The sequence below is a fragment of the Rattus norvegicus genome, chromosome 18 (assembly GCF_036323735.1).
Source record: "Rattus norvegicus strain BN/NHsdMcwi chromosome 18, GRCr8, whole genome shotgun sequence".
Classification (NCBI taxonomy): domain Eukaryota; kingdom Metazoa; phylum Chordata; class Mammalia; order Rodentia; family Muridae; genus Rattus; species Rattus norvegicus.
In genome coordinates, this window is record NC_086036.1 from 26,852,590 (window position 1) to 26,909,115 (window position 56,526).

The 56,526-nt window shown below is 46.8% G+C and overlaps 1 long non-coding RNA gene across 2 annotated transcripts; it reads left to right on the top strand.

Annotated features, from left to right (window-relative positions):
* Positions 1-277: 277 nt before the first annotated feature.
* LOC120098310 (mucin-6-like) lies at positions 278-18,407 on the top strand. 2 transcript variants are annotated; one of them, XR_010059665.1, is made up of 3 exons: positions 278-7,219; positions 14,143-14,340; positions 18,209-18,407. It is a non-coding gene; the product is annotated as a mucin-6-like (long non-coding RNA). The 2 variants fall into 2 exon arrangements; XR_010059666.1 differs by having other exon boundaries at positions 278-4,280.
* Positions 18,408-56,526: the final 38,119 nt, after the last annotated feature.

Genomic DNA, 56,526 nt, shown 5'->3' on the forward strand with positions numbered 1-56,526 from the left:
CTTGAAGCTCTGGGTTCAATCCACAGCACCCTATGAACCAGGCATGGTAGTACACACAGTAACACCAGGTCTTGGGAGGTGAAGGCAGGAGGATCAAGAGTTTGAGGCCAGCCTGGTCCACAGTAAGTTTCAGTACAGTCAGGGCTACACAGAGAAACCCAATCTCAAGAAAACAAAAAACAAATAAATAACAAAAAGAGACCCTGTTCTAACAAACAAATAAATACATAAGAGGAAGCAGAGGAAGAGAAGGAGAAGAAAGAAAGGACCAGGAGGCTTTCAGTGGGTGTCAGGTCCTTTATCTTGAACGTCTGGATTTCAGAAGTGTAAAACTAAGTCTCCGGAGGTTTCTTTCTTTCTTCCTCTCTTTTTTTTTTTTTTTTTTTTGAGACAGGGTTTCACTACGTAGCCCTGTCTATCCTCAAACTTGCAGAGATTGGCCTGCCTCTGCCTCCCAAATACTAGAATTAAAGGTATAGATCACCGTGCCTAGCCTAAGTTCTATATTTTTAAAATATAAATCTAAACATGCATACTCGATTATATTATATTCAATATAAAATATACTCAATACATTATATTCACGCACACCTTAGAACATGATTTATTTTTAATTATTTGTTTGTCTCTATGGGTATGTACACATTAGTTTAAGTGTCTGTGGAGGTCAGAGGTATCAGATCCCAGATCCTCTGAGCTGGAGTTATATGTAGTTTTGGGCCACCTAACATGGGAGCTGGGCACTGAATTCAGGTCTTCTGCAAGAACAAACAGTACATGCTTTTAGCATCTCTTTAGACCGTTAAGCATACTTTTATAGTAATAAAAAGATGAATGAGGCACAAGGATAGCCAAAAGTCTGAGCATGAAGAGTGAGATTTTGTCCTTGCTGTGATTCCCCATGCCTTTAGCTTTGTTTACCGCCACCACTAGTCCTCTGCCCTGAATTCCACTCCCAATTCTTCTCCCCTCTTCATACCATACCAGATTGCCCGGCTCACTCTGTCTGTCTGTCTGTCTGTCTGTCTGTCTGTGGGGTCTCTGTCTCTCTCTCTGTCTCTCTCTCTGTCTCTCTGTCTCTCTCTCTGTCTCTCTGTCTCCCTCTCTGTCTCCCTCTCTGTCTCTCTGTCTCTCTGTCTCTCTCTGTCTCTCTGTCTCTGTCTCTCTGTCTCTGTCTCTCTCTATCTCTCTCTATCTCTCTGTCTCTGTCTCTCTGTCTCTGTCTCTCTCTGTCTCTCTGTCTCTGTCTCCCTCTCTGTCTCTCTCTGTCTCTCTCTATCTCTCTCTATCTCTCTGTCTCTGTCTCTGTCTCTCTCTGTCTCTGTCTCTCTGTCTCTGTCTCTGTCTCTGTCTCTCTGTCTCTGTCTCTCTCTCTGTCTCTCTGTCTCTGTCTCTCTCTCTGTCTCTCTGTCTCTCTCTCTCTCTGTCTCTCTTTGTCTCTCTGTCTCTGCCTCTCTCTCTGTCTCTCTCATTTGTTGTTTCTTTGAGATAGGGTTGTAGTCTTGGCTATCCTGGAGCTCAATCTGTAGAACAGGCTGGCCTTGAACTCAGAGATTGAATGCCTTTGTCTCCCAACTGCTGGGATTAAAGGGTGCACCACCACTGCCCAGAAGGGATTGGGTTCTTATCATAGACTACATGGTTATATGAGACAAAACAAAGAACAATAAACAAAAACAGTAGCTCACAATTGAGGGATCCCTTTGTACCAGACCTGGGACAAAGTGTTTTGGATGGTTTAACTCCCTGGTGTAATGGTCAAACCCTACTGAAGTAAGCGTCATATTTCCCCTGTTGTGTACATGACTGAACTGAAAGTACACCAGGGTTAGGCAGCTATGAGTTGGTAGAATTATGATTCGATTGCAGCAGATTCTTCAGAGTCAGAGCCTGTAAGCAGCCTCTATACTGTTGCTGAGTTAGTGCTGTGGGTGACGTTACTGCTCTAAGGAGGGACGAAGGATGTGCAGGCAATGTGCTCAACATGTGCAGTCCAGATGCATCTTGCAGGAAGGAAGGCAAACAGACCTGATTCCAGAACCCTCCAGCTGTTTTGTGAGTGCTCTTTTAGGGTGTGGCAGTAAAAAGACTCCAATTTCCATTTTAAGTTGACAAACATAGCCCTCCTTGACATATTCTAGTAAAGAAGCTATTTTTTTTTCATAGTTTTAACCTGGAATTTCCCAAACTTATCTGAACAGGAAATCATGTCTCTTTTTTTTTGTGACACATCTACTAATGCTTAATGAACCTTAGGACTGTAGGGAATCCCAGCCAGTCCCTGAAGTAGTGGCAGCACCGTAGCTGGCAGTGAGCATTCTGTAAAGCACAGAGGTCTGTGACCAGGCAGCTCAGATGACAACCACAGAGTCCTAGTTAACCAAGGTTAGGCCGCAGCTGATGTTTCTAGGCTGCAGGAAGAAGCCATCCAACAGAATTGGGTGGTTTGTTTCTCTCCTGCGTTTCCCCCATCACTGCTCTTGTCTAGACCCTTTACACATCAAATCTGAGCTGTCAAAACAGTCTCCCGACTAATTCCCTGCCTGCTGGTTTTCCCTAGTCCATCCTCCGCACCTGGTCAGATCTGTCTTCTTGAAGTGCTGCTTTAAGTGTGCTGCTGTGCTGGCCCAGATGTATTAGTTCAGCATTTGAGTCTGTCCTGGTTAGCCCTGGCCTACCTTCCTCTCTACTGTAGCCTACACTGTAGATGAAGCGAGTCATATCAGATTCCTCTGTTCATGCTGCTTCCTCCAGTCAATTTGAAAAGCTCCCCACTGCTTCTCCTGCTGCTTCTGTCAGATTCCCATGTTCTCATTCTGTTTCTTCTCCACTCAACAGCAGTTACTTTGTGCCTATATGCCAAGCACTGTGCTAGGTTATGACCAGCCCTTGCCTCACAGAGCTAATCCAAACAAATAATAGGAGGTAATTGCTTGGTTTTGTTCTTATTTATTTGTTTATTCATGTATTTGTTTTACTTTTTGTTTTATCAAGACAGGGTTTCTCTGTGTAACCCTGGCTATCCTGGAATTCACTCTGTAGACCAGGCTGGCACAAACTCACAGGTGAGCACTTAAAGGTGTGCGTCACCACTGCCTGGCTTTTTTCTTTTTTAAAGATTTATTTATTATACTTTTTTGTGTAGGAATGCTTCACCTGCATGCATGTGTTTGCATCACAGGTGTGCATGGTGCCTACAGAGGTCAGAACTGGGAATCATAACCCCTGAAACTAGAGTACCAGGTGGTTTTGAGCCCCTAAGTGGGTACTAGGAATTGAACTGTGTCCTCTGCAAGAGCAACAGGTATTCTTAACCACCAAATCATCTCTTCAGCCCTGCTTTGTTTGAAACAGGATCTAGTGTAGCACAGACTCACTTCAAAATACCTAAGTGTAGCTTAGGATGACATTGAATTCAGGATGACACTGTGCATGAAATGATCTTTCAACCTTTACCAACTGAGTGCTGGGCTCACAGACAGGTAGCACCGTGCCTGGTTAGTTACCCATTTCACAGAAGGGCTGCCTATTCTTTCTCGGGGTCCATAGACTGCTTGGAAGAAAGATTTTGCATTTTTTTTTTCGGAGCTGGGGACTGAACCCAGGGCCTTGTGCTTGCTAGGCAAGCGCTCTACCACTGAGCTAAATCCTCAACCCCGGAAGAAAGATTTTGAAGCCTACAAGATAAATGCTATTGTCACTTGAAAGGCAGATAGTACGAACTGGCTAAGGGTGGGCTAGGTACATGGGTTTTACCTGTAGGCTAAACTTAGGATATGCTGTTAGATACACGCACACACACACACATGCACACACGCACACACACACACACGCACACACACACACACACATGCACACACGCACACACACACACACGCACACACACGAACACACACACACACGCACACACACGAACACACACACGCACACACACGAACACACACATGCACACACACATGCACACACACGAACACACACGCGCACACACGCATGCACACACGCCTTCAAGGAAAGTCTCTTACTGCCCTGTTGGCCTGGAGAAGACAGGTAAGAGGACATATCAGGACAGTGGTGCCTTGGGGGAGGAGAGATAACGCCTGGCCTTTCCCTGCATTCTCTTGTTCAGGGACTGCCTCCCTCCTCCCTAACTCCCAGGCTTTTCTAAGAAACACAGTCAGGCAGTTGGTTGCCAGGGCAACCCCAGAAGGCAGTCTCAGTCCAAAAACAGATGCTGAAGCCCCCTACCTGGAGCCTCAGTGCTTTGCTCTGATAGACAGCAGGTAGGTGGCCAGTCACTGGAAAGCAACGGAGCAGGGCCAAGATGTTCGGGTGGGGTTGTGTGGAGGATGTGGTAGATAACCTTTGTAAGCACTCAGCAGTGTCCGGATAGAAGAGCCGACCCACAGAACAGTCCAAGGCATTTTAATGCACAGAAATACTTAACATGAGCAGCATATCTTTGTTTTTCTGAGACACAAACTAATTTATTTCAGGCCTCAGGCTTAGTAGCATGCAAGTGACAACCTGCAGGTCTGAAGCATGTGTGTGGATCCGCAGTGCTAATGAGATTGTAGACATGGTGGACTTCTCTTGCAGCTTTTCTGCTGTGTTGAGATTGTCAGCCAGTAACTCTCCTCCAGTGAGCTGGGCCTGTGATCTGGGCGGTGGGCACTAATTAGAGGAGAAGGCAGAAAGCTCGAGCTCCTTGAAGAGAAGCTCGGAGCTGCTGAAATGGAGGGGTGCTTACCTGGTTCACCACTTCTTTCTTCCTCTGTTCTGTCTGCTCGAATTGCCCACTGTTCTCCCCACAGCAAGGGAAGCTGTCCGTGTGTAGTCAGAACGCTGGCTTCCAGTTTTTCTTCAATGGCTTGGGCAATTTAAGTGCCCTGAGCCTATTTTTTTTCTATCATGAAATGGAATGAGTACCATCTGCCCCAACTAATCACAGGGTTACTGTCGAATGCCATGTAAGGTTATTTGTTTTAAGTTTTCTGCTGGGCTGGAGAGGTGGCTCAGTGGTTAAGAGCTCCGACTGCTCTTCCAGAGGTCCTGAGTTCAATTCCTAGCAACCACATGGTGGTTCACAACCATCTGTAATGAGATCTGGTACCTTCTTCTGGTGTGTCTGAAGACAGCTACAGTGTACTCATATATAATAAATAAATAAATCTTTAAGTTTTCTGCTATTTGATACTGGATGTCCAGCGGGCCTCACTCCCCACACAGCCAAAGATGACCTTGAAGTTCTGGTCCTCCTGCTCCCACCTCTCAATGCTGAGCGTATGGGCTATGCCAAGTTTTAATGTGGTATCGAGGATAGAGCCCAGGCTCCGTGCATGCTAAACAAGAACTCTACCAAGTAAGCTATATCCCTGGCCCCGTTTTGGGATGGTGTCACACCACACGTCAAAGCCGAGTTTCAACTCACAGCAGTCTTTCTACCTCAGCCTCTCAACTCCCGCAGACCATTGGTGTAACGCCATGCCTATATAGGGTAATTTATAAAAGAGTGCTTTATACAATGTGAGTAGCAAAAAGGCAGGAGAAGAGGAGGAAGAAGAAGCCACTGTCACCATGCAGTCAGCAACTGCGTGCTTGTGTTCCAGCCACCATCTTCTTTATTCCTGGGATCTCGCGTTTATGAAGATGCTGGTCCACAGAAGCAGTGCACTGTGCGTCTTCCGTTGAGATCTTTGGCAGCTGTCAGGTGGATCAGTGGTCACCGTTGTCTCACAAGTTCCTAAACACACTGTAAGCCCCAGGAGAGGGATGAGTTTTAGTTGTCGCCTCCAAGATACTGAACACAGGGGCTGGAGAGATGGCTCAGTGGTGAACAGCACTGGCTGCTCGTCCAGAAGACCTAGGTTTGATTCTCAGATTCCCAGTACCTTCCTGGTCACTGACAAACAGCTATAATTCCAGTTCCAGAGCATTTGATGCCCTCTTCTGGTAAAGGTGCCTGCATTGTGCCATGAGCACACACGGCAATGATTTTAAAAAATAGTTTTTAAAGGAAACCTAAGGCTAGAAATATCTAGCCCCTCATTATTGCTCAAGTTTGATGTGTCCTCTGCTTTTCTTCGCTTGTTTTGGTTGACCCACTGTCTCACATAGCTCAGGCTGGACTCAAACTAACTAGGAGCCAAGGATGACCTTGACCTAATAAATAAATTATAAATTATTTTGTATGTATGTGTAAGAGAAAGCACGGTGCAAAAGTCAGAGAATAAATTGGAGGGTTCAAACTCAATCATCAGGCTGCAGGGAAAGTGCTCTCACCATTTTGGCTCTAGCCATTTTGCTAGCCCAAGTTTCAACTTCTAATTCCCCTGCCTCCTGCCTCCTGGCTCCCAAGTGGTAAGCGTGTGCTACCATGCCTGTTTTATATGATGCTGGGGCAAATACTTTACTAACAGCTCTCTATACTCAACCTGAGAATGCCCTACATTTTCCAAAGCAAAGCTCTGGGTGGAAACTAAATTATTCTTCTTGGTCTTTGTCAAAAGTCAAGAACCTATCTATTCAACTCAGGTTGCTAATCAGCTAGCGGTTAAGAGCCCTGACTAGGGGATTTGATGCTTTCTTCTAACCACCTCCCACCATGTCCTCTTTTAAATCTTTTACCTGCTCTATAAACGTCTCCTCTGTGTATGTGTGCATGTGTGCGTGCGTTCGTGCATGTATGTGTGTGTGTGTGTGTGTGTGTGTGTATGTATAGTCAATTATAAAAAATGCTACCATTAGCGGACACAACAGCATACATCTATAGTCCTATCCCTCAGGAAGCTGAGGCAGGAACGTTTCCACAGTTTGTTACCATCGGGCTTGGGGTACATAAGAGTTTTAGGCTAGCCAGCTTGGGCTACAGAGGGAGACCCTGTCTGTAAACAAACAAACAATGGCCAAAACCAACAAGAAAACCCTAAAATTGTGCCATTAAAAACCATAGTGTGCTCTCTATGAGACTAAAGAGAATAGCAGGGAAGACTAGAGCTGTATTTCAAGAGTGACTTTCCTCCAACCTCGAAACAGTTCATAGTTGTGAGAAAGAGACACTAGAACCTTTAAGGGGAGAATCCTCTTTCCTAACTTCAGTTGTATTGGTCCTAGGACCTTGCTTTGGCTTCCTTTCAGCTCTTCAGTCTTGTGGTTTCCATTGGAAAACTTCAAGCAAGGCATGCAGATAGCAGTGCAGGAGACAGTTGGGATTCATCACAAGGTAAAGGGGGGACCTGCAGGGTGAGAGTGGACAGCAGCAAAGGGAGCCTTGTGGAGGAAACTACTACCAAGGGTGAGATGGAGCAGTGGCCGGAGAGACCATGAGTCAATCTAAGTTTTAGGTAGGCCTTATACTGTTTATACTGTCAGTTCTGTTGTTGCTGCTTTTGTTTTGTTCTGGTTTGTTTTTTTGACATAGAGTATCACACCATAGCCCCGGCATGCCCAAAACATACTACCTGTACCATACTAGCCTTGAACTTGCAGAGCTCCACCTGCTTTTGCCTCCTGGATACTAGGATTACAGGTGTAGCTGCCATGCCTTCCTTTATACCGTTTCTTAAAAATCTGGGGCAGACAGCTTCCTGAGGGATGTGTTCTTGTTTAAGTGATTGATAGGCCCATTTGGATTATTTCTCAGGGGAATGGTATACCCTAGTTCTTTACAAGAAAGCTCCTGGCTAGATAGTAATCTTATGATTTGATCTTTGATGTTTTTAGTGGTTTAGAGACGAATCTGATCCCCTCCCTGGCTTTTTGTTTTGTTTCTAGCGTTGTTTGTGTGTACATGTACATTAATACATATGTAAATGTGGGTGCATAGAGAGGCCAGCGGTTGACATCAGGCGGTTTTGTTTTCATTGCTCTCTACATTATTTTTTGGGTTAGGAATATCCTAAACTCAGACCTCAACGATTTAGCTAGACAAGCGGGCCAACAAGCCCCAAGAGTCCTGTCTTCATTTCCCCAGTGCCGGGATTACTGGCGTGCACTGCCCCACACAGTCTTTTTCTGTGTGCAAACTTAGGTCCTCATGCCTGCACGGTAGGTACTTTTCTGACTGAGACACCTTCCCAGGGTCCCTTTTGAGACAAAATTTCATGTAGTCCAGGTTGGCCTCCAACTCACAATGAGGCTGAAAATGATTCTGATCCTGCAGCCCCAGCCAGGGATTATAGGACGCACCTCCACGCTTGCTCCGAGTGTTTCGGCTGCTGGTTGTGACTCTGAAGCCTGCTCATAACTGACCTAGCAGTTCTCACAGAACGAGCACGGGGGCCTGAGCTCCTTCCTCATTGTTCAGGTTTTTGCTCTGGGTGTTTTCTCAGCAGAGGCGGCTGCTCTAAGATCTTTGCCTGACTGATACCTTTTTATCATCCAAGGTTTAGCCAGAATTACAAGTATTTCCTGATCCCCCAATTTAAATATTTTCCTTGTGGCAAAAACAAACTACACGAAAACTGCTTTTTTTATGAACGGATTTCTCTGGAAGAATACACAAGAAATTAACACTTGTACACTTGAGGAAAAAATTTGATATCTGGAGATAGAACCTAGAGAAAGATTTCTCCGAATATTCCTTTCTATTTAGTTACTACTGTAGATTCACTACATATATTATTCATTCAAAAATTAAGAGGCAGATGTGGTGGGGCGTGTCTGCAATCCCAGAACTCAGGAGATAGAGACAAGGAGTGCAAGGTCAAGGTCACACTTGGCTATACAATTAAGCCTGCCTGGGCCGTAAGAAACTCTGTCTCAAAAGACATGTTTTGACAGTTTAGAAATTAATTTAGGGGCTAGCAAGATGGCTCAACAATTAAAAGCACTTGCTCTGCAAGCCTGATAACCTGTATTCAATCTCAGGATACTGTGATCCTAGGAGAGACACCACTCCCGGTCTTCTGAATTCTGGATGCATGTGCCTGCATGTGTGCACACACACACACACACACACACACTTACATGTATACACACACAAATAAATGAAAACACAGATAGTGATATGACTATCTGGGTAAAGGTGTTTGATAAACTAAGACTCACTCAGTTTGGAAACACTCATATGCATACAAATAATTTATACATATACATAGAAATAATTTAAAATACAAATAAAAGGAGAAAGACTGCACAACTTTAATCCCAGAACTTGGGACGCAGAGGCAGGTGGATCTCTGTGATTTCAAAGCCAACCTGGTCTACAGAGTGAGTTTCAGGACAGGGATATGTAAAGAGACATGATCTCAAAACAAACAAACAAACTTAACAACAACGACAAAACCAGAAAGGGTGAGTGGAAGGAAAGGAGAGAGAAAAGGGATGGTTTAGTGGGTAAAAATACTTGATGCATAAGCCTGACAACCTGAGCTTGGTTGCTGGACCCTAGATGCCCATAGGGACCATGGCACACATGTGCGCTCTCTCTCTCTCTCTCTCTCTCTCTCTCCCTCTCTCTCTCTCTCTCTCTCTCTGTTTCACACACACACACACACAGAATAAAAATACCTTTTTAAAAGAGGGAGAGTAACAATCCGGTTGTACATGCTAAGCCTTTCTGTTTATTATGTATTTACAGAGCAGGTACAGGTGATGGGACCAAGCACGGGTGGCCCAGGCTTGGAATCCCAACACTCGGGAGGACCACCTTAAGTTTGAGGCTAGGCTGGACTAATCAGTGAGTCCCACACTAACTGGGGCTATGTAAGAAAAAAAGGAAAAACAATTATTATGTGGTTAGCAGGCTTGGAGTATTGTTCATCGTTTGCATGATCTATGCTCTGTTGGATCACTGCACCTGAGATCTATCCTAGCACTGATTGTGGCTTTGTTTCCTACCTGGCTTTCCCCTTTAAAATGCAAGCTCCAGGAAAAGGTTTTCTTTCCTTGTCTAGTTGCAACCACATCCCGACACCTGGAATGGTTTCTGGTCCAGAAAGATTCAGTAAGGAATAAATATTTGAATGAATTGTCTTTAGGCTAACGAGAAGAATGGCTCCTTATGGAGGAAACTAAAATGAGAGAAGCTTTTGGTGGCAGTCTCTCTGAGAATACTCACTAGTTGGACTTCCTTAAGGAAGCGTTCTTTATAGAAGAAGCTGCTTCTACCTCGTTCCCAAAAGCAGACAGGAAACTGACTATTGCCCCTGCTAGGACATGCTTTAGAAGGTAGACAGTTTAGTTTTGTTATTGTTCTTTTCTTCCCCCCAATTACTACACACACACACACACACACACACACACACACACACACACACACACAAACAGCCAAGACCCAGGAATGGAGAGGAGCTGTTCAGTATTGACCAATATAGGCAGCACATTGGCCTAAGCAAACAGCCATATGCTTATTAATTTTATAAAATATTTTTCAAGTGACACATTCTTTGCATGTCCAGAGCTGGGCCTTTTGCAGTTGTGCCATACACTGGCAACAATCATGAGGTCCTGGTGGAGACATGGCTCTAGATGACTCAACCCTGCCCTTGTGACTGCCTGCACAGGACAAGCGACAGGCCCACCCTGTCCTTGTGTTGAAGATGAGCAGATACTCGAGACTCCCTTGAAAGAAGTCATCAGATAGACTCGTACCTTCTAACACCAGCTGATCATCAGCTGCTGATTCAGAGGAATCCGAGAGGGTTCCTTGGTCCCGGGAAGAAAGGGCAAAGATCCCAATTCACTCCTTGGGGTGAATTCACTTATTAGTCATTTGATCCTGATTAAATCATATAAAATTTCTGAACCACAAGCTTTCTCAACTTTCTCTTCTACAGTATCTTTATTTTTTTCCCTTTTTTTTCTTTTTTTCGGAGCTGGGGACCGAACCCAGGGCCTTGCGCTTGCTAGGCAAGTGCTCTACCGCTGAGCTAAATCCCCAACCCCTACAGTATCTTTAAATCAAAAGAATGTATATAATGTCCAAGGAGAGTGAAGACAGCACACTTCTAGCGTGCTTGCATGTCTAGCGGTGGCTTGCATGTCTAGCGGTGGCTTGCATGAGTGGGGTCCATCTTGCACTGACTATTTGCAACAGAACCCAAGAAGCAGAGTGAGAATGTCCTTGTGGCTTTCCTAACCGGGAATCAGGGTGGTATTGTTGTGCCTCCTGATATTCATGTATATACTTCTGGCTTTCTTTCTCCCTCTCTCTTTCCTTCCACCCCCCCCTTCCTTCCTTGTTTCTTTTGAAACAAAATCTAACTATACAGCTCAGGTTAGCCTTGAACTCACAATCCTTCTGCCTTAGCTTCTAATTGTTAGAATTATAACTGAGTATTACCCCACCATAGCTTTCAGTTTTCATTGGCTGGTCCTCCCAGAGACTGAGTCCTTCCTTTTTCCTCACATAGTACGGTTTCTGCCTCAAACCCACTTAGAATCTCTGCTATCAGCTGAGCCTGAGGAAAGCAAGTCACCCTTCTTTGGCCCCGGCAAGAACCTGTGTCTGTGCTTTCTAGATTATGCTGCTGGAGCCACTAGAAAGAGCCCTAGGGTCCTCTTTACAAAGGGCTGCTTCGGAGAGGTGGGTCAGTCTTAGAGTACGGCCTTTGGTGTTCCTTATTAGAAAGTGCTGGACAGTGATAGAATCCAGAGCCTCAGTACTCACCTTCCTCTTTACTTACTATGCTAAGCCACATGGCTGAGGAGGCTCACCATTCTCCTGGGCTGCAGGAGCACCCAGTGCTGTTCTCTGAGTCATCGGAAGAAGGAGATCAGAGGAGGGGGATTTGGGTCATGTGTGGCTTTTATTTACATCCATCCATCCATCATCTATCTATCTATCTATCTCTCGATCTATCTATCGTGTGTGTGTGTGTGTGTGTGTGTGTGTGTGTGTGTGTGTGTGTGTGTGTGTGTGTGTCAAAGACACCTAGAAGGAATCAGCTCTTTCCTTCCACTATACATGCTCTGAGGATCGAACTCAGGTTGTCAGCCTTAGCAGCAAGTACCCTTACCACAGAGCTTTTGCAGACCCATGCCAGTGTGATATGGGATTGCAGACCTATGCCAGTATGATATGGGATTGCAGGCCCATGCCAGTGTGATATGGGATTGCAGACCTATGCCAGTGTGATATGGGATTGCAGACCCATGCCAGTGTGATATGGGATTTCCTCCTTGAGCATTACTGTTAGATTGTGCCTGCCCAGCTCTAGGTCTCTGTGATGTGTGTGTGTGTCCCTGTGTCTTTGTATGGATGTCAAGGAAGTATACATCTCTGTGTACATAACAGTACTGTAGGACTGTAGGGTGGTCGGTAAAACCAGAACTTATCTGTAGTCTATTTTCCCCAGCACTGTTCCTGGAGGGGGAGCTGTAACTCAGTCTGGAGGCTACCTAGCTGCACTCCCCACCCCCAACATCGGCATCTCCTCTGTCACAACAGGGAGCTTTGGCAGAAAGGGAGGGAGCGTGGGTGCTGCAGAGAGAAAAACACCCTCAAATTTCAGTAAAATGGCAGGAGGGATGCCGGCACACAGGGAGCAGCGCCTTCTGCTTCTCACAGCCTGCACTGCTGGGCCAGGATGTATACTGTGATTTCCTCTCCTTCCTTCCTCTCTCCCTTCCTGCCACACCCTCACTGTGATTCAGAAAAGGGAAGCCTCCAGAGAGGAGAGAAAGGGAATAAGATCATGCTATTTTTGAGCTCTGCCTGCTTTGGGCAAAATGTGTGTGGGGTGTGTGTGTGTGTGTGTGTGTGTGTGTGTGTGTGTGTGTGAAAGAGAGAGAAATGTTGTTATACATGAGTGCCTGCAAATGTGTGAACATGAGCTTATCTGTGTGACTATAAATGTGAGTGTCTGACTGAGTTGACTGAGTGTGGTTTGGGGTCAGTGAAAACAGAGGCTGAGTAGAATCGCAAGAAATGCTCTGTTGCTTAGACTCCTGCCTTGGATAACCCACATGTGTGTGGCTGAAATTTGACTGTATTTGTACAGTAGGTTGGCCATTACTCTATTTTATGCAGCGCCAGAATAAAGATATGTGAAACGAAGACTTGGAATAGACGTTTTCACCTGGTGCTTCTGTAATTAGGGAATTTCACTGGGCAATGGTTCCTTGTCTGCAAGGCAGAAGCTTAAAGTTCAGAACAGCTTGATCATTTCATTTAAATCTTAGTACTATTTGCTTACAAAATATTTGAGTTTGTAAACAGAACCCCAAGGGGAATATTTATCCCACTCAAGAGATGGAGTTCTTTTTCACCTTTTTGAAGTATCTATTTGAATTCCAACAATATGGTAATTATAAATCACTTCTTCTAGAAATTCATTAAAACAAGTCCTAGAGGCAATGCTTGCAGAAAACAGGAAGACTTTCTTTTTTACTTAAAAGCCTATAATGAATTTTAATAGTTTATCCGACTTATTAAATTCATATATAAATCATAATAACTTCTAGGACTTACTGAATGCTCATCACTAACCAGGCATTGATTTAAAGACTTCACATAGGGCATGGCCTGGTGGTGCACACCTTTAATCCCAGCACTTAGGAGGTAGAGGCAGGAAGATCTCTGTAAGTTCAGGGCCAGCCTGGTCTATGCAGAGAGTGCAGGGCCAGCCTGGTCTATGCAGAGAATGCAAGACCAGCCAGCTGAGGCAAGGTAGTAAGACCCTGTCTGAAAAAAACAAGGAGGAGGAGGATGGGGAGGACAGGGAGGAGGAGGAGGAAGGACATTGACCATCTCAGATATGCAAGAACTCAGAAGGATCTAGAAAGAGAGTCAGACTTTGAGTAGGTGTGATGCTGCTGAACTCCCTCTGCAAGGAAGGGGAAGAGGTTAAGGAAGGAATGCAGAGGCAGATAAGAAATTTCACTACTGTATTACTTTGAGTCTTTGAAATAAATAAGAACTAGCTTATGAAGGCAGGGAGGGAGCAGCCTGGGAATAAATTAAAGAGAGAAAACCATATCCATTTCTGGCTCTGAAGAGTAGCTGTCAGCATGCCCTGTCCTCTTGCTGGATTCAGTTCCTTTCTAGAGATAAATGGCGAAGCTCAAAGAGGTTTCATGCAGGGCCTGTGCTGAAACTTGACGGCTCTAGGATATTTTAGTCACAAGAAAGGAGGCCTGGAAGTTGGAGACCAGGTCCAGGCTTCTAGTATCTGAAAGTTGATTTTGTTTTTTTGTTTATAGGAGCTATTTCATTGTCAGCACTGGATATAACTGTAAAACTGAAAAAGAGACCGAGACATGGTGATGTAGACTGTAGTCCATCCACTTGGAAGACTGAGGCAGGAAAATTCTGAGGGCAAGACAAAAATAAACTACACAGTGCGATTCTGACTCAGAAAATCCAAGCAAGAACAACAACAAAAGCTGAAGTGAGATCAGGTAAGAATCATCTTTTCTTTCCTTTTAAATAGAGATCTCAGACTCTATGCTCCTAAGGCTTCTCCTGAACCCTGAGATTCATGCCTCGGTGTCCATAGTAACTTCACTTATAAGCAGGTGCCACCAAGCCTGGCTAAAAGAGTTTATAAGGGGCTGGGGATTTAGCTCAGTGGTAGAGCACTTACCTAGGAAGCGCAAGGCCCTGGGTTCAGTCCACAGCTCCGAAAAAAAGAACCAAAAAAAAAAAAAAAAAAAAAAGAGTTTATAAGAGAGATTATAAGATGTCAAGGCCCTTACCAAAGTGACACAGGGATGGACAAAAATAAACTACAAGAAGCTTGTTGGAGCTTCTAGAAGTGAGAAGTCACAGGTCTCTCTGAAACCCTGTCTGTAATGGACCTTTGACTGTTCTCACCCACAGGGCCGCTACCCGTCACACACCCCTGCTCTTCTTGTCACCCACATGGACACTACCCGTCACACACCCCTGCTCTTCTTGTCACCCACATGGACACTACCCATCACACACCCCTGCTCTTCTTGTCACCCACATGGACACTACCCATCACACACCCCTGCTCTTCTTGTCACCCACATGGACACTACCCGTCACACACCCCTGCTCTTCTTGTCACCCACATGGACACTACCCATCACACACCCCTGCTCTTCTTGTCACCCACATGGACACTACCCGTCACACACCCCTGCTCTTCTTGTCACCCACATGGACACTACCCGTCACACACCCCTGCTCTTCTTGTCACCCACATGGACACTACCCGTCACACACCCCTGCTCTTCTTGTCACCCACAGGGCCGCTACCCGTCACACACCCCTGCTCTTCTTGTCACCCACAGGGCCGCTACCCGTCACACACCCCTGCTCTTCTTGTCACCCACAGGGCCGCTACCCGTCACACACCCCTGCTCTTCTTGTCACCCACAGGGCCGCTACCCGTCACACACCCCTGCTCTTCTTGTCACCCACATGGACACTACCCGTCACACACCCCTGCTCTTCTTGTCACCCACAGGGCCGCTACCCGTCACACACCCCTGCTCTTCTTGTCACCCACATGGACGCTACCCGTCACACACCCCTGCTCTTCTTGTCACCCACATGGACACTACCCGTCACACACCCCTGCTCTTCTTGTCACCCACATGGACACTACCCGTCACACACCCCTGCTCTTCTTGTCACCCACAGGGCTGCTACCCGTCACACACCCCTGCTCTTCTTGTCACCCACATGGACACTACCCGTCACACACCCCTGCTCTTCTTGTCACCCACATGGACACTACCCGTCACACACCCCTGCTCTTCTTGTCACCCACATGGACACTACCCGTCACACACCCCTGCTCTTCTTGTCACCCACATGGACACTACCCGTCACACACCCCTGCTCTTCTTGTCACCCACAGGGCCGCTACCCGTCACACACCCCTGCTCTTCTTGTCACCCACATGGCCGCTACCCGTCACACACCCCTGCTCTTCTTGTCACCCACATGGACACTACCCGTCACACACCCCTGCTCTTCTTGTCACCCACAGGGCCGCTACCCGTCACACACCCCTGCTCTTCTTGTCACCCACATGGACGCTACCCGTCACACACCCCTGCTCTTCTTGTCACCCACATGGACGCTACCCGTCACACACCCCTGCTCTTCTTGTCACCCACAGGGACACTACCCGTCACACACCCCTGCTCTTCTTGTCATCTTCCTTCTCTGGATTTTGGTGTCTCTGTCCTTAACCTTGGAGTACTTCACTCCTCCTATCTTGGGACAGTGATAACTGAAGTTGCAGGATGCTTGTGAAGCTCCAAGGAAGATTAAATTCTGCAATGTTGGACAGACAGGCATCCTAGATTTCTTAGAACTTAGACACTGCTCAGATGAGCTACATGGGAGGATGTATTCTCCTCTACACTCTGATGGTTTGAAGAGAAGTATACTAAGCAAATAATCTAACACTAGACAGAATGGAAAAAAGAAGACTCATTTCAAAGGAGAAACTAAGAGCCGGCCCTGCTTGCCAATTAGAGGAGACCTTATCCAGGGAATATGGGTGTGACTGAGACATCATATCCCATACTGCCTTCATTAAGAAAGGAAAGGGGAGATTTCTTTCTTTTTTTTTTTAAAGTGTTTTTTTTTTTTTTTTTTTGGTTCTTTTTTTTTTTTTCAGAGCTGGGGACCGAACCCAGGGCCTTGCGCTTCCTAGGCAAGCGCTCTACCACTGAGCTAAATCCCCAACCTAAAGGGGAGATTTCTAAGTCTTAAGGGATTTGGGATTCAAACTGAGCATGGGGGTGCACGCTTGTAATTCCAGCACTTGTTAGGTAAGACTGGGAGGACCAAGAATTCAAGGCTAGCTTCGGCTACCTTGATGGGACTTCAAGACCATCCTGGGCTGAGTAAGAGTCTGTGTCAAGGCCCAGCATGATATGAGTACTTTTAATACCAGCACTTGGGAGATAGAGGCAGGTGGATCTCTGAATTCCATTCAGCTTGGTCTTCATAGTGAGTTTCAGTACAGCCAAGGCTATGTACAGAGAAACCCTGAACAAAAATAAAAACATACAAAACAAAACAAAAAACAACCCTGTCCCCAAAGACAACAAAAGAAACACAAAAGCAAGAAAAAGAGGAGTCAGGATTCACCAATCCTCAGCTAATGCTGAACAAGGGTGACTCTCAGTAAGACAGAGGTGACAGCTAATATTCCTGGAATTCACAGACCCAGGAACCCTGGGCTCTCTCCTTCTGCGTAGGGAAGGATAGTAGTTTTACAGATGGGTTCACAGGTCTGACAGGAAACACTGGTCAAGCAGGAATAGGCCTTCTCAAAGAGATGCCTCTAAATCTATGTTTATGGCATAAATGAATGTGGTCACTAGCTTCTATCAGAATGAAGCTTACGTTCAGTGCTTCTATGGCCTGAGTATAAATAACTTAGCTGCAAATTTCTTTGAAGGATAATCACAGGCCTGCTCCAGAGAACTAGCACCTGACCTCAAACTACAGCTCCTGTTTATAGCTGAGGGCTTGTGGTCTGCATTATTTGTTATTTATAAAAGGAAATAACCAGGAATATGTTTGGTAGAGGTATAGTGAGATGGCAAGGGTGCCTCTGCGGGCACACGCTGAGACATCCTTCCCACTGAGGTACCAGCCGTACCACAGATACAGTATGGAATAGAGTTTATTTAGAGACAGGGAAAAGTGGGGGGGGGGGCAGAACGGGGAGGAGGGGAGGGAAGGAGGAGAGGCTGGCCAGGAACACATGACAGGGAAGGGAATGGGGAGAGAAGGGACAGAGAGGGAAAAGAATAAGAGAGTGAGGAGGGGACAAACAGCCCCTTTTATACTGAGTCAGGCATAGTGGGGCAGAGTCTAGAAGGAATGCTAACGTTTCTCCATTTTGGTTTAATTTAAAAAGGAAAAGCTAGAAAGAGGTTACAGTAAAGCAGGAATAGAGTCCTCATGGTCTTTACTCATTTCCTGCTGACCTTGCGGTGATGCGTCTCTGGGAAACCTAATAAAACGAGTATGGGGATGTTGGTCCAGTCCTAGGAGAGGTTTCCTTGTCGTCCAGGGTCTGTGGAACCATCTGTGGATATAGGAAGCAGCAGATCCAGTAGAAGCATCTGTGTTTGTGAGAGTAGATTGGAGTATATGTGGGTTGCTTCTCTAGAGTCGTTTCAGATGTAGATTTTGAGTAAACTTTTGTATATACATACATACATACATACATACATACATACATACATACATGTTAGAGGTAGAGAATAAAATTAAGTATGTTTAGGAGAAAAAACATTTTCTTAGGTGTATATTTGAAACCCTTAGGTTTTGGACTGGAGAGATGGCTCAGAGGTTAAGAGCACTGACTGGTCTTCCAGAGGTCCCGAGTTCAATGCCCAGCAACCACATGGTGACTCACAACCATCTGTAAAGGGGTCCGATGCCCTCTTCTAGTGTGTCTGGAGACAGCTACAGTGTACTCATATTAAATAAATTAAAAAAATAAAAGAAAGAAAGAAATTAACCCTTAGGTCTTGGTGGCTGGGGTGAGGGGCGTCCCAAGCCCAGAACAGGAGAGGAACCCCACCCTTTTGGAGAATGGGTAGCAAGTGGGAGCTTAGACCATTGACTGGCTGGTGTCCTTATCTGGATGGAGTCTATTTGGTTCATGCGCGGTAGAAATAAGTGGGTTTCCTGTAGCTAATAAGTTTATAAAGGAGATGAATTTGTTAACAACATGAACAGTCTTTAAGATGAACTTAGGGAAAACAAAAATATTTTTTGGAGCAGAAGGAGCCAGAAAAGTTTTTCCTTTTGTCTGAGAGACTGAATAGCATAATGAGAAACATTTTTAAGTTTACATTTAAAAGACAAAGGAAACTCAAAACCTTGACCTTGTGAATAGGGTGGCTGATCATACACTTCTGCACGAGAAATACCTTAAGTCTATAGTTAAGGTATAAGACAACCAAGGGAGGGGTTGGGGATTTAGCTCAGTGGTAGAGCACTTGCCTAGGAAGTGCAAGGCCCTGGGTTTGGTCCCCAGCTCTGAAAAAAAGAACCAAAAAAAAAAAAAAAAAGACAACCAAGGGAAACTGAACTTGTTACTTAAAAGTAGGTTGTATAGTAGAATGTTTCATTAGGGTTAGGCTAATTTATAAGAACTCTATTGGTTAATGTTAGGACAGTGGCATAGTGAGGAGAGGAATTATGAAGCATTAGGTTAGATGAAGGAGTAACAGAAGGTCACATCTGGGAACACTCACATCTGAACTTGTGGATCCTTTATCGTGAAGTCTGTGAACAAGGCAAATCCGTCTGTCTTTTGATAAGAGATGTGGTAGTCTTAACTAGTTAACAAATGGGCTGTTAAACTAATAAGGTGGTGGGATAAGGAGCCAGGTCTGTTTTCTAGCTGTCAAGCCACAGTTACCTTAGCTATCAATGTAGTCAGAAATCTGGGAAGAATAAATTATAATCTAGGAATCATGTATGAATTAAAATGACAGAGGTTGGTCTATAGTCCACTACCTAAACAGTTTCCAGGACCCTGTGGTTTCCATGACAACTTGGGCAGAGTCCGTCTGGCCATCAGTCCCAGAAGACAAAAAGCCTTTTCCAGTGGAGTAGATGTGTGTGAAATGAGAAATGACCCACCTTGACTTAGGCAATATGAGACATTTAACTCTCTTGGTATCTTCTGTTTGTCCACAGTGTAGGCCAAGCCCTGGAGGCAGTGTTTCTCAGTGGTGATCATACTACAATCCAGGCAGTCTTGTCACTCTGCCACTATCTTCTTGGAGACCTTGGGGTTGGGGATGGGGTCACTGCTTTGGGAGTCTCTGGCATAAGCTTAAACATTTAATGTTACATTTAGCAGATGTTTTGACAAGAGTGAGAGCTGGTAAGCATATCTGAGTTAGACAGCCTGTGTTTGTTGTCTAATTTCTTGTTCCAGATGTATCTAGCAAATAGAGAGCTCACTGTGGCTTAATACAGAAAAACAAGGCTAAACATATATTTAAGGTAGTGATCTTTAACTTTTTACTGTTTATGTTTTTACTGTTTACTGTTTTTACTGTTAATGCCCAAGTCATTATTTACCAAGGCAGAATAGAATGAAAACCTTTTCTTAATTGCTAAGTGACTTTGACAAGCTGTACTACTAAAGGCAGGGAACTGGGGACTGCCCTTATCCAAGATGGCACTGAAGTGACAGCTCTGCCTGGAGGAAAGTCACATGCTTTACCTTAGATGGGGCTGTAGAAATGTGGCTGTGTATCTTAGAACGGAACAACAGAGCATAGCAAAGACATTCAGACGAATCTAAGCCGTGCAGGATGAGGGGACACACCACAAGCAGAGTACCGGCAAGGGCAGAACAGCGAGCCACGACCGAAGCAGCGTTCTGTCTAACAGCAACTACACTCAGGGTGGTCAGTGGGGAGAAAGTTCGCGCCTGTGCCCCAGAGCGTGGGACTCGTGAGTTGAGCTACTGTCGAGAGAATGTGTAGAGCTGAGGATAGCCAGGTGGCAGCCTCCTGTAGCAAGAAAGGTGGATAGCATGGGAACTTGGAGGCAGCAGAATCAAGGGGGCGGAACCGGGATCGAGAGTGAGAGCAAAGAAACAGATTGGCTTGGCGAGAGAACAAGGTGGGAGGGGAATGGCCTTTGAATTGCTAGTGAGCTGTAAAAGTTTGTTTTTAAAGTGCCAGTTAAGTAGCTACTTGGAGCTGTTATCTAATGGATACTAGGGTCAAAACTTACTGGATGGCTTTAAATGAGGTGTTAGTTTTAGAGATTTGAGATTTTCTAGGAGGCATCCCAGAGGGGAACCTGGAGGCAGGGTTGAAGACATTGCGATATCCATTGGGTGAGGGACATTATTAAATTATTCCTATTGGCATCCTGAGAATAAATTAATAACCATAGAGCAGACAGCCAAGTCTATAGTTACTGGGTCATCATGGGGAAGCTAATGGCTGAGTGGGCCCTGGGCCCAAGGGAGAATGATTTACCTAAGCTTAGAATTTTTCTTCAGCATGGAGAGAAAACAGCTTCCGAGATGGAGGGGGTCACCCAAGGGTCAAAGTCCTAAATTGGGGAATTGACTGAAAGGCTGGTCAGAGGGATCATGGAAAGTCCGTCCCTTAAACCGGTAGAGGGTAGCCAAACCTCTTTGGGAGAAGAGGCCCTGCCCATCGATTTCAACAGGAATCTTTCCAGGGTTCCAGTGCTTGGGTAGATAGGTCTAGTGAGTGATTTGATGGCTGTAATTCCGTGTGGCAACGGGAGATGTGAACCTGCGTGTTTCTAAATCTGATTCATGGCAACAGTATTATGTTTTATAAAAGGAAAGAAGAGGTGCAGTGTGGTGATGTGGAAGGGGCGCCTCTGAGGGCCCATGCTGAGATAGCCCTTCCTTTCCGCCATACGGCAGATATAGTATGGAATAGAGTTTATTTAGGGGATGGGGAGGGGAGTTGAGGAGGGAGTAGAGACAGACAGACAGACAGACAGACACACACACACACACACACACACACACACAGAGACAGAGAGAGAGAGAAGAGGAGTAGAGGCGGGCCATGAACATGTGGAGAGAGAGGGGGGAGGAGAATAAGAGAAGGGACAGAGTGAAAAGAGTAAGAGGTTAAGAGAGTAAGAGAGTTAGGAGGGGGCAAACAGCCCCTTTTGTATTGAGTCAGGCAGACCTGGCTAATGCCAGGTAGCTGTGGGGAGGAACCTAGAAAGAATACTAACATTATTGGTCTCATTGCTGCAGCAAAATACTTGACAGGAAGATAAGATGGGGGAGGCACAGCAGCAGGAATGAGAAGCAGCTGCTCACGTGACCGTCCCAGTCAGGAAACCTCCAGAGACGAGCACTGATGCTCAGCTTGCTCTCTCCTTTCATTGAGTCTGGAATCCCAGCTACGGAAATGGCACCACCCACAATCAGCATAGATCTTCCAAGCTCAATTCTCCCAATCTAGAAAATACATATCATAGGGTTTCCATTGCTGTGAACAGACACCATGACCACAGCAACTCTTATAAATGACAATATTTACTTGGGGCTGGCTTACAGGCTCAGAGGTTCAGTTCACTATCGTGGCAGGAAACATGGCGGCATACAAGCACACATGGTGCTGGAGAAGGAGCCGAGAGTTCTGCATCTTGGTTTGCAGGCAGCAGAAGGGGACTGCATCCCCACACTAGGCATAGCTTGAGCATTTGTGACCTCAAAGGCTGCTTCCACAGTGACACACTTCCACAAGAAGGCTACACCCACTCCAACAAGGCCATGCCTCCTAATAGTTCCACTCCTAATGGCCAAGCATTCAGTATCTGAGCCTATGGGGGCCATTCCTATTCAAACCACCACAATATCCTTAGTGGTTTGTCTTCATGTTCACTCTGAATTCCATCAAGTTGTTACGAGGCACTGTGGTGGTTGAATGAAAGGCTCATATGTGGGACGATTTGGTCCCCATTTGGCAGGACTATTTGGAAAGGTCTAAAGGCATGGCTTGTTGGAAGAGTATGTCACTGGGGGCAGACTTTGCAATTTCAAAGAGACTCATTTCATTCCCCAGTTCTCTTTTGCTCTGTCTGTGCTTGTGCATCAAAATGTGAGTGCTCAGTGGTTCCTTTGCTCCATCACCATGGACTCTAGCCCTCTGAAAGCTTAAGCCAAAGTAAACACTTTGTTTTATAAGTTGCTTTGGTCATAGTGTCTTATCACAGGAACAGCAAGTGACTAACAAGGGACCAAGAGAGTTTTGTCATTATGATGTGGCAGCTCACTCAAGAGGCAGGATATAAATGAAATTTAGAGGCTGAACAAGCAGTGTTCTCAGGAGAGAGTAGAACACAAAAGCAGTAGCAGCCCTGAGTTATCAGTGCAAGTGCAAAGCCACAACAAATGTGACAGAGAATGAGTTCAGTATGAGCAGAGGTAGGAAGAATCGAGTAGAAGTGTCTGAAGGAAGGACTTGAGAGGCTGGTGGGTAAAGATGATTGCAGCCAAACCTCCAAGACACACACACACACACACACACACACACACACACACACACACCAAACAACAAACAAAAACAAAAACAATTTCTTAAAAGATTTATTTATGGGGTTGGGGATTTAGCTCAGTGGTAGAGTGCTTGCCTAGGAAGCCCAAGGCCCTGGGTTCAGTCCCCAGCTCCGAAAAAAAAGAAAAAAAATTTTATTTATTTATTTATTGTATGTGAGTACACTGTAGCTGTCTTCAGACACAGCAGAAGAGGGCATCAGATACCATTACAGATGGTTGTGAGCCACCATGTGGTTGCTGGGATTTGAACTCAGGACCTCTGGAAGAGCAGTCAGTGCTCTGACCCACTGACCACTGGGCCACCTCTCCGGCCACCGCCCCCCTTCCCCCCCCAAAAAAAACATCTGAAACAGAAGAAAGAAGAGAAAAGACCAGAAATGGGAGAGAGGAACCTGACTGGAAAGAGCAGGCCAGTAGTAGACTCTTAGGAAGTCGAGCTGAGGGTCAGTGTGTGACCAACGAACTAGCCAAAAACAGGAAATCTTTCTCAGGGACCTATAGACTCAGGGCTCTCGCCTGGTCTGCTCTGCCTCTCTTCTCTCCTTCCCCGCCCCACATTTTCTTTGCACACCAGGCCAGAACATCCTCACAGGCTGCTGCTCTAATTACTTTATCCCATTTTAATTCTGCTGAGTTAGGAGCCTGCGAACTCAAGAGGAAATTCATGCAAAATACGGGACAAATTGAATGTTCTGTCATTTTAGAATCAAGTCTGACCCTATCTGGCCCCTGCATAGTGAGTTCCAGGACAGTCAGGACAAAGTAGACAAACCTTATCTCAGGACAAACCAAACCAAATCAAACCAAATCAAACCAAACCAACCAAACCAACCAAACCCAACCCAAACCAACCCAACCCAACCCAAACCAACCAAACCAAACCAAACACAAACACAAACCTGAATATAACACTTCTCCCCAACTCAACATAGTATTTTATTTCCTTAAAGATTTATTTATTTTATTATGTGATGGATGTTTTCCTTCCACGTCTGTCCGTGTTCCACCTGTGTACCTAGTGCCTGGAGAGGTCTGAAGAGGGTGTTGGATACCCTGGATCCTGTGAGCCACCATGTGGGTTTTAGAGAATGAACCTGGCTCCTCTAGAGTCAACTCTCCAGCTGCCATTGGGACGCACACAGCTGTAACACACACCTCTTTTGAGACAGGGTCTCATTATATTCCTTGCTTGGCCTGTAACTTGCTATGTAGACCAAGAACATTCATCTCTAGATTTTATTTACTTATTATGTTTGTGTTTACGTCCAAGTCTGTGTGTGGTTTTGAGTGAGTACACACCATGGCATCCATTTGGAAGTTAGGCCATCTTCTAGGAATGGAACTCAGAGTGTGAGGCTTGAGTGGTATGTTGATTAGTCTTTATCAACCTGACACAAACTAGAGACTCCTGGGAAGAGGGATGAGGAATTTCCTCCATCAGATTGGAGTGTGGGTATGTCTGTGGGGCATTTCTTGATTTCTAATTAATGGAGAAGGGTCCAGTCTGCCTGGAGAACTGCCCCTGTGCAGGTGGTCTGTAGGGCCTGAAATCAGGGTCTGAAAGGTACCCTGATTCCCGGTCAAGATAGGTCGAATCCCCGGGGACCCTAAAAGGGACAGCAGGAACACTCCCAGTCTCCTAGGAGATGAGGCCCCTCTCTTGTAGATGTATTTATCACAGCAACATAGAGGAAGCTGGGACAGACGCCAAGCACCTTTGTCTGCAGAGCCATCTCATAGGCTCAACACTGAGTATTTCCTTTTCTTCCCCTTAATTTAATTTGTTAATGTTTTAATTGAAATAGGACATCATTCACCCCCTCTTTCGTCCTCTTGCCCCTTTCAGTTACTCTCTTTGGAACCCATACTCCACTATTCTCAAGTTGATAGCCTCTTTTTCTTTGATTATATTTGTTACGTGTGTGTGGACACACACAACTATACAGAAATAGAACCCACTGAGTCTGTTTTTGTTGTTTCTATATATAAGGTTTCAAGACTGAAAACTCTGCATCGGATAGCCAATTAAAGAGCCTCATCCCTAGCGGGGCTCCTCCTCCCAGCAGTCAGTAGTCGCCTGCAGTTCTTTGTCTAGGAGTGGGGACCCGTAAAATTTTCCCCTTCCATGTTAACATGTGCATTGATGTTACATTGTTCTGATCTTGTTTGCTCAGCCTCACAGCAGACTTCTTGTTATTCCGCCTCTGGCAGTCTTTCCTTCCACCTGCTTCTTCCAGGCTGTTCTCTGAGCCAGGAGCTGTGATGTCCATGTATCCAGTGGGGTTGGGCTCCTCAGGATACCTGGATCTCTCTCTGCATTGGGTCCAGTTGTGGTTTCTACACAGTAACTTCTTTTGTTGTTGTTTTTTGTTTCGTTTTTAAGACAAGGACTCTCCATAGCTCTGGTTGTCCTGGAACTCAAAAATTCTCCCGCTTCTGCTTCCCTACTACTGGGTTTAAAGGCGTGTACCACCATGCCAGACCCCCACATAGCAGTTGCTCAAATATCATTACAGTGTGAATCTAGAGGCATATCAAGAATTCCCAGCAGGGGTTGGGGATTTGGCTCAGTGGTAGAGCGCTTGCCTAGTAAGCGTAAGGCCCTGGGTTCGGTCCCCAGCTCCAAAAAAAAAGAATAGAAAAAAAAAGAATTCCCAGCAGTTACAGTAAAATGTATTGGTGTATTTTACACTTTGAAGAGATTTTGTGACCTTGTATATTGGTTATGTAGAAAACACACCCAAAAATCTATTAAATACTCAGATCTTCTAAATGTTGGTGCATTTCATTGTATGGTTACTTTAAAGATCTCACATTCATTAAATCACTATCAATTTCATAATAGAAGTCTCTAAGGATTGGGAAGTATTCAAGTTCATGGTGGCAGACACAAGTGTTCCAAAATTCTAATTTTTCATTTGGAAGCTTGAATTTTATTATTGGCAACAAATACTGTCAGTTGTTTTCCTTGAAGTGACAGGCTTACTTTGTTCATTTTTGGGAAACTATCTGCCAAATCCTCAAATCTGAATAATTGAAGTTTGTGTCTCAGTCATTCTTTCAAGTAAGGTGGAACTCCATGAAAAAAAACAAAACTAGTTCAGCTCTGAGGGGTAACAACTGCAGAAGAGTCACTCCTGGAGAAGGTGGCGTCACTTAGGATGCAGCCAGGCTTCAGGAGTGCTCCGATTCTGTCCATTCTGTCAGAGTACTCAAACGATATACTCAAGCCTGGAGCGTAGACATTAATAGTTGTTGTTGTTGTTGTTGTTGTTTACTGTTTTATCACAGGTACTCCTAAGTGAGTATAGATAGTGAAGAATCTGCCAGCGACTATGGGGGACAGTTCACTACTGCGGGATCTGTTTCTAGGCGCAGGCTGTTTTATCCACAGTTACGTTTGTACCACCATTGTAAGTGTGACAAGAAGCATTGTATAGTGCTAAGAAAATGGTTCTAATCTTGTCTTAGTCAGGGTTTCTATTTCTATGACAAAAAAGCAAGCTGAGGGGGAAAGGGTTTGTTTTGCTTACATTTGTAAGCACCGTTCATAATTGAAAGACGTCACACATGAACTCTTAGAGGGCAGGAGCTGATGCAGAGACCGTGGAGGGCGCTGCTTATGGGCTTGCTTCTCCATGGCTTGATTAGTCTGCTTTCTTACAGAACCCAGGACCACCAGCCCAGGGGTGGCCCCACCCACAATGGACTGAACCCTTTCCCATCAATCACTAAGTAAGAAAATGCTCTGTAGTGAGCTCTTAGGGAGGCGTTTTCTCACTTGAGTTCCCTCCTTTCAGAAAACTCTAGTTTATGGGTCAAGCTGACGTATGAGTAGCTACCTCAAACCTCATGGATTCCTGAGAGGCTCAGAGCAATCCTCTGAGATTCTGTATTAGTTACTTATATCATTGCTTAAGGCAACTTAAGGTAGGAAAGGCCTGCTGTGGCTCAGTTTGAGGTACGGATTGCCATGGCAGGGAAGCCGATAGACAGGAACACAGACTCTTCTCACTCTGTTCTCACTCCTCATAAACTTGCCTGCTGGCTTTGAACTACTCATAAGCAAATAACCCACACAGTTCTCATCTTCAGCTCCGGCCTCTCCCGGGAATTCCAGACCACATATCAAGTTGCCAACTCATTTTTGGCACTTAGATATTTCAGAGGCACCTCAGGGGCGTCGAGTGTAAGAATTTACCTGTCATCTCCCATCTGGTTCTACATCATTATCAAGGATTTTTCCTCACCCTATATCCAATTAAATCAAGTCCCAGAAGTGTAGTCTCCTAAATATCTCTTTAATCAGTATTTTTCTCTTGGTATCACCCTGTAATTCACAGTTATTCATTGTTCCATCACCACAATGTCCTTCAGTGTTACCCTCACTGTAACAAGAGTAATCCTTTAAAAATACAAGTCAAGGGGCTGGGGATTTAGCTCAGTGGTAGAGCGCTTACCTAGGAAGCGCAAGGCCCTGGGTTCGGTCCCCAGCTCCCCCCCCCCAAAAAAAAATACAAGTCAAAATCTTGTTTAAACTCTTCAATAATTTCCCATTACTCTTAGTATAAGGATCAATATTTGACACAATCTAGCTTTCCAGTGTAGGTCAAATTCTTTGTTAAAAGTTCTGGGATCAGGGGTTGGGGATTTAGCTCAGTGGTAGAGCGCTTGCCTAGGAAGCACAAGGCCCTGGGTTCCAGCTGGGGGGGGGGAGTTCTGGGATCGGGGGACTGGAGAGATGGCTCAGCAGTTAAGAGCACTAGTTGCTTTTCCAGATAATCCTGGTTTGATTCCCAGTGCCTGAATGGTGGCCCAAAACCACCTATAATTCCAGTCCCTGAAGATCCAAAGCCCTCATCTGACTCCTGTGGGCTGTAGGCATGCACATGGTACACAGACATACATGCAGGCAAAATACCCAGATACATAAAATAATAATAATGACTAGTTCTGAGTCTAAGGGCTAGGAGGATAGCTCAGTGGTACAGGGCCTGAATGATACCATCTATAGATTTCTTAAAAAGAACTAAAACTATGTCTTTTTCTTTATATATATCCATCATGGTATGCATGCATATTCATTAATATTAGTTAGAAAGAGGGGATTAGGGAAAGGACACTTATATATAGTCAAGAAAGGTAGGCATGGTGGCTGGGTGTGGTGGCACACATCTTTAATGCCAGCACTTAAGAGGCAGGCCAATATCTGGGATTTCAAGGCCAGCCTGGTATCCTAGAGATCCAGAACTACAGAATAAGACTGTCTTGAAAATCAGACAGTAGGGGGTGGGAATTTAGCTCAGTGGTAGAGCACTTGCTTAGCAAGCGCAAGGCCCTGGGTTTGGTCCCCAGCTCCGAAAAAAAGAGAAAAAAAAGGAAAAAAAAAAGAAAGAAAAAAAAAAAGAAAATCAGACAGTAAGGAAGACAGGTAGGTGGGTGTGACTTCTCAAGAGAGTTGCATGTAAGTATATCTTATAAAAATTATGTAGCCGGGGCTGGGGATTTAGCTCAGTGGTAGAGCGCTTGCCTAGCAAGCGCAAGGCCCTGGGTTCGGTCCCCAGCTCTGAAAAAAAAAGAAAAAAAGGAAAAAATTATGTAGCCAATTATTTTATTAAATCTTATATAAAAATTATTTACATGGTACATGCCTTTAACCTCAGCACTTGGGAGGCAGAGGCAGGCAAATCTCTGAGTTTCAGACCAGCCTGGTCTACAGGGCAAGTTCCAGGACATCCAGCGCTACACAGAGAAACCCTGTCTTGAAAAACCAAAACTACATACATACATATATATACATACACACACACACACAAATTTTAAAATTAGTGTGTGTGTGTGTGTGTGTGTGTGTGTGTGAAAATGTGACATATATGTGTGTGGAGGTCAGAGGACAACTTTATGAAGTTAGCTCTTTCCTTCCGCCTTTATATGGTTTTTCAAGATTGAACTCGGGTTGCCAGGTACGACAAGTGCATTTCCCTCCCGAGCCATTTCACCACACGCATTGAAATGTCTTAACACTAGCTATATATAGATGGTTTGGGTGGTTTTAAAGCTACATTATTCAAAGTACTTAAAAGGTTAAGTAAGGGCCATTGTGTAAGTGGCACAGTTCTAAAGGGAACGTTTCCCCTATAAAAAGTGTCACAGCTCCAAGACGCTTCCCTAAGGAGATTTTGCCTGAGAGGAAAGGCATCCTGGCCATCGGGAGCCAAGGAATAGCAAAAGTCACACCACACGTAAGCTGCACACGAGAAACTTATTGGGAAAATTACAAGGAGTGAACGCCTGTGCTCAGGCAAGAAGCAGTAGGAACTGGGCAGAAGGCCTATACCTGGTTTCATGGGAGCTGGGGCTGGGGCTTTCCAGGGTGGCCTGGAATTGGTTGAATTTCTGTGGCCAGATCTTGGGGCAAGCTCAGACTGGTGGGATTCTTTTTCTTGGCCCTGGCCTTAGACTTGGAGTTGAGCCAGGGTCAGGGTGATGCTCTTTCCTTGGTGATTTACCCTGTGCATTGAGATGGCTCAGTGGGCAAAAAGCTCTTGCCACCATGCCTGATAACCCGAGTCCTGAATCCACACGGTGGAAGAGAGAACCAATTCGAGCACATTCACACCATGGATGTGTGCTCCCTAGACCCAGTAAATAAATGTAAACTTTTTTTTCCCTTTTGTTTTTGTTTCTCTGTGTAGTCCAGGCTATCCTGGAACTTTCTCTGTAGAGCAGGTTAGATTTGAACTCAAGAATTCTGCCTGCCTCTGCCTCCCAAGTGCTGGGCTTAAAGGCATGTGCCACCATTGCTGGGCACAAAAAAAAAATTAAGATTAAATAAAAAATGTTTATTTAGGCAGGGTGCGATGGTGCGCACCTTTGATCCCAGCGTTCAGGAGGCAGAGACAAGTGAGTTTCTGTGAGTTTGAGACCAGCCTGGTCTACAAAGAGAGTTCCAGGACAGCTAGGACACTGAAAAACCCTGTCTCAAAAACCAACCAAACAAAAGTTTTAAAATAGTCTCTCTCTTCTCTTCTCTTCTCTTCTCTTCTCTTCTCTTCTCTTCTCTTCTCTTCTCTTCTCTTCTCTCTCTCTCTCTCTCTCTCTCTCTCTCTCTCTCTCTCTCTCTCCCTCCCTCCCTCCCTCCCTCCCTTCCCTCCCTCTCTCCCTCCCTCCCGCCCTCACTTCCTAGGGAGACTGCACACCTCTACATGCCCCAAATATGGATCCATGACAGACCAAAGTATGGCTACCACTAAAGCCCAGCTTGGTGAACTAAGAATTTTGTTGGGGTTACTTAAAGGAGAAGAAATGACTCAAAGACAGCTATGTCACCAAAGCCCACCCCAGCATAAGGTTGAGAGTGTCCTTCCCAGGGGCCTCAGTTGGTCCTAACCTCTTCCAGGCAGCACTGGGGTTTCTGCTTTTTCCAGGACAGTCTGGTCTCGTGTCTTCTTTGCAGCTTTTATTGCTTACTTTGGTAGGACAGGGCCTAGTGAATCTGGTCGGTTTCGGGGGCTTCCTGAAGTTATTTTGAGTTTATTGCTTTCCTGCTTAAGGAACTTCCTACAGGATGGAATGTTTCAATTGCAGAGGAAACTTACAGAATAGCCACTATGCCATGATAATAAATATTGTTGAGTTGATGAAATATTGTAGGTTGAATGAGGCCTAGGATGGCTCCAGCATGGATTGATGGCTGGAAATAAGGCTTCTGCCCCAGGCCTCCAAACTAAGGGGAGACCTATTTTTATTTTTATTGTGTCATAGCATTTCAAAGAAAAATTCTGCCTTGTCTCAGGCATTTCATCAAAGTGTCCTCCTAAGCAGGGGACACATTTGTCTTCCTTTTGACATAGGAAACCTTTTGTACCCCATCACTCATTCTGCCAATTGCTCTTGAAGAAATTTAGTTAGAAATTTTTGGCCAGTTAGAAATACTGGCCTTTCAGGATTGTAGGAGAAGGATTTCATCCTTCTCTCCCATAGGTGCTTGGGTCAAAGACCCATTTTAGCAAAAGAGAGCAAACATGTCTTTTTTTTTTTTTCTTTTTTTTTTTTTTTCTTAGTTCTTTTTTTCGGAGCTGGGGAACCGAACCCAGGGCCTTGCGCTTCCTAGGCAAGCGCTCTACCACTGAGCTAAATCCCCAACCCCTCAAACATGTCTTAAGAAGACAGAAAATAACAAAGTACCTAAGAGGAGAGTGAGGGAAGGCCGACATTTATTAAGCACCTACTGAGTGCCAGGTTCTTTAAATTTTGTTCTTTCATTTACAGTTTTGGTTTTTGCTCTTTTGAGATGGGGTTTCACTATGTAGGCCTGGATGGCTGGAATTTGTGTCAGGTCCTCTGTCCCTGCCCCTGCCCCTGCCCCTGCCCCTGCCCCTGCCCCTGCCCCTGCCCCTGCCCCTGCCCCACCCGAGTGCTGGGATTATAGGTGTGTTCACCACACCCTGGACCCCATCCCTGCCCCTTTGCCCCCTGGCCCCCGTCCCTGCCCCCGCCCCGCCCGAGTGCTGGGATTATAGGTGTGTTCACCGTATTTAGCTTATTTGTTTTGAGACAGAACTCATTGTACAACTTACTTGAGCTCAAACTTGCCATTCTCCTGTCCCAGCTTCCTAAATGCTGGGATTACAGGTACATGCCACCATACTCCTGTCATTTAATCTTATCCTGTAAGGTAGAAATAATTGTCCCATTGTATATGAGGGAACAGCAAAAGCCCAGAAAGGTTTGCTAACTTCTGAGGCCAGACATTACAGTGTATGAGAATTGTTTACCCACCTACTGCACAACCTCATCTAAGGAACTTGGCATTGGTCAAAACCTTGAACCAGGCCATATTATTTACCATAGGATACAACCCTCTCTGAGTTTCCTAAGCCTTCACTATGTGGTCTTATCCTTTTTGCCTTAGTTAATAAAACTAAAGAGAAGCTCTGACCTAAAATCTACCAGTCCACCAGCACGCATGGCCTGGTGCCAAAAGATGAACTGTCTTAGGAAGCTTGAGTTCCTAGTGGGGAACAGTGGCTTTTCTCTTAAGTCAGGCAGTCTGAGGAGAAACAGCCATTACTTCAGGCCGAAAACTGAGTCTTACATCCAGCATCTATTCCTGGAGTTTCCTGAAGAGCATCATGTGTCTCCTCTGGCATTCAATACTGACCTGTGCTTAAGCTGACTTGTGGAGGTCTTTCCCCTCCATAGGAGTCAGACTTAAATGGCTAGGGAGTTAGAGAGTTCAACCCAGACCTGTCTGCTTACATAGCCCTGAACTTTCCTTACCACAGAGGGTGAGTCCCACCCATATGAGAGCCCAGGTAGAGAGAGGTGCCAACACAAAGCAGGGTGTATAAGCAATTTGCGTCTTTAGCCTGTGTAAGATGCTCTACATTGTAAGAGTCTCTGATGCCTTCCCAAGGCAGGCAACAGTTCAGCATGTCACTTGTTGTGCAAGGCCACTGGTCACAGTGACATCAGTACTCCTATCCAGATAACAGCACTACTTCAATAGCTCACTGAAGAATTCTTTGGAATCAGAAGAGTTCTAATTCTTTCTGTCCATCTGAAAGAGGCAACCTGCTTTTCTTCTCTGTTCCTCAGTGTTCACATCTATACAGATGGGTATAATTTTTATACCACAATATAGATTATAGGAAGTAAATGCACAAGACCCCAGATTACGTTAGGTTAGTGTTTAAGCTGTGGGGTGGTAGTTGGGGAAGGTGATGGATGGAGATTGCTGATGATAGTGTCACAACACTAGAGTATATGTGGTGCCCCAGAACTGAACACCTAAAATGGCTAAAGTGATCATTTCCCCAGTGCAAGCATGGTCTTGTGCACAGGTATACGCCATGATGCACATGTACAGATCAGAGGACAACCATGGGTGTCAGCCCTACTTTTGGATGTGTACTAATGTATCTGGCATTCAACAAATAAAGGCATTACCCATGTAGCAAATGCCTTATAAATGTTTATTTCCTCAGCAGAAAGTGGGGTTAAATCAATCTTGATGCTCTTAACTAAAGGTTCAGCTTTTCTTTTACCTATTGGAGTAATAAAATAAGGGAACGAACAGACCACATGAAGCTCTAGAGGAAGGATGACCAAAATGCAGATGCTTCAGTCCTTCTTAGAAGGGGGAACAAAAATATTCATAGCAGGAGGAAATACGGAGACAAAGTTTGGAGCAGAGACTGAAGGAAAGGCCATCCAGAGACTGCCCCACCTGGGGATCCAGCCCATATACACACAGCCACCGAACCCAGACAGTATTGCTGATGCCAAGAAGTGCATGCTGACAGGAGCCTGATCTAGCTGTCTCCTGAGAGACTCTGCCAGAGCGTGACAAATACAGAGGAGAATGCTTGCAGCCAACCATTGAACTGAGAACAGGGTCCCCATTGGAGGAATTAGAGAAAGGATTAAAGGAGCTGAAGGGGCTTGCAACCCCATAAGAACAACAATACCAACCAACCAGAGCTTCCACGGACTAGACCACCATCCAAAGACTACACATGAACAGACCCATGGCTCCAGCTGCATATGTAGCAGAGGATGGCCTTGTTGGGCATCAGTGGGAGAAGAAATCCTTGGTCTTGCCAAGGCTCGATGCCCCAGTGTAGGGGAATGTCAGGGCTGGGAGGCAAGAAGGGGTGGGTGGGGGGAGCACCTTCATAGAGGCAGGGGGAGGGGGTGTGGGATAGGGGGCTTATGGACAGGAAACCAGGAAAGGGAATGACATTTGAAATGTAAATTTAAAAAATCCAATAAAAATAAAAAAAGGTAACAAAACCTGTGAGATCAAGATAGCTCTCTGATGGGGCTATAATATACATGTACGTAAACCATTGAGGCGGCTCAATGGCTAAGAGCACTGTGTGTTCTTCCAAAGGATCTGGGTTAGATACCCAGCACTTAAAGGATCTCTGATAGCCATCTGTAACTCCAGTTCTAGAGGATTCTCTAGTCCTTTCTGACTTCTGCAGGACCATGCAAGTGCATATGGTGCATGGACATACAGACAGGCAAAACACCCCTGCATAGAAAATAAAAACAAACAAATCTAAAACAACAGCAACAACAGCAAGCTTCTCTGAGCTGAGTACTCCCCGGTACTCTACCTGGTAGCCAGGTAGAGCCTGCTGGAGCAGTGAGTAGCTGGGCCTAGTCCTAGAGCATACACTAGGCCTCAGAGGCAATGGTCAGGATTATAGCTACCAAGGCTCTTTCCTCTGGAGTCTGAACACCATGCTATTTATTTAAGAATGGATGATCAAGCTCCACCTTTGCTGGAAACTCGAAGCCCACCTGAGAAGGTGCCTCTCGCCCCACTCCTTCATTTTCTGATGATACCTAACCAGTTACATGTATTGTGTGGATCTGGCCTGGTTCTCCCATCTCTTCCTCTCTGTTAATAGAATAATGTCATGATAATGACCTGGAGATGTCCTCTACTAACTCATTAGGACCTCTGGAGTGGCGTCCAAACCCAGGCTTAATTCTTCCTGGCTAGGAGGCAGCCAGCACTCAGAACAAGGTATTGGCTAAAAATTTTTATCTGGGAAAGCACTGAGGGAGAAAATTGAAAGCATCAGAATTTCCCAGGATGCTATTCTACAGGGGCCATTGTTAGCAGCAATACTAATTATGGTCCAGGAGAGTCAAGCTAGACAGTGCAGCGTGCCAAAGCCGTCCTTCAGAGCAGCCTTGGGAGCTGGTAGGGCAGAGACAAAGCTGCAGGAAGGCCCAGGCTCCTCAGCAGGAGAATTTGAGGGAAGAGACTGCTGGGAAAGAGAAGGTGAGGTTTACCTGCTGGAGGCCCTTCCGACCTCCAAAGGATTGGGCGTGGCAGAAGTTAGGTTGTTTTAATTGTTTCTATCTGCTAGGAAAACAGAGTGCTCTGCAGCTCTCCATTGCCTCTCTTTTTTGAAAAAATTGTCTATTTTATGTATGTGGATGTTTTGCTTGCATTTATGACTGTGCCCACAAGGGCCAGAAGAGTACCCTGGGACTGGAGTTATAGGTGGTCGTGAGCCACCATGTGGGTGCTAGATCCTTTGGGAGGGCAGTCCTCTTAACTGCTGAGCCATCTTTCCAACCCTCCTTGTTTTCTCTCAGGGTCTCCTGTCCTTACTGCCCCACGGGGGATTTTCTTGTTAGTGTCACCAGTGTTCTCAGATACAGTTTAAATTTTTATTACATTTTTATTTATTCACTCATTTTATGTGTGTGCAGTTGTGTGCATGCACATGGAGCTCAGAGGATAACTTGTGGGAACTGGTTCTCTCCTTCCATCATGTGGGCCTGGGAGTTGAACTTGGATGTCAGGCTTGACAGCAAGCACCCTTGCCCACTGAAATGTTTTGCTGGCCAACAGATATCATTTTTAAAGTTCTATTTTATTCTATAAATATTTAGATGGTAATTTGTCCCCTTTTCAAAAGTGTCTCTTCAGACAGGTGTGTTGGAGCTTGCCTTTGATCATAGTACTCAGGAAGCAAAGGCAGGTGGGTCTCTGTGGATTCTAGGCTAGCCTGGTCTATATAGTGAGTTTCAGGCCAGCCAGAGCTAGATAGTGGGAGCCTAAGACCATATCTCATAACAACAAAAACAAAAGCAAACCCTGCCTCTTCATTTGGCCTCCATGTTTCTGCTCTCTGTCCTATCTCTGTGGTCCCTTTACTGGTCCACTTTCTTTACCATCTCTAGGATTGCCCAAACTTCCCACATACCTCCTTTTAAAAAATTTTTATTATGTATACAGTGTCCTGCCTTCATGCCAGAAGGGTGCACCAGATCTCATTATAGAGACAGATGGTCATGAGCCACTGTGTGGTTGCTGGGAATTGAACTCAGGATGTTTGGAAGAGTAACCAGTGCTCTTAATCTCTGATCCATCTCTCCAGCCCCATATTCCTTGTTCTTATCCTTTCTTACCCTTCCTTAGTAATCTTATTTCTACTTATGAGAGTTGGGGGTATATATATAGGTCAGTGGTAGAACACATGCTTAGTAAGCAGAAGGCCATGGGTTTAATCCCTGCAACAAAATAAACACATACAATTAATTAAAACATAGTCTACTAAGTGACTAAATCCCAGTGAGTAACTCAGTCCTCAAATGCTCACTCCCCAGTCTCCCAGGCGGCATCAAGTGCCCGTTACCATGAGGCTCAGTGCTGATGTAAATTCCACTTCCGGGACCCAAAACATGGCGGAAGGACAGCAAAAGCTGTAGCAAGTTATATTCTGACCCCCACGTGCACACACGGAAAGAAGGAAGAGGTGGAAGGCAAACTCCCTTTGACTAAATAAAAAATGTTTAGGCAAGGTGTGGTGGTGCACACCTTTGATCCCAGTGCTCAGGACCTGATTCTTTGCTGCTCTGCTGAGCTACGGTTTGAACCTGTTCTCAGTCAACGGCCGGGGGACAGCTAAGGAAAGGTGGCACAGCCAGACAGTTAGGGGAGATGGACACAAGGGCTTGGAGAGTCGGGGGAGAGCTGAGCAGAAGATAACGCTCCTCAAAGATTGCTCCTCCTTTTCTGCTCTGGGCAAAATGCAAAAGGTCATGGTGGTTGTTCTCGCAGAGGGCTCCTGGGCTCCTTGCCGGGCCACTTAGACATTTACCACAGAAGATCAAAGGCGGCCTCTGAGGCCGGACTTGGGATTTCCATACTGAGAAGGTTCCATTTCTCCCACTTGGGATGAGGCTGCCGGGTGCATCCTCTCCTGCTTTTCCTTCCCTTTCCTTCTCTTCAGAATAGGGTAGGGAGCAGGGAGCAGAGCCATTTTAAAATTGGTATTATATTAGTGACTTCATGGTATATGCATTTGTCTATTTGTTTACTGTGTGTCCGCGCGCCCATGCGTGCCCGTGTGTGTCAGAAGATAACTTGATGCCCTCCGTCCGCCATGTTTTGGGCCCCAGAAGTGGAATTTATGCCAGTGGGCTTGTTGATGAGCATCTTTCCTGGCTGAGCTGCTGTCTCAGCAGCTTAAACAATAGTTCTGAAACTGTCTTATTTTAGTTTTTGGATTTTTGAGACGGGATTTCTCTGCAGCGCCCTGACTATCCTGGGACACACTCTGCAGACCAGGCTGGCCTTGAATTCAGAGGTCCACCTGCCTCTACCTCCAAGTGCTGGGATTAAAGGTGTGAATGAGTACCATCGGCAATCTTCTGAACGTTCAAAGTGCAGCTGTGGCACAGCACACCCGTACGGACCCAGTGAGCGGGTGAGCGGGTGAGCGGGTGAGCAAGCGAGCGAGTGAATATAAAACCACAGATATTACTTAGAGAACTTGATGATGTGTGTTACTTGTTGCCACCCCTGGACTTTCTGATTCAATAGACTTAAGTAGGACCTGCAAACATTTCTAGAGACTTCCCAGCCCGTGCTGCCACTATTGGTCCCAATTAATTGCTGGCCTGGAGCAAATGACTTGGATTTAAAGATAGTTCTGTCCCAGGGGTCCTGATCCTCAGTCCTCTCCCAACCACTCAGGGCAAACGGGCTTAGATTATCACAGATGGACTCACACCAAAGGTTGGTGACTTTCTGACTAGAAGAGTTGTTCAGGACATCGGCCTGTCCCACCCAGCCCTCACTCTCCTCACACCCTGTTGTTGTAAAAATATAATAATAAAAAAGAGTATTTGTCTTTTGCCCCGCTGGGTCTACACCTCGGTGCCCCAAGATATTTGCTAGATATCTTGGCGGAAACACATCCCAGCCACGCTTTCCTACACTCGAACCCTCACATAAAAGAACACACAAGACAATAATCTTAGATCCAATTGGTAAGATATAATTGCCCACTTAAACATACAAAGCCCGGTACTATCCATCCCTTGAGAACATTAATAACAACCTGTAAATACACAGAGCAGAATCTTTTTTTTTTTTCTTTTTTTCAGAGCTGGGGACCGAACCCAGGGCCTTGTGCTTGCTAGGCAAGCACTCTACCACTGAGCTAAATCCCCAACCCCCACAGAGCAGAATCTTAACATCACCTGCCATCTTGCCCTGCCACGGCTTCTCCGCCCCTCTCTCCCTGTCTCTCCTTTCTCTCTCGTCTCCTCCTCTTCCTTCAAACTTCTCTCCTGCCTATCCTTCCTTCTCCTCCAATGACAGGCCTCCTTCTATCCTGTACCAGCCCCTCACCTGTACTTTACAAATTCAATGGGGAGAAGGTTCTGGTGAAGTCACCTGAGTCCTGATGATGGGACAGGGCAGCTGTCCTTGGGGCAGTGGAATTAGCATCAAAATACAGATAACTCCAGGGCAAACCACAACGACTCCCCACTCTGGACCGGGCATCCTTGAACTTGAGTTAGCAGAAACGGTTGCAGGGGAAGGATAGAGCCATGGATGGTGCAGAAAAAGCAGAGGGACCCCCTTCGTCCTGGCACTTCCATTCTTTGAGGTTAAAATATTTGTTTCCTCCTGGGGTTGCGCGCTCTAGCTGATGTCTCAGAAGCCGTTTATGTTTAATGGCCCTAACCCATTAGCAGCCCAACACGGGGCTCTCTTAATGAGACTCCTTAGTGGCAACTCTGTGAAAGAGTGGGGTTGTGTGTGCACCAGATGCAGCTTCAGCTGCAGAGAAGTGTCTAGACAGAGCTCTGGTTCCAGGTGGGTTCCTCCCTACTCAGCAGTTCATCCAAAGAAGTCTACTTACTGTTTGGTCGCAGTGCCAGCTTAGGCTTCCTGCTTGTTAGCATTCTGTCTAAGCTCCACCCCCACAGTTACCTGGCAACAGCCAGGCTTGCCTGACACTATAAATGGGTCTGCTTGCCCCCTCACTCCCTTGCTCCTGCTTCCTCTTGCTCTCTCTCGTCCCTTTGTCCCTTCTCTCCCTATTCCCCTCCCTGCTTTTCTCCACGTGCTCATGGCTGGCCTCTACTCTTCTATTTCTCTACTTCTCCCTCCCTTTCTGTGCCCTACTACCCTCCCCATGGGCCTGCTGAGACACCCCTTTCCCCAGACCTCCATAGAACACAATGCCCCCCCCCTTATCCTTTTATAAACACAACACTCGTCATCTTGGCTAAAGTAGCAAGACACTGCCCCTACCCTGCAGATACCCCAATCTTCTTGTCTTAATTTAAAAAACTGTGGCCCTTAGGCCATGTATATACCTTAGTTTGTAAAAGGCATGCACAAAGTCCTGGGTTCGATTCCCAGTGCTGCACAAAAATGCAGGTGTGGCTTTATGTAGTACATGCCTCGGCCATGTAAGTGTGAGCGGCCATATAAATGGGACACCTAAGACCGTAAATGGTCTCTGCGGAGTGAATTCTGACTTCTTGTCTAACTGGTGCTCACCCAGCATTGACTATTTTCCCTTGGTATTTACTACGGGGAAGAGAGTTTCTCCCGTGTTGCTAGCTTCCCTCTTCAAAGTCCAAACTTTCTAGGCTTAGTTGGTAGAGTGCTCTCCTAGCATGCACAAAGCCTCAGGTTTGAACCCTAGCACCACATAAAACCAAGCATAGAGACAGAGACCGTAATCCTAGCACTTTGTGGGTAGAAGCAAGAGTTTCAGAAATTTAAGCTTTCTCTGAACAGTGAGTTCAAAGCCAGACCAGGCTCTATGGGATCCTGTCTTTTAAACTTTCTTTTTAGTTTATTTTTAACTGGCTTGCTTGAGCGCTTGACTGCTGTCTCTCAATCTCCTGGTTTTTGTTTTTTGTTTTTTGTTTTTTGTTTTTTTTTTTTTTTGAAGGTCAGGAAAACAACTCAGTTTTGTTTGGCTTGGAGATGCAGATCCTCAGCATTGCTCTGTCTGCTTGAGCCTTGCATAGGAGGTCAGTCTAGACCTGTGGCCTCCTGTTTATTGTCTTAGTCAGGACTTTGGAAGATAATGAAGAGGAGATTGTGCAGGTAATGGTGGAAACCATGTGGATCAGTGTCTCATATGATCCTGGTACTTGCTTCCTCTCCACAATTTGCCATGTAAGGATGCAGTGAGTGGCTACTCACTGACAACCCAGTAGTGGGTTAAGCACGTTGGTATTCTCATCTTAGACTTCTGACCTCCAAAACAGTCAGAGACAGTTTCTGTTGTTTACAAGTCACCTGGTTTGTTTTAATAGCCTAAAATGACTATGATTACCCTACTAGATAACAAGCTCCAGACACCAGCAAATATACCAAATGATGCAAAGGAATGACACTGTCCCCATTTCTACTTTGTCTAATCTCATCCAGACTTGAGAGGGGGAAAGGCTGAGCTTGTCCTGCTAAGAGAGAGGGACTCAGCAAGTACCCGTGATTAGTTCCTCCTTGTTCTCTCCTCATCCTGGGGACTGCAGACCCTAAAAGACAAACATCCCACTGCCGTTAGAATCACAGGGCAAAGTAATGCTGACTTTTCTCCTAGGCAGGGAGAGCCATATGGACATCAGTATTCCAGGCTACAAACAAGCTGGCTGGTTGGCCAAGAGCTCAGGGCCTCCCTCTTTCCTGCCTTTCCCATCCTGGCTACTCATCCTGAGGTCTGAGCCACAGGGAGCCCTCTCCAATCTGCTGGAACAGAACATCACAAACTGTCCCTGTTGTGGTCTGGGCAGCCAGCTCCCCAGCCTGCTGCTGCTAGAAGGTAACCAGGAAGTAATGAGTCCACAGCATCCTTCTAACATGCCAGCCTCCTCTTGGGAGGGAGGAGCGTGCCTATTTGGATGGAATCAATCTGAGGCAGGCGATTTAGGGAGTGATTGGGAGAATGGAAGGAGACAGAAGTGCTCAGATGGCCAAATGGGCAAAAGCAGGCCACATTATGCCTTATGCTTTCCCCACTAACCAACCTTCTGGCTCAGCCGGTTCAGACCCATCTGCCCAGCTTTCTTCCTGGCCCCTCAGAAATACCAGATCTTCCCTTTTCTGCTCCCAGGTCCCACCTGGCCCATGCCCAAGACGTATAAACCTCCCAGCTGGAGGGTGGCTTGGCGGAGGGCCATGCGAGCAGGGCACAGGCTGCAACCATAAGTGTGAGATGATGAGCCTCTGGCCTAGAGCTAAGGGCAGGTGAGCATACTTAGAAATGGAAATGCCACCTGCCCCTGGCTCCCTTCCCTCCTAGGATGTCATCGCCCAGAAAGGAGACTTGGGAGGTGGGGACCCATGCTTGACCTTGATCTGTACCTTTGTACCTGGTAGCTTTGATAACAGTCATCCGCTCTGAAACCAGAAGGGTTGTCACTAGAAGGGCAGTCTCCAGAGTGACAGGGCACACTTGTCACCCCAGCATGTGGGAGGCTGCGACAAGAGGACCCACAGTTTGAGGATAAACTGGGCTAGATAATGTTACACTGTCTTAAGCCAAAGAGATAAATAGTAAGGTTTTGTTTTTTAAAGGCGAAGAGTTGGGGATATAGCTCAATGACAGAGCACTTATCATGGGCAGGATCCTGAGTTTAATCTCATGTACTGAAAAAAAGGTAATTATTAAAGTCATTTGAGAAGGGATGAGTAAGCCAACAGAGTACAGATCTCAGTTATTTTTTTCTTGCCTGTCCCTGGGCCTTCCTGGGTTCTGGTCGATGTCTCCCATGGAGGTGGAGATATCCCAGAAGGCAAGGCCTGGTTTCTACTGCTTCGTCTCAGCTGAGTGTGTCCCCTACCTAGGAAACAGGTGCGTGCACAGGAAGTGTCCCTGCTGCAGATCAGTGTCAGGGACTTGCTTTCCTCCCAGATTCATCCCTGGTGATTTACAGGAATGATTTGGACATAAGAGTTAATGGAAGTAGGTTGCCAGTGTGTGGGCAAATCCATCACTGTCTCCTTGTGTTCCCAGAGCGGATCTGTCTTTCAGGGTAATATATCCTGGAGAGAGTTCCCAAGACCTGAAAAATATAGGCTACCTTGGGAGGACAGGGTTGGGGTGGCCTCTGCAGGGATTTTATAAACCTGGGTTGTTATAGACTGCAGTGTAGCTGCAGGAAATGCCTGGAAGGGCTTTCCTTTTCTTTCATTCCTTTAATCATGGGGGAGGGAGGCATGGAGTATTGACTTCCATGAGGATGGGAAGCTTCAGGCCTTCCTTCCCCAACCACGGACCCAGCTCTTGCTCTGTAAAATAGCCACCTCCCCCTGGTCTACTGTTGAGTGTGGGAGATGGCAGCAAGGGGGAGCTGTGTGCTGACGTAGCGCTCCAAGGGGTCTTCTATGTTCACTCCACTGCCTGCGTCCATCCATCTTCTCTCCTGGCCCCGTTCCATCACTCAGGGAAGGAACTGTTTGGAAAATACAAAGACCTAATGCTAGAAGCCTAGGGGCCCATGGGAACAGGTGGGAGGAGGAGAACTACCCCTCCAGGGCTACACAGCTCAGTGGTGTGTGTGTATGGACGTCCAGGCCTACATTTAATGTAAGCACACACAGCTGCTGTAAAATGCTGACTGGGAGAGTGACTAGTGATCCTGCTGAAGCCTCTTCCCCACCGCTCCATCGAATCAGAGGGCCTCTCCTACACATCCATTGGTTTACCTCTCTATTCCCGATTCTTCATTTAACTTGTTTCTCACCGTCCACCTCCTCTCTTTCCCCTCCCTTCCTAATCTTGTCAGAGAGAGGAACCTCCTTGCCAGCTGCCATTGTTTACGATGTACAAAATGAATTTAAATGAGATTGGAGAAGGAACAAGGAGGAATGGGGGTGAGCGGTGGATAGCCGGGGTGAAGGGAGTTATGTCAGCTCATGGGATGTTAGAGCTAAAGGATGAGGAATTTGGGGGTCTGTCCTGTGCTTACAGACCAGGAGCTAGAGGCCCTTATGGAAATAGCTATTATTTGCCAAGGGTTAATCTGGACTTGTCCTGCTGGCCCCTGAGGAGTTGCTGGAAATATCAGGATGTCCCCTCCTGGACTCAAGGCCCATGTTCAGGGCCCAGAAGTGATTTAGTGAGTGTCTCAGCTTTGCTCTCGTGGGCTCAGAAAAGGAATTTGGCCTTGCTGTGTGGACCATACTTTTTCTCCTGAAGCTGGTGACACCTTTCTTCAGAGCTCTTGCAGGTGGGTAGTGACCACACCGCAGGGCCGGAGTGTGGCAGCCCTGGTAGTTAGCCTCCTGTCAGGTCCATATGCGTCCAAGGGAAGTCTAGCTCTGATTCAGGTTCTCGCAGGGCCTTCCCAGTGGGCAGCACCTCCTGCAGTGGCGGAGTTTGGGCACCGCAGCTAGAATCCTCCCCCGCCCCCACCTCTTTTGCCTTCAGTTAGGCTAAACAGCAGGGGGTGCTCATGAGTCACAGAGAGAGAGAGAGAGAGAGAGAGAGAGAGAGAGAGAGAGAGAGAGAGAGAGAGAGAGAGAGAGAGACACACACGGGGCGGGGCGGGAGTGGGGGAGGTGGATTCTGTGCTGTCTCATCTCAGTCCTGGCTTGGGAAATGTTACCCGTTAACATGAAAGTGAGCAAGACAGACAATTCAACTACTAGAAGCAATCTACTGGCAGAGACAGAAACTTGAACGAAAACTGGCTTTTCCAACTTGTGTGGGACTTCATGGACTGTAGAAAGCTAATCTCTGGGTCCCTGACAGCTAGTGAAGCAGGTCTCGTGGGGATGTCATGGCCAAGGCTGGTTCCCACCAAGTTTGGCACCACATAACTTCTGGCCCTTTGCCAGTCCTCAGTAGCTGACCACAGGCCTCCTTAGGGGAGCAGAATATCAATATCAATTTTCTTCAGAAATGTTTCCAGGTTAATCTGTCGCAATGGCTCATGTGCTGCCTTAGTCATAAGGCTCTTAGTCATAAGGAGTGGGGATGGAAGCTATCTCTCCCAGATCTGACACAGTCCCTGACCTTACGTGGATTATCTGGAGGCAGATGGGACTGGGCTGAGGCTGAGGCAGAGGCTGCTAAGCAGGGCTGTGGGTGTGGCACAGTCCTGACCCAGAGCACACTCTGGGCAGCAGCTGCAGTAGAGGAAGTGGGGCAGGAGTTGCGGGGAGGGGGGGAGGGGCGGGTTGGGATGGGGCGGGTCTTCCCAACCACACCCCCCTGCCTCAGCCAGTGTTTTTCCAGTTGTCTTTTTCTGGTTTTCTCCTCCCTCCCGGCCCCCATACAAAAAACAAAGCACCTGACTCTCAAGAGTCCTCCTTCCCAATAAAAGGTGCTGTGTGCTATGTGCTGTTGACTCATGGGCCTAGCAAGGGTGAAATGTCTGCGACGATTACCCAGCCTAGAAGAAAAGCCTGGCTGTGTGGCTTTTCGCATCCTCAAGTTCTCTTTGAGGAAAGGATTAGGGTGGGGAGCACAGCCCCAGAGTTGGAAAGAACAGGAGCTCTGGGCTGGAGACTGGCTTTGTTGCCCACAGAGTTGAAGGTCAGAGCTTGGCCCTTTCCATCCAAACCGAGTTCTCCCTAGAACATGGCTTTGTAGGATATCAAAGCCCTTTCAGGAGCGTCCCTCGGGGCCACAGGCTTGCCTAGGGGTGGGGGCGCCCCCACTTTCTTCAGATGACCTAGTGTCATGGTGTTCGTATTCAAGTGCCCAGTCCCACTGAGGCACTAAAGTCCAGAGTAGTAGGGGCTGAGGACTGATTAGTTCTCTCTGGAGAAAAGTACATCCCATAAGCCCATTGACCTGTAGCCTTTTCCTTGTGTGTCAGGTCTTTCAGTCAGAGCATTTTTTCCTGAGATTTCATCTGAATTCCTCCAGCTGCTCTGGAGTCTATCCTTTGTCGTGTGGTACGCACTGAAGACCCTGGGATACTCACTCGTGACATTGGGCAGAAGATCAGTCTAGGGGAGGGCTGCAAAGGAATGGAGGAATGGAGGAAGTTTACCACCAACTCACCCCCACCCCCACCCCCACAGACAGGCTATCTCTGTGTAGTCCTGGCTGGCCCTCGAACTCAGAGATCTGCTGGTCTCGTCTGGTGTCTATCCACTTTTTCTCCCCCCCCCCCCCCCCCCCCGGAGCTGGGGACGGAACCCAGGGCCTTGCGCTTCCTAGGCAAGTGCTCTACCACTGAGCTAAATCCCCAACCCCACCACTTTTTGATGGTACGTTTGAAACACAGAGCTTCAAATAGAAGGTTTACAGAAGTCCATCCTTGGGAGAGACCAAGGATGAACCACACCGCACTGACTCCAAAGCCCTGAGGGAGATAAGTCAGAATTGTGAGGTGAGCATGACACACGCCCAGCACTCAGGAGGCAGAGCAAAGGGGATTAGAAATTCAGCGCTGTTCTCAGTCACACAGTGAGTTCTTGCTTGAGCTCTATGAGACTATTCAGTAAATAAAAGACAAAACAAAAAACAATTCCTAAGTATGACTGTGCCTGGAGGAGTATTGATATTTCAGGGAGAAATAGACTGCAGTTTGGGGAGCAGGCTGCCTTGCTCACTGATGTCAAAACAGGACCTAGAAAAACCAGGGAGTTCAAAATCAGCCTGTGCTACAGAATGGAACCATATAGTCTGCACAATACTGGTACTTGAGAGGCTGAGGCAGGAGTTTGAGGCTAGCCTGAGCTACAGAACGAGAACCTGTCTCAAAAACCAAAACAAACAAATAAAAAAAACCATCAAAAGAGGGAGAGGTAGTCGGTGGATTTGTCCATTCCCTTGCAGCAGCTCTCTCCTGTACAGTCTGACCCTTTCTATATAGGGCCAAACCCTTTTCCCTCTTTTTTTTTTTTTTTTAAGATTTATTAATTCATTTATTATATATAAGTACACTGTAGCTGTCTTCAGATACACCAGAAGAGGGCATCGGATCTCTTTACAGATGGTTGTGAGCCACCATGTGGTTGCTGGGAATTGAACTCAGGACCTCTGGAAGAGCAGTCGGGTGCTCTTAACCACTGAGCCATCTCTCCAGCCCCCCTTTTCCCTCTTAAATGGCCATTTAAACCCCTTTCCGACTGTGTTCTAAGCACTAGATAGCCATCGGCCTGTGAAGCCTCAGGCATAGAGAAGAAGTGACAGAGTACAGAAGCAAATGCTCATATCTGGTTTAGAAGTGAGTTGAAACGCACAAGTAGTACCTTGCTAAACACTTGCCCCCAAGGCCTGGTTGGCCCCAGGAACGAGAGAATCCATAAGTAGATCCAAGTGACGCTATGTAATCTTGTCCCCCAAGTTATCCCTGATTGGTGAATAAAGATGCCTAAAGCCTATAGTTGGGCAGAAGGGAGGGGTTCCCCAGTCTTGCTTGGGTCTAGGCAGGCAGGAGACCAGAGGAAGAGAGAGAGAGAGAGAGAGAGAGAGAGAGAGAGAGAGAGCGAGCGAGAGAGAGAGGGAAATGAGAACAAGATAACAGACATGGCAGAGGAATCATGAAACATGGCCATGAGCGCTGGCCAATTGGAATTAAGAGCTGCCCAGATGGAACATGGCAAGTTATAGCTCCTCATCAATAATGGGGAGTAAAATCTAATAGCTTAGAGGGTAGATGTCTGCCCAGCTCTAGTGCTATAAAGGCTTATTGTATGGTTTTTTTGTTTTGTTTTGTTTTGTTTTGTTTGGAGCTGGGGACCAAACCCAGGGCCTTGTGGTTGCTAGGCAAGCGCTCTACCACTGAGCCAAATCCCCAACCCAAGGCTTATTGTAAATACAAAGTTGTGTGTCTTTTATCTGGGAACTGAATGATCAAAGACGGGGTAGAAACCTTGATCTGAGATTTAAAATTTTACTACAACACTACTACCCCACTTTAGCTCCAGAAGTTAGTCGGTCTCTGTCTCTCTGTCTCTCCTCCCTTCCTCATTCCCCCACCCCTGCTGCTGTGTGTGAGTGTCTGGGGGCTGGGATGGGGGTGCAGAATCAAACAGTGCTTCATACACTCTACCACGACTGTACCCAGCCCCTAAAGTCTCCCTTACTGCTTAAATACTAGGAATTTGGCCCAGTTGGTGATGACCCTCCAGTATATAATTAAATTTATACTGTTCTGTTCTGTTTCTTTGTTTTTAAGTAGGGTCTCATGTAGCCCAGGCTGGCCTGAAACTTACCATTACTGAAGATGACTTAGAACTCCCAGTCCTCTGCCTTGCTGTTGACCGCTGGAATTTTAAACATGAGCCATCATGCCCAGCTTGTTTGCTTGTTTGTTTTGAGACAGTGTGATGGCTGGAATGGGTATGGCTCCCAAAGGCTCATATATTTAAATACTTGGACCCCAGTTGGTAGAAGTGCTTCGGAAGGTTTAGTGTGTTACAGCTCATGTGGAAAGGTCTCCTGGCAGTGGGAGCCAAGGAACACACAAAGTCACACCTGACAGCAAAGCTCACACAGAGATGGACTGGGATGGGAGAGCCCAGGAGGTGGCTGCCTTTGCTCTCTGCTTGGGTGAGAAGCTGCAGGGAACTGGGCAGAGGACAGGCTTGTGTAGGGTTTCCTGGGGTGGGCGGAGCTTTCCAGGATTAGGATTGGTGGGATTTCAAGTCCAGAGCTCAGGCTTTTTACTCTGTAGAGCAGTTAGAGTGCTCTGTGGGTAGAACCTTGCAGTTGAATGTCCTCAGGGGAGGAACCTGGCCACCCTTGGGCCTCGAGGGTCTGATGTTAGGAGGTGTGTCACTGGGGGCGGGCTTTGAGGTTTCAAAAGCCCAAGCCATGGGCTTGCGGATTTAGCTCAGCGGTAGAGCGCAAGGCTCTGGGTTCAGTCCCCAGCTCCGAAAAAAAAAGAAAAAGAACCAAAAAAAAAAAAAAAGCCCAAGCCATTCCCAGTTAGCTCTGTCTGCCTTGTGTTTTTGGATCGAAGCTCAGCTACTGCCCCAGTGCCATGCCTTTCTGCTGCCACAATCCAGGATAGGCACAGCCTCTGACCTCTGAAACTGTAAGCCCTAAATAAACTGCTTCTTCTGTAAGTTGCCTTGGTCATGTGTCTCTTCATGGCAGTAGCGCACCAAGACAGAAAGGTCTCACTCTGACTCAGACTAGCCTCAGGTTCACAGTTGTCCTTCCTCCCTCCTCTGGGCTAGGATTACAGGTGTGCACCAACCAACAGCAGGGAGTTAGGGGTGCAGGGCTGGCTCCTCCTCGTTGGGGTGAAGGTTATAAACATGATTTTCCATGGAATCTGCAAGCCACAGTTAAATCAGTGCTAACCATGATTCTGATTTTACAGATGAATAAGCAGAGTATACAATGCTAATTAAAAATCAAATAGGGACCCACTGGTGGCTTGGGGGTAAAGACACTTGCCACCACGCCTGAAAACCTGAGTTAGTTTAATCCCTGGGACCCATAATGATAGACAGAGAAAATCAAGTCCTGACTTTGACGTATTAGCTGTGATACACACACACACACACACACACACACACACACACACACACACACACACCCCACACACACACTCAGACACACACACTCAATTTTTTTTTTAAAGATTTATTTATTTATTATATATAAGTACACTGTAGCTGTCTTCAGACACACCAGAAGAGGGCATCGGATCTCTTTACAGATGGTTGTGAGCCACCATGTGGTTGCTGGGAATTGAACTCATGACCTCTGGAAGAGCAGTCGGGTGCTCTTAACCGCTGAGCCATCTCTCCAGCCCTCAATTTTTAAAATTTTTTTTCATTTTATGTGCATTGGTGTTTTGCCTGCATGTATGTCTAAGGATGTTGTCAGATCTGGGAGTTACAGTTAGTTGTGAACCACCATGTAGGTGCTGGGGTTTGAACCTGGGTCCTCTGGAAGAACAGTCAGTGCTCTTAACTGCTGAGCCATCTCTCCAGTCCCACACACAAAATTTTTTAAAAAATGGAAATAATGATAAAATGTTTGCAACTTAAAGAAAAGCATAGCCATTGTTGGGCCTTATGCAAACATGTGTATGGGATCAGTAACTCCTGGGAGCCATCTTATTACAGAGTCTGGGAAAATAACTGAGCCACGAGACAAACTGCATCCACCACCCAGACAAGTCATGATCCCTTAGCAGCATGGCCTCCCACAGGGGAGTCATGGGGAGCAGGTGCTGATGGGAGTCCCTCTGGACTTTGAAAGCAGAAGAACTCTTGGCCCGTGGCAGGCCAAGAACTGAGTGTCTGATGTGCTGGGAGGCTGTGGAGGAGCCCTGTTTTTCCCAAACCACCCCTAGGGAGGGACACTTCATCGTTGTCTCCCCCCCCCCCCGTGGGACTGGCCGGTGAAGCAAGCATACATCCTGAGCACGGAGCCTAAAACAGCCAGAGCAGGGAGAGGGGGTGCAGCTCACTCTGCCTGAAGCCTGTCTCCTTATTTACCCCCAGATACACACCCCAGCCCTGGCATCCTGTCTGGGGCTCCTGTCATTCTCTGCTCTCTCCCAGAATCACTGTGAATCTTGCAAGGCTGCGGTTGCCTTGGTAACTTGATGGGAGGCTCTTGAGGTTTTGTGGAACCAGAGAGGGATGTTCAGGGTAGGGGAGGGGGGAGGAGGAACTAGGCTCTGCTAGGCTGCTGGTCATAAAAGGGAAGGAAAAGCTCTAACTTTCACTGCCCCTGTCAGCCCACCAGCCCTTCCCTGGGTTTGGCCTTGGTGCCCTCTGTTGCATCTGCAGTAGTTGGGGGGTGGTGGTGGGGGCTCTTTGTAGGCAAATCTGTGAGGACAAGAACCATGAGGTAACTGCTGTGTCCTTGGAGTTGACTCCCATTGTCACCCTGAGCTGACGGACTCCGGCTTGCTCCCATGCCCTGGCCCCGAAGTCTTAATTGGTTTTATGAAGTTCAATGCCCGTATTTTATAAGATAGATAATGATGGTGAGGGGAGGTCAGGCCCTCCTCTGCTACACTTGGCAGGGCCTCGGGAATTGCTGACTTTCCAATCAGCACCAAACAGACTGATGGGAGTGGGGTGGGCAGGAGCAGCCAGGCCTGTGATACCCACCGTAGGACGGGGGTCTGTCTCCACGCTCTAGTCTCTCTGATGCAGTCGGGAGAGAGACGGAGTCCTGCCTTCCTCTTCAGGTCCCATTCGGTGCCCTCTTGAACTATCACACCAGGTGACCGGTGGGAGTATCGGGAAAGCAGGGGACAGGTGCAGGAAGCATAATTATGTGGCTGTCTTTCCAGGGCCTAGGGTGGCTTTCTCAGACCTTCTGGAGGAATCCTGGAAGAGGCAGTCCTCCTCCCTTTCCCAGGATGGAAATGGCTAGCTGCCTGCTGGAGTGCTGTACCACTGACGGCCTCAAGCCGCCTGCAGAGGCAAGGTCTGTGGAAGGGGGAGATAGATGGGGAAAGAAGAGACAAATCATTTTGCTGGCTTGGGGATGGCCTCCCACCAACACTCATGGGCAGGAAGAGAACCCAGAGGGCTCCATGTTCTTCCTCATGCCATCAGCTGCTATCCAGGATTGTGATTCAGAGACAGGGAAGGACTATCCATGGTCCCTAGGCTGTTCTTTACAGTCCTCTGGGAAGGAATTTTGACAATTCCACTGGCTGTAGTTATCGTCATCCTGTCCGTCCTGCTATCCATGCAGCTGTCCATCCCCATCCCTGTCCCCTGCCCCCAGCCCCCACCCCCACAGCCCCGCCCTTAGTCTGCTCTTTCAAAAAAGGATAAAAATGTTTTCAGACTGGGCTCAGTTGCTGAGTACAGCTGGCTATGGGACAGGTGACCCTAGAAAGCCTTTTCCTCTTTAGCATATTACCAAGCTCCTACCTCACCCTGCTTTCTGACCACAGAGTGTCTTACTCTTTAGAGAAAGTCCAATCTTCAGGAAAAGGAGGGAGGAGAGACAGCTACCTGGATCAAAAACATGGCATTTCCCAGTGCACCTACCAATCCTTTTCCCCTCTCTCCTGCTTTTCTTCCTCCTCCTCTTGATTAGCCAATGTCTCTGAAGGGCCAGGTGGTGTAAAAGCCCTCTACAAATGTTGAACACTATTTCATTTCCAAGATTAGCAAGGAGTATATTTGCAGACTTGCCTGAAAGGTCACGGCCTGCCTGGGACAGAGGAAGGCCCCCTCTCTGTAAGGTGCAGGGTAGGGAAAAGAGAAGATACCCCGTGGGGACACGGTGCCAGTCACATCATGTGCCTGCCTCCAGGGCCTTGAGCTGAACACCAGTCCAGCTTCCTGCCAGTTTCTTCACTAATTGCTATGTTACGAAAGGAACTTGAGAAAAAACGGAATTTATTTTGGTTCACAATCTGAAGAGACATGGTCCATTATGAGAGGGGTGGCATGACGGCTGTCACATGGATAGCTCTGGTCACATGGTGTCCACAGTCAGGAAGCAGAGAAAGATGAATGCTGGCTCTCAACTCATGGTCTCCTTTTACTCCGTCCAGGACCCCAGCATATGGAAATAATGATGCCTACATTCAGCATGGATCTCCCCTCAGGTGAATATGTCTTTGGAAATTCAGTCATCGACATGCCTGGAATTGTGTCTCCTAGGTGATTCCAAGTCCAGTCACACCGACAGTGTGGCCCACATTCACATCCCGACCCTAACACAGAGTTCCAGAAGATGAGCCGTCTTTGTCTTTGCAGGCCATGCTCAGAGGTTCTTCACCGGGAATATGCTGATATTCATAACAACTGAGACTAAACACTTCCTGGCTATAGCCTGTGCTAATGGCTAGAGCTCTCCAAATCAGGGGATGGAGGCTGTCTCTTCAGTGGGGAGGAGAAGGTGCACAAAGGACCTTGAAACCTTGGAGAGGAGGATGTCATTAATCATCTCTGACCAGTGAGAAGAGTTCGTGGTTTATGCCCTCCTGAAAACGCTCAGTATGGATGTTGCCTAAGCTTCTGAACTCTCTTGCCCTTTCCCTGTGACGACTGGCCTGAATCCATTAGGAAAGAACACTGCAGTCCAGTTCAGGGTGGAGCTCTTCAGTAGAAAAACTGCCCAAGCAGATGAGAGATGCCAGGGATGAGGAGAAGCCCAGTTCCTACAGTGAGTGCTGTGTGACCATGAAAACCTTAGTCCAGACCCCAGCACCCACACAAAAGTATGGACATGCATTGGGGGTACATGTCTGTAACCCCAGAACTAGGGAAGCAGAGATCCCTGGAGTTAGCTGTCCAGCCAGTCTAGTCAAACAGGTAGACTAAAATGGTGGAGAAGGGAGAAGCAATGGAGAAATATTCCTAACATCCCCCTCTGGCTTCAACACATGCATGCAAGAGTGAATAGACCTATACATATAGGTGCATTTGCATATACACCCCCAAGTACATAGAGAGAGACACACAGAGACAGAGAGACAGGCAGAGAGACAGAGAGACAGAGGCAGAGAGAGACACACAGAGACAGAAGACAGAGAGACAGGCAGAGAGACAGACAGACAGAAAGACAGAGAGAAAGACACAGAGACTGAGAGACAGACAGCGACAGAGAGACAGGCAGAGAGACAGACAGAGAGAGACACACAGAGACAGAGAGACAGGCAGAGAGAGACACACAGAGACAGAGAGACAGGCAGAGAGACAGACAGACAGACACAGACAGAGACAGACAGACAGAGAGACAGACAGAGACAGAGAGATAGACAGAGAGACAGACAGAGAGAGACACACAGAGACAGAGAGACAGGCAGAGAGACAGAGAGACAGGCAGAGAGACAGACAGACAGACAGACAGAGACAGAGAGATAGACAGAGAGACAGACAGACAGAGAAACAGGCAGAGAGACAGACAAACTGAGACAGAGAGATAGACAGAGAGACAGACAGAGAGACAGGCAGAGAGACAGACAAATTGAGACAGAGAGAGAAAGAGAGAGAGAGAGAGAGAAGAGAGAGAGAGAGAGAACACCCAGGTTTTTCTCCCCTTCACTAAGGAAAGAAGAAAGGGAGGGAAAGAGAAGGAAAAGACCATATTGGGATCCATTAGCCTTGGCAAATTCCATGTCCAAGGGCAGCTTTCCAGTTTCTGGTGCCCTAAGGCCTGCACCAGTCACCTGTGTGTCTCTGCCTCTTGAGAATTCTATTAGCCAATACTTAGGAACACCCTTCTTTCATCTCTGGGTAGGAGCCAGCTTGGGTTCAGCTCCAAGGTGAAGGAGACCAGGAGAGTAGGAATAGGAGTCTTAACCTTTATAGCTCCTAATGCTGAGAGTGGAGTGGGGTGGGGTGGGGTGGTGGTGGTGGTGGTGGTGGTGGTGGTGGTGGTGTGTGTGTGTGTGTGTGTGTGTGTGTGTGTGTGTGTGTGTTTTCAGCAAAAAGCAGGAAGATGGATAATGTGTTTCCACATCCCCTGGGCTTTCTTTGTCTCCATCTCCTTAGCCCTCTAGGAGCTGAAGAACATTGGAAAGATTTCCAGGAAACATGGTTCTTGAGACTCTAATCCCTCCTTTGTGGCTCATCTCCAGGATCCAGGTATCTCACTCTGTCATTGGTTCATTATCATTCTGAGAAAAGTTATCTGTCCTTGAAAAAGCTAAGGGCACCCACCACCACCACCACCACCACCACCACCACCACCACCACCACCACGACTCTTGAGAAGAGTACAGATGGAGAGATACGGGGTGGTCCCAGGGTACCCAAACAGCACAATGATACTTGTTCCAGGGTGTGTCTAAATGAACAGAACTCTCCAGTACACAGACACAACCTTTACACTGGATCACAGGGACACTCTGTCACACACAGAGCCTTGCCATGGCAGGTGGGGGACAGGAGTAGGCTGTGGAGACCAAGGTTAGAGATCTCCCAGTTCCATTACCAGGAGTGTGTCCTGAATCAAAAGCATGGAGACAGGGGCACGGCTGAGTTGTTTCCTGACAAATGTCCTCACTTCCACCCCTTCTCCCCCACCAGGAAGCTTCTAGCTGTCAGCAAAGCCATTTAGGGATTAGAGCAGCTCCCTGCAATTCAAGCTGCTAATTCACAAAGTGCTTTCAGTTCAGGTGTCTTTTCTTCATGGATAGTGTAATGCACAGAGGAGTTTCCTCCTCAATACCCAACATGAGAGCCTGATCCACACAGAATAGCAATTTGGGTTGGTCTTGGCTTTTTTGCAACTCAGTGACTGTCATTCTCCAAGAGGGCAGCTCCAGGCACAGTCAAGAAAGGCCATACGTGAAGTTTTCCCAAAGGACAGGAAGGGTTTTGAGCTGTTGAGGTCCTCAGTTCCCCCAGGAGGGTACAGGCCTGATGTCTGGGGGAAGGATATGTCTGTAAGGGGGTGCTGGGGGTGCTCTGAGACTCTTGGCAGGTACCTACATGCATTTAGTTGAATCATGGTATTTATTAAAGCACCCAGTAGGCACAAAGCTAAGCATTAAGAATACAATATCGAACAAGGCAACATGCTAATCCCTGCAGTGTGGAGATGCCAGTCTAGGGATGAAACCTGAAGAAAACAAAAGAGGAGACCAGATAATAACTCAAAGTTAGGACAAGAACAATAAAGAGAGCAGACAGGATTCTAAGATAGAAAGCAAGAACTAGGTCAGGGTTGAGGGACCTTCTTCAGTGAGTAACCAGGGGAGTATAATGCTATATACCTAGGCCTCAGAGCATAGGAGCAGGGTAAGATCACTTCAGGCAAAAGCCCAGTGGCAGGGTTAGTGGAAGCAGACATCAGCGTGATGTGGGAAAGAGTGGAAAACTGGAGGTTGCTGTGGCAAAGCTGGGCAGGGCATCTTAACCTAGGAGAGGGAGGAAGCTTACAATGCTTAGTGGGGAGAGGGAAAGGCCTGGGTGGCCTCACTCTCAGCAAAAGGGTTTTTTAGAGGGTACAGGAGGGTACAGGTAGATCCCTGAGGAGGCTCATCCTTGTGAGTAGGAGACAGGAAAAGAAGAAGGAAACATCTCATTCCTAAACAATGCTGTCCTCAAGATACCTGCTAGGTATGAATCAAATCCTTGTCTTGAGGCTGGAGAGATGGCTCAGTGGTAAGAGCACTGACTGCTTTTTCAGAGGACCCTGGTTCAATTACCAGCACCCACATAATGGCTCATAAATGTCTGTAAGTCCAGTCCCAGGGGATCCAACACCTTCTTCTGGCCTCCTCAGATACCAGGCACACATGTGGTACACAGAAATACATACATATAGAACAATCATACAAATAAAATAAATATATAGATAAAAATAAAAGAATTCTTGTTTTGCCAGGTGTGGTAGTGCACGCCTTTAATTCTAGTACTCAAGAAGCAGACGCAGATGGATTTCTGTGAGTTCAAAGCCAGTCAAGTCTACATAGAATCCTTGCCTTGGGGTGGGGAATAGAGTGCTTACCTAGCTTGACAAAGCTCTAGATTTAATCCCCAGAACCAAGTATACTGGGCAGTTATGAATGCCACTATTCCTAACAGTCAAGAAGCGCAGAGTCATGGGCTGGAGAGATGGCTCAGTGGTTAAGGGCACTGACTACTCGTCCAGAGGTCCTGAGTTCAAATCCCAGCAACCACATGGTGGCTCACAACCATCTGTAATGGGATCCAGATCCAAAACCTTCTTCTGGTGTGTCTGAAGACAGCTACAGTGAACACATGTGCATAAAATAAATAAATCTTTAAAAAAAAAAAAAAAAGAAGCGCAGAGTCTGAGGCCAGCCTGGGCTACATGAAGTCAAGAAGTGCAGAGTCTGAGGCCAGCCTGGGCTACTTGAGACCAAATTTAAAAACAAACAAACAAACAAACAAAAAACAAACAAACAAACAAAAAACAACAACAGAGGGCTGGAGAGATTGCTTAGTGATTAAGGGCACTGGTTGCTCTTCCAGAGGACACGGGTTTGACTCCCAGCACCGATATGGTGCACAATCATCTATAACTCTAGTTCTAGGGGATATGATGCTGCTTCTGATTTTTGAAGGTACCAGGAACACATATAGTGTAAATACACACACACACACACACACACACACACACACACACACACACACACACACCAGTAAATCACTCATACACATAAAATACAATAAATAAACCTAATTTGTGTTTTTGTCACCTCCAAGGTCTACTCTGTACTTTTCCATTCCAGAGCAAGGGTGGTCCAGGTCCAATACTTCCTGACTCCCAAACAAGCACATGGTAAGGACACTGCCCTTTGGATATTCTCCAGGAAGTTGTCACCCTTCTGGCAGGGCTGAGAAGAGGTTGCCACTTTTGGGAGGGGTCATTTTCAATGCCTTTCTGCCCTACTGATCTGGAGCATAGCCACAGTGCCACATGTTGGGTAGATTGTAGCTGACAGAGCCAAGTAGACCCAGAGGCAGCTACCCCCTCTGCCCAAAGTATGGTCCCAGGGGCCTCTGGAGCAAGTCCAGCATGTCCCACACTACCCCAGAGGACAAGAATGAGTCAGAATAGGGATTAGGGGAAGGGCTACTCGGCCTGAACTACCCTCCCGGGACCTGGGACCCTGAGCTGAGGATCTTGAACTTGAACATTACAAGTAGAGCTCAGGATTGAAAACTGATTTATATAACGTGCGAGCAGGTGGGAGGGAGGGGGAAGGCGAGGTCTGTGTACTGCGCAGCCCTGTGGGGCGGTGGTAATCACACAGCACATTGAACTGTCCTTGAAGCACAGTGAAGGGCAGGGGGAATGAGCCTCTAAATCACACTTCCCCAATGCTCACCATAGCTCACTCCTGTGATGTGGCCCCAGAGCCCAGGGTTGACACTTCT